Here is a 66020-nt window from a genome sequence, read left to right as displayed (position 1 = left end):
AGTCACGCTTGCCAATGCACAAATCAAAGCATTAATATCTTTAATTACTGATAAGTAAAAATTATAAAAAGTTGATATTTTGAAAATATATACCGTGACGAATCTAATAAGACCCCACACGACTATATTTTTCATTACGTATAAATCACAAACATGGTCAAAGGAGAGTGTGTGAATAGTGCTAAAGTCAAAATGTGTCAACTAATAAAAAACGGAGGTAGTATGTGGCAGACTGGCAGTAGGCTTCTCATCTGTCAAAATTGCCAAAGAATATTCAATAGGAGTATTAGCTGAGATCACAACATATTTTGGTTTTCTTAAACTGTGAATGGGATGTGAAAATATACTCGAGATCAAAACTACAATAGACCCAATGACTAAACATTATAAGATTTTAAACTAAACATTATTTTAATTTCAAGATTTGTCAATATTTTCTATCTTTCTACCCTATATTGCTCCATTTGTGATGGAGGATGCCCCAATTTCTCATGGTGAAAAACGAATTCGTTTCTCATGGAGGCATTTTTGTGAATAAATCAAGAACTTTTTCAACTTTCTTCAATTGTGGAGCCCACAGTATTGAAAAAGTTGTTGATTTATTCACGAAAATGCCCCCGTGAGAAATAAGGAATTTTCCTTTGTGATGCTCGCTTAATTTTATACTCTCTCACAGTTTCACCATTACAACTTTTCAAAATAATTTCAAAAACATCATTATAATATGAATCATTTTCACTCACCTCATTTCTTTGTAATTAACTTGGCAAGTATATATTGCTATTAGCTGTAAGAATATTTTTAACAAAAAAGAGTATTTGATCATTTTAATAGCTAAAATAAGCATGCTTATATAAATAACGGGGAAATCCAAGTTAATCTTCTTGATTGCTATAATATGTTAATCTAAGGGCTGTATTGGTATTTCAGCCTATTAAGTTGAGGATGCAATTGTAAATTCCATCTCTTGACATGGACAATTAGCATGACCAAGCAGCCACGTAACATCACAAACTTACAGTTGGATGAGGTTATATAAACGGAGGGTTGAGAGAGATTTAGAAGTGTCTCTCAGGGGTAAGTTGGTCATTTCATGCGGGATTTAAATTTTGTCATTTTAGATTCAGTGGTACAAAATACACTATTAGTGGTACAAAATATAATTTCAGTGGTATCCCTACCTTATAAAAAGTAGAAAACTACTCTTATGAATAGTGTAATGCCAATTATACCCTTCAAAATGTGTATTTACATACATACCCTCATTAATATGTACAAGCTATTTTTAATGAATAGTGTTTAGACAACTATTCCCTCTAAAATATTTATTTACTTTTATGTTTTCATGAATGTTAGTTATCTTGAACATTTATACCTCCTAAATATAGTTGATTATATATTTCTCTTATTCTTAATTTAACTAAATTTGTGATTTAAAAGCCAAACCAAAAAAACCTTCTAGATATGACTAGCTTTGACGTGCGCATCGCGCGCGTTAGCTGCCCTAGTTCAAAATAAAAGGTTAAATACGGGTTTGGGCCGCACCCGAAAATTAAGAGAGAGAGTCCACTTTACAAGTCCAATGAGGTTTCATCCCAAAACCATATGACAATAGGAGGACTAGCTCCTTAGCCTTATAAAGTTATTAGCTCTTTCTTCATCAGTCAATATGGGGCACTTACATGTGGTGATACTTGGAAGGTTTATTCTTCAACAATCCGCTACTAAGCCTGGTATGGTGGGTAAAACATAGAGAGCTAAAACGATTTTGGGAAATTCAATATAGGCCCCACCATTCCACCAAATTATTAATTTGAGAAATTCATTGTGGAGGCCATTAAATGACAACTAAATTGTATAAAAAAAAAATATTAAGGGGGTGTTTGGTTCACGAAATATAGATGTGAGGAATGGGTTTAGAATGACTAAAACCCATACCATATATTTGGTTGTCAAAAATATGAATTTCAAACCCATACCTCAAACCCATGAGGTATGGGGTTTGGAAACCTTGGGGGAAGGTGGGTTTGACTCATTCTATTCCCTTAGGTATCAAATAAAAGGAAAGAATAGTGAGATATTCCATTCCAGAATTAAACCAAACACATTGTATTAAGTATCAAGTTCCAACCCGATACCACCATAACCCCATTCCTGATTCCAACCTGTAGACACCCATTTGTGTCTCCCCAAAACCAAACCCAGTGATGAATGCCTTTCACGTTGTATTATTATCGAATTAGGTGAAAGTGATTGAAAGTCAAGTGTTGTGGTTTAGTTTTAATTAAAGTTCTATTCTCTCTGTTTTTGAAAATCACTTTATTTATTTGAAAATGGCCGAACCAGTTTAAAATGGTCCATAATTAAGGTCCAATAATAGTGTAGATGGATGGGGCTCGAAGAGACCTTTCCAACGATATATTATAAGCCCAATTCCGATGAATATTGAGGAAGTTATGGCCAAAATACTAGACTGGGCTTGGTTAATTATTTAAATACGGTCCAATGATCTAGAGGAGGGCCCAATATTAATTATTATTCCTAAAATTATTCGGATTAATTATAGTTTTCTAGAAGTTTCTAGAAGATTCTTTTTAATTCTAATATTATTAGATGTAATAATTAATTATTTTGAAATAGATTTTAATTTGGAGTAAAATATTGTTTTATTATCTTAAAAATATATATTTTATCTTCTGTACGGATTCCGTAGATCAAGTTGATTAAAGATCGGATTCCGCGTGAAGAAAAACGCGCTAATACAGGTTGTCGCCAAACGACAAGTCTGTCGCCGCGCGACAGACCCTGTCGCCTCGCGACAGAGTTGATTCCTGGCGACAGCGTGTAGTTTTATTCCTTATCAAATTCTATGATTTTTCCGGACTATTTTCATTATAAATAGAGTCCGAATCCCTGTTTTCAGAATCATCAATTCTCTCTATCAATTCTCATTCAATTCTTCCTTAATTTTCTCTATTCTCTCTTGAGCAATATTTGCTTTCTTTCTCCCTCTCTTTCTAAACTAGTTTTTTTACATACAATATTCCGCATTCACAAGATTTAGAGTCTCTTAGCCAAGTTCGAAGTTGCCTTCGCCCTAAACGTGCAAGGTTTGATAATTTCTGAGGGTTTGGTCCAAAACTAGTCAAAACTTTATTCAATTTGATTTCAATTTAATTATTTAATTGTTCTTTATTGATTTCCATTGAAGTTTACTAACTTGTGTATTTTGTTATTAGAAAGAGGTACGAGGCTTCAAAGTATGTAATCTTATTACTCTCTTTCAATGTAGAAAGCATGTTTATTAACGTTTAATTCCTAGTATCATGTTAGGATGCTTTTAATGCTTTCTAGTATCATGTTAGGATGTTATTTTATGCTTTCTAGTATCATGTTTAGGGTGCCTTTATTATTTCTAATATCATGTTATCATGTTAGTACCATGTTAGGTTTAAAGCTTTGATCTTTATTGTTTAGTGACATACTAGGATTTGTTATTAATCTTGTTAGTATCATGCCTAGGATCTTGCTATTATTTTAAGCTTTATTATGCCTTATCATGCTATTATCATCATTATTGTTATTGTTTATTATTATGTTGCTTGATTTATATTTTATATTGTTATTGCTTGATTACACCTTTTATGATTGTTAAAGGGAATTTGTACTTGAAATCACGCTTAATAAGATAATTAATAATTTGGTTTAGGCTAATGTGATTTTAACTCAAGTGATCGCCAATAATAGTCTTATTTGTGCATTAATTTCAACCAACATAGATAAACAGGGTAGGTTTAATATAATGTTTGTATGTTATTCGAAAAGCGCGCATGAATACGAGCAGAACAAAGTAGAGGCCTATTTTATAGGGCGGGTCCTTTCTTTTGTAGATTGGATTCGTACCCTCATCCCCGGACCCTGTTTGGTTCAAGACCTTATGGAGTAGTTGATGGTCCCTTTGGATTGTCTTTTGGGTTTACAAGTTCCTAAAACTTGTTGGCGACTCTTTTTGCTCTTTGTCTTTCCCTTTGGAACGCCACCGTACTTTAGTGTATGATCACAGTGGGGTTCAAGTTTGGGGTTATCATAATGCTTGAAATATTCCCTACAGTTTTTGGCGACTCCACTGGGGAGGATTTCTATTTATAGACCTGAAATTTATTTAATTTTGGCAATTATTTAGAATGAGCGGATGAGACTCGAAAAATTCTAACTATTTCATGTGCGCGATTTGATTAACATTATTGTCATATGCATTAAAAGGTCCTCATGGGAGTACCCCATGAGTCAATCCATAGAAATTTTACACGTAGGAAATTTGAGAAATATCTTTCATGACTAAAATCGAAAAGATTATGCGAAATCTGGAAAATTCGAAGAACACAGAAACTTGCCAAGGCATGTAGGAACTAGCGTCTAGAAAACAGGGCTTGTCGCCCGTAAAAAGTTTCTGTCGCTTGGCGACAGGAGCTTTTTTGCGGCGACAGTCCCTGTAGTCTGGCGCCAAGTTCTTCCAATACCGAGCCAGGGGTCTGCCTTCTTGCTTTGACCATTTCTAGCATTGTTGGCTTGATTTTGCTTATTGATTGAGTCATTTTCTCACTTTTCTAAACCCATATGTGTTCTATATATGGATATAACCCTCTAGGGGTTCCTGCTTCACCTGCCCAATGGAATATTCCACTATCATGTGCAAAGTTCAGATTTGGGTACGTGTAATGTTTGTGAATCCACCAAACCATGGAGTCGAGTTCGATTTCATCACGAACTCGCGGAATCCTGTCCATTCGCTCCAACCCTCACAGTAGGCTTGTGTGCAATGCATATGGATTCTTAACCATGGACCTTTTTGACTTAACCCATATCCTCGAACTTTAGAGAACTAGAGCCATGGTTAGGTTGCAAACTCATCATATTGTGACTATGTGAACTACTTGTGCACCCTTTCTTGTATATATTACATATGTGTTAACCGTTTGTTTGACTTATGTTTAAGACTAAATAAATTGACTAATGACTAAAAGGACTTTGTCTAATTAATTAATTAATTTTGAATTAATTAAAGGCTAATAAATTAATCAATTCGACTTAGTACGACTTTAGGCATGTCCATTTAGAGTAAAATTACTGGAAACAGTCAAGATTAATGTTCCAGCAATGGCACAGGAATTTGGACTGTGGCGCTGCAGTTTAGTGTCTGTCGCCTGGCGACAATTTTGTCGTCTGGCGACAGGCTCTAAACAGTGGCGAAGTCCTGTTGTTTTAGCGACAGTCCAGTTTTCTTGCTCGAGTCATCACGACGAGTCTAATTAACAGTCTACTAATCGGATTAATCAGTTTATTAATGGTACAAACCATGTTTAAGTCTTAAATTGAGTTTAGGCACTTAAAGTCCCATGGTCATACACTAGCAGTCAAAGCATGTCACTCACATACACATAAAGCACACACATAACATGTTTGTCACATTATGACCATGTCTAGAGAGTCTTGAATGCGTGTTTTCCGTCATTTTTTTAAGGGGGGTAAGTCGGATATTAATCCTCCAATTTTAAATTCCCTTAAAATATATACCCCATTTTTTCTTTTTCTTTTAATTTTTGAAACATAAAGTCAAGTCAATTAGAGTCGAGTATTAAAACAAATATGGTTTAAATTACAGCGCGTGGTCAAGAAAGGAAGGGCGTTTAATCAAGGACAACACTTTTGTTCAAGTCTTACTTTTTGACAAACCAATCGGTAGGAAAAGGAAAGCTAAGAAGGCAATGGCTAGTCAAGAAGAACTTAATGAAGTCAAGGGACAGGTAGCCAACTTGGCTGAAATGTTGCATAACCTATCGCTGCAAATAAGTAATCCTGAAAAACAAAAACAAATGGACCTAATCCAGGAAAGCTAGGGCAAACTGTCCAACGACTTTAGATTTCAAGAGATTAGCTCCCAAGGGGTCTCGGTGGATAAGGACCTTCTCCCACAAAAGTTCAATCCCAATGACATCCCTAAGTTTAAGGCTATGGACAATCCTTATTTTCATTTAAGAGCTTTTGAAACTGTAATGAGTATTAAGGGGATAGATAGAAAAGCATTTCATTATGTATTTTCATTATCCTTAGAAGCTGTATGTCAACAGTGGTACTTTTCACTTGATAAAGAAAAGACCTCTAGTTGGGAATCTATTGTGAGCGCTTTCATTGAAAGGTATAAATGTAATATACAAGTTGAAACCGATCATAGAGAATTAGAAATGCTAAAACAAAAAGAAAATGAAGGTTTCACCTCCTTCTTTAATAAATGGAGGGAAACTACTACGAAAATGGTTGAAGTACCTAGTGAGAAAGAATCTGTTAGGATGTTCATTAAGAACCTCCAAGAAAAATACTCTAAGCACCTTAGGTACCAAAGCAACTTAAACACCTTCAAAGCTGTATATGATATCGGAATTAATATTGAAGATGACCTTGCTGAACAAAAAGCTGCTAATAATAACTCAAGTAGTGGCTGGAAAAATAAGAAGAACGACAATCCTTCTTCATCTAAATTTACCCACTCAAATAATGTTAGCACCTTTAATCTAAACGAAGTTTTGGCAATGAATAATAATCAAGGACAAAAGAAACCATTTAGGAAGAATTATACTCCTATTGGTATGAGTTATGACACCGCATTTGACCGCTTACACGCAAAAGGTCTTATAACTCCTATTGGACCATTTGGGGACCCACCTGTCGAAAGGAGAACGGCTAGCTGGAACCCAAATGCACATTGCAAATATCACCAAGGTAGGGGTCATCCTACAGAAAATTGTTGGAGGCTAAAGGAAGCCATTCAAGACTTGATCGATAGTAACAAGCTCCCATTGCCTCCTGCAAGTAAGAAGCCAAGTATCAATACCGCACCGCTATCAGATTCTTTGGCTAATTTTGACGAAGAAAATCAAGTGGATCCATCTAGCCTCATAGAGCCTATCGAGACCATTGAAGAAGAAATCTTCGAAGATGCTCTCGAATTCCATGGCCAGGTTCCTGCAACTAAGCAAGAAGTATTGGCGTTGACATCAATATTGACAGAATTGAAAAAGTTGATCTCACAAACCTTTGAGGCTATAAAAGAGAAAAATGAGTTACTTATAAGTAGACCCCCACCTAAACAAAAGAAACCCTTTTCTCTCCAAGTAATTGACACTCCCAAAAAGAATAATAGAAAATATACTCCAATTGGGACGTCATATACAAACATGTTCAAAATGCTCTCCGAGAATGGAAAAATTCAACCTCTCGAACCAAGACCATTTGAATCACTGAAAAGAATAGACAAATACTATTGTTCATATCATCAATCAGGGGGACATACAATAGAGCACTGTTTCAAGTTTAAGGACTTGGTTCAACGTTTGATTGATGAGAAGAAATTAGTTCAACTCCCACAAGATGCCATGATTAATGGAGTATGGGACAGTGACGATGAGGATGTTTACCTTAAAGACATTGAAGAAACTCCTCTATCAACAATATACCCAGTAAGTGACATTTGGGACGAGGAGGATTCGCCCATAGATGTCCTCACTAGGTCCGGGAGAGTACAACCTCCCATTTCAACACAACCTATACCTTCTATTCAGCAAATTCCCGTACCTATTATAGAAGACAACGATGTTGTCAAATAGTTAAAAAAGACTAAAGTGGAAATGAATGTATGGAAACTTTTAGCCACATCTCGAGAACATAGAGTTGAAGTCATGGATGCGTTGGCTAAAGTAGGCATAGATTCGGACACTACTCCTGAGGGACTTGCTAACTTCCTCACGAGTGACCTTCCAAGTCCAATCAATTTAGTCACCTTTTCGGATAAAGATCTACCACCGGAAGGTGACAAACACAATAAAGCTCTAAACCTCACAGTCATATGCAAAATAATGAACGTCCCCATGACTCTTGTGGATAACGGTTCAGCAATTAATGTGTGTCCACTTAGAACCGCAAGAATGTTGGGAATAAGAGATGAGGATTTATCCCCATCAACCCAGGGCATAAGAGCTTATGATAACTCACGTCGTCAAGCACTAGGGACAATTACCATGAACATAACGGCAGGTGCAATTGAGTATGCCACTACATTTCAAGTAGTGGATATCAAGGCATCTTTTAACTTACTATTGGGACGCCCTTGGATTCATGATCTAAAGGTCGTCCCTTCATCTCTTCATCAACAAGTAAAGGCCATAGTTGGAGGAATTCCAATTACCATTGATGCTTCATCTATGAGGATCAAAACAGTAGAAAATCCACTAATTAATGTGGAACATGATGAAAATGATGAGGATTTGTGGGGCTTTAGCGAAGAGGTCTCCTTAATAGAGGAAGATGAAAGGACCCCTCTTCATTACGACCTCCACTCAAACATGACAACGAATGCTATCCTAAGAAAGCAAGGACATTTTCCTGGAATGACTCTAGGAAAGAAGAAAGGAATAGCTAAACATATACGACTACCTGGCCTCCCTAAATTGGATACTTTCGGACTTGGTTTGGAACCAACTCGCGAAGACCTTAAGTGGGCCCAGGAAAAATCAAGAGCACGAAGAAATGCCCGCACACAAAAAAAGGAGATACCCATGGATCAATATCCTCTCACTTTAAATGGACAATTTATAAGAGAAGGAGAGAATTACCCTTGTCATGAATTTCCCGAACCTTTCGTTGTAAACGGTATAAGACAACCTGGGTTCGAAATCTTTTTGGATTGTTTCTTCCTAGACGAGATCCCAACTCCAATTTATAAGGAGAAGGCACCTCCTTGTTTCGACTTTAATGTCATGGGACTCCTCTTTGGAAGAGAAAAGAATGAATCAAGATACACGGAGGATGATTCTTCACTTATCCAATTGGTTCTCCAAAGTGAAAGCTTTGACCCCTCCAAATTTATCACTCCAATAGAAGATCAAGAGCGTGGATGGCGCAAGACAATGAAGACAACCACTACAAATGGAAAGAAGATTTCAGTAACTACAGGACAAGGACCAATGTTCGAAGAATCGTCTGAGTCAGAGTCTGAGTTAGAGTCTTACCCTATCGAGTCTTCTAAGTCTTTAGTTGTAGCACCCTCATCTTCCATTTCTACTCCTAGGATAGTTAGCAATCAAGTCCCGACGGACATTTCTCTATTTGATGTAATGATTTCTGAATTTTATAATATGTCTTCCTCCCCGTATTCTTCTTGTTTTTCTTTACCTAAAGATGACGAGCATTACTTAACTAATGATGAAAATGATAAAGAAATAATTAAAGCAATGGAAACACTTGAAAATAAGACACCAATAATTGAGGATACAGAAACGGTTGATATCTCAAAAGATCCAACCATTAAAAGAGAAGTTAAAATCGGACTAACACTAAACAAAGAAGAAAGAACCGATTTAATTAATCTACTTAAAGAATTTATCGATGTATTCGCTTGGTCATACGAAGATATGCCAGGCATTAATAGAGAAATAGCTCAACACACAATACCATTAATTCTAGGAATGAAACCTGTAAAACAAAAGTTACGTCGAATGAAACCCGACGTGGCTCTTAAGATAAAAGAAGAAGTACAAAAACAAATAACTGTAGGTTTTATCAGGGTATCCAAATACCCCGAATGGGTCGCCAATGTCGTCCCGGTTCCGAAAAAAGATGGTAGAGTCACTACAAAAATTTGGCCTTTTAGCAACAGGTGAAATCCGTTGCTAATTGCTAAAAATCCGTCGCTGGACATAGCTAGCTACGGATTTATCAACGGAATCACTCCGTTGGTAAAAACCTTGTCGCTAAATGAATTTAGCAACAGAAAAAAAATCCGTCGCTGGACTTAGCAACGGAAAAAATAAATCCGTCGCTGGATTTAGCAACGGAAAAAATAAATCCGTTACTGGATTTAGCAACGGAAAAAATAAATCCGTTACTGGATTTAGCAACGGAAAAAATAAATCCGTTGCTAGATTCAGCAACGGAAAAAAAAATCCGTTGCTAGATTCAGCAACGGAAAAAATATTTTGAATCGAAAAAAAGCTGCTATTTGGGTCGACCTCACTCGGGTCAACCCGACTCGGCTTTCCATGTAACGCTCCTTGAATCTCCAATCGCAATATTACTGTTAGTAGGAGTCGAACCCGTGACCTCAATGTCAAATATTGATACTCTTACCAACTATACCAAATATTATTTGTTTACTTTTACGCACATAATTGATAATAAATGAAAGAAATATTAGCAACGGAAAAAAAAATCCGTCTCTAAGTTTAGAAACGGAATTTAAAATCCGTCTCTATTTTAGAAACGGATTTTCAAATGCGTCTCTAATTTAGAAACGGATTTGAAAATCCGTTTCTAAATTAGAGACGGATTTGAAAATCTGTTTCTAAATTAGAGACGGATTTGAAAATCCGTTTCTAGTTTAGAGATGAATTTAACTTACATAATTCGTCTCTAATGTAATATTTTAAATAATTAGTTTAAAAAATTATCTATAGACGGAATAAAAAATCCGTTGCTCATATTAGCAACGGAAAAAAAAATTCCGTCTCTAACTTAGCAACGGAAAAAAAAAATCCGTTGCTAACTTAGCAACGGAAAAAAAATCCGTCTCTAAATTTAGCAACGGAAAAAAAATCCGTTGCTAGATTCATCAACGGAAAAAAAATCCGTTGCTAATTTAGCAACGGAAAAAAATCCGTTTCTAATTTAGAGACGGATTTTCAATTCCGTTGCTAATTTAGCGACGAAATTTTTAATTCCGTTTCTAAATTAGAAACGGATTTTTAAATTCCGTCGCTAAATTAATTTAGAGACGGATTTTTTGATTCCGTCTCTAATTTAGAAACGGATAAAATTCCGTCGCTAGAATTCCGTTTCTATATGGACATTTTTTTGTAGTGAGTTCGAATGTGTGTCGACTATCGAGACCTAAATAAGGCAAGTCCAAAGGACGACTTCCCTTTACCACACATCGATATTTTGGTAGATAACACAGCAAATCATGCACTTCTCTCGTTTATGGATGGGTATGCAGGATATAATCAAATCCTCATGGCCGAAGAAGATATGGAAAAGACAACATTCATAACACCTTGGGGTACTTATTGCTACACGGTAATGCCATTCGGGTTAAAAAACGCGAGTGCCACTTACCAACGAGCAGCAACTGCCCTACTCCATGATATGATGCATAAAGAAGTGGAGGTCTACGTGGATGATATGATTGTAAAATCAAAAGACCGCCAAGGACACCCAATAGCCTTACAAAAGTTCTTTGAAAGACTAAGGAAATACAACATGAGATTAAACCCCTCCAAATGTGCTTTTGGAGTTACCTCAGGGAAACTCTTGGGATATGTCATAAGCTCTAGAGGAATAGAGATAGATCCCACCAAAATCAAAGCAATCATGTCCATGCCACCGTCCAAAACCGAAAAGCAAATTCGAGGATTTATTGGCCGGTTGCAATACATAAGTAGGTTCATATCCAAGTTAACCACGATATGCGAACCAATATTCAAGAAGCTTAAGAAAAATGTACCAATTATATGGGACGATGAGTGTCAAAAAGCCTTTGAAAAGATCAAAGCCTATCTCTCGAATCCTCCTGTATTAGCTCCAGCACTCCCTGGAATACCCTTAAGATTATACCTAACCGTCACAAAGGAAACAATGGGAGCTATGCTTGCACAAGAGGTAGAAAGTAAAGAAAATGCTATTTACCACCTAAGTAAGAAAATGCTCGAATATGAGACACGCTACACACCATTAGAAAAGCTGTGCCTCGCATTGGTGTGGGCCACAACTAAATTAAGACATTACATGCTCGTGCATACCGTTTACGTAGTCTCACGAATGGACCCCCTTAAATACCTATTCGAAAGATCTACACTTAACGGGCGTATCTCAAGATGGATAGTAAATTTGGCCCAGTTTGATATAAGGTTTATGCCTCAAAAGGCGATTAAAGGATCAGTGGTCTCGGATTTTCTAGCAGATTTCCCAATAGAAGATTCGACACCCTTAGAAGAGAATGAATTCCCAGATGAAAGTTTAATGATGACAGAGGACGATACATGGACTCTATATTTTGATGGAGCCTCAAACCAAAAGGGATGCGGCGTAGGAGTCTTGTTAGTATCACCTAAAGAAGAACATGTCCCTATATCCATTAAATTAGATTTCGACGTCACCAACAACGCAGCCGAATATGAAGCATGTGTGGTAGGCCTCGAAACCGCTTTAGCCTTAGGCGTAAAGAAACTCCGGATATTTGGAGATTCTTCCTTAATCATTAATCACATCTCCAAAAGATGGAAGGTTAGGAGTGAAAGCTTAGCTCCTTACCAAACGTATTTGGAAACTCTCACCGATCAACTGGAAAAAGTGGAATACACTTACCTACCTAGAGAGGAAAACCAATTCGCCGATGCCTTGGAAAGACTAGCCTCAATGGTCAGAATACCTAAGGAAATTGAGCAAATGCCTTTAACCATAGAAAAGAGGCATAAACCAGCATACATTCAAGCTATAGAAGATGATGAAGTGATTCAAGAAGAAGAACATGAAGAAGAACCATGGTTCACAGATATATTAAATTACGTCACCAAAGGAGAATATCCTCCTCATGCTGACAAAAGAGCGAAAAGAGCATTAAGACTTTTAGCTTCCCAGTTTGTACTCATAGGAAATGAACTACATAAAAGGGTACCTAAGGGTCGAGCTCTATTATGTGTAGGCAAAAAGGATGCTCAAAGAGCTATGAGAGTAATCCATGAAGGTATATGCGGAACACATGTTAATGGCAAAATGCTAGTCCAAAAGATAATGCGAGAAGGATATTACCGGACTACCATGAATAAAGATTGTCATCAATATGTAAAAAGATGCCCAAAATGTCAAATTTACGCAAATTTGCAACATATCCCACCTTCTCTTCTCTACACCTACACTTCACCATGGTCTTTCTCTACATGGGGAATAGACATAATTGGAAAGATCACACCTCCCGGAACAGGAGGTCACGAATACATCTTAGTTGCAATAGATTACTTCACAAAGTGGGTGGAAGCACAGTCATATGCCAAACTCACCGCCAAACATGTAGCACTCTTTATCGAAAGAAACATAATTTGTCGATACGGAGTCCCACATGAAATGATAAGTGATAATGGAACTCACTTTCAAGCCGAATGTGAAGAATTGCTACAAAAATATGGTATTCAACATCACCATTCTTCCCCTTATAGACCTCAAGCAAATGGAGCAGTTGAGGCCGCTAATAAAAATTTAAAAACAATCATTGAAAAAATGACTGAAAATTATAAGGACTGGCCTGACAAACTTCACTTCGCACTGTGGGGTTATCGCACGTCAATCCGAACATCAACAGGAAATACGCCATTCAACTTAGTATATGGAATGGATGCCGTACAACCTGTAAAGTTAGAAATACCTTCTCTACGTATTGCGTTAGAAAGTAAACTCGATGAAGTCGAATGGACTAGAGCACGATATGAAGAGCTAATCCTACTCGATGAAAAGCGACTAGAAGCTCTACATCATACTCAATGTTATCAAACCCGCATGGCTAGACATTTCAATAAAAAGGTCAAGACTAGAAATATCAAGGTTGGGGACTTGGCATTAAAAGCATTAAGAAAAAATGTTTTAGATCCAAGAGGCAAATTCAGGCCTAATTGGTTCGGACCATATATTGTCAAAACAATCCTGTCAGGAGGCGCGGCTAAATTAACTGATATGGATGGCAATGAATTTTCAAACATGACAATCCTTGACCAACTTAAGAAATACTACCCATAAGTACTTGACTGAAATACTCAAGAGAGCTACGTTTGGCCTGATTCCTCAAGCAAAGGATACGTAGGCAACCCAGACAGGGTGCGGCCACTTTAATCTCTTCAAATTTTGTATCCCCGAAGTAAAAAACGCGTGTCTGCAAAATTTCAAGACTGGCGCCACAAGATAGACTCTGTCGCCAGGTGACAGAGCCAAATTGTCAGCGACAGTGAATCGGATGGAAGCGCCAGCTTTCTGTGAGTGTCTAGACCAGTTTCGCATGTTCTGGAAATTTATTCGACTTCCGTACTCGAATTAATTCTCCGATAAATAAATATTGTAATTGTTTTCATTGCTTTAATTGAAAAGTTAATTAAAATAAAAGCTGAAATTTTATTAATTAATAAAGAAAGTACATTATTGATGAAATAAAAGCTGAAAAATCAACTAAAACAAATTAACTTTGTCTAATAAATCAAAGGAAAAGCAATGCTCTAGTCTTTTTTCTCTTTCTTGATTCTCTTCCAATTTGTGTCTTCATTCTCTTCCTCTTGATCCATAACCTTTGCTAGGAGACAACCATTAGAAGACCTACACTCTATTTTAGTATAGATAGTTTCTCCCTCCGCTAAAACTCCATGTTTCTTCTCTACCCAAGCTTCCTTCTTCGTAGAGTCAACTTTTCTTTTCCCTTGATCTTTCTTAGAACTTTTCTTCCTTGCCATAATAGGAGTTTTGAATTCAATCCTTTCCCCTAGACGTTCTTTAGCAGGGACCCTTTTGTCACCTAGACGATCCTTCACATTGGTCTTCTCAATTTTGACTTGAGATTTTTGGAATCTTCCATCAAGCCATTGTTTCACTTTATTTAACAAACAAGGTGGTTCCTTGTGGGTAATCACCTCCCATAAGGGCCTACCACTCCAGTATCCGTCAAAACGCTCAATCTCTTGTGACATAGGAAATTCATAAGGACTGCGGAGATCTCCTGTAGGGATGGTCTGTGCAAGACCATATTGTCTCATAACTCTACAAGGAAAATAAAAGGTTAATCTTGACAAACTCGGGAGACGACAGTATGCTTGGTTACTACAACCAACCATCGCCTCATTCTTCCACCAAGGAACGATCCAGCTTATGGTAAAATCACCGGCAGTGAACACCTTGCTCCACTCACGGCGACCTATCTTCAAAAATCGTTTCTTTCGCCGGACTATGCAATTTGGGACATATGTGTGTATATCATCAGGAGGATTAATAAGCTTTAACCTCTCCATGAGCCATATCTGTAAAATATGTATTTAATTAGTATTATAGTGTAAAATATTATTCTTTAGTTCTTGGTAAATTAAAAATAGCATTATTTTATACCTGTAATAAAATTGGAGATCCTCGAAAAGGTGCTCTTGGATTCTTTCTTAATGCATCCAACCATAGCATAGTCTCTCCAACAATTAGCGGCATTGGATTTCTCCCAGATTCAACTTGTTCTATAACAGATATAATCATTGATTGGCCTTCATTATCCTTACCACTAACTAAGAGTAATTGGTTAAACAAGCAATAAAGAAAAGCCCTTCTCTTATAGACACGAAAATCAGGATTTGGATTATCATAAAAATAATGTGCAAATTCTGTCAAATCAACTATGTTCCCATGCACTATATGTTTTAAAGCCGTACCCTTCAAATCAAAAAAGCATTCAAAATCTTTATAATAATATTCATTGATTCTAGGCATTACTGCAAGATCTGTGGAATAATAACCTATAATGGCTCCAAATTCTTCCGGTAAAGGGCATATTTCATCATGGAAAAATCTAAAACAGTGAGTATCAATATCCCAATAGTCTATGGCAGAATAAATAAAATCAACGTCAAGACTCATCCCCTTGATTCCAAACATACCCCCCATATGAGAAATATCTAACGCTTTTTTATCTTTAGCAGTTAAAAGACGACACCATTCGTTCATATATCCACAAAAAGTTCTTTTAGTTAAAGGCATGACTTCTAGTTAATTAGCTAAAACTGGTTGAATTATGCAGTAAACGGATAATTCGGGGGCTATTTATAACTTTTTTTCATGACAGACTTCAATTCCTTTAGGAAACAGGAAAGCGCGTCTATCGCCAAGCGACAAAATTGTCGCGTGGCGACAGACCCTATCGCGTGGCGACAAGGTGAATTACGCGGCACTAGCTTATTTCTTTGCGGCGACACCTATTGCGCGTAGGAAACCGTGTTTTTACGTACTTGATTTCGACTTTGACTTGACTTACTGTTCTATTCCTATTCATACACCCTTATTATTATTATTATTATCATTATTATATCATATTAAGCTTAATTAATTTTAGGCTTATTTTTGGTGATCATATTTTCTTCCTTTATTTTTCTTTTTTTCATTTCTTTTTTGGGGGAAAGAGTCAGTACCCTCCACTAATATCAAAAATGACGGAAATTTCGCGCAAATATTACACTTTCTCACACACTCACATGCACAACACATTTGCTATAAAATAATAAATCAGGCAAATAAAACGTTAATAAATAATAAAGTGCATATATATACAAGTGTCTAGTACATAAGTCATATGAATAAAATAGACAAAGTCCTACAAAAGTCAAAAATAAATAAACACAGGTACAACTATGGCGCCGGAGGTCGCAAGTCGCGAGGGATGCCGAATGTATCGAAAAATGTCCTACTCCGTGGAGTATGTCCATCATCGTCCCCTGAACCACCAGGCGGCGCGAACTGCAACTCAGGGCCAGGCCACCTAACCTCACCCTGAAATCCGACAGAAAGAGGCTGGGGCTGCAAAGGTTGCTGCGACGACGAGCCAAACTCAAACGTTCCACCGCCCATCCCACCTCGAACGGTCGGCCCAGTCGGAACCTCCTCAGGTGATGACGTCGAGTCCTCTACCGCTGCGGCCTCAGAACGACCACCCCGGCCACCTGAAGTAGTCCGGCGACGCCTCGAATCGGACCTAGTAGTCTCTCTCCTAGGCTCGGGTCTCGACCGAGTGCGCGGAGAAGGAATAGGCTGCCCCCGCAAAAGTAAATCAAAGTTAGCAAATGTAGACAAAAAAAAAATAAAGTCAAAAATGATATAAGCAAAAGTAATACCTCCTCAGCATCATTGCTACGACAGGTAGCACGGTTCCGCAACCGCACAAGCTGGCTGCGAAAGGCGTCTATACACCTAGCCATAGCCGTCACCACCTCACGAGAAAACTGCCAAAGTAACCAAGTCAGTAACAATTATAAAGCAAACATAAGGATGGTATGTGAAAAGTTACTTACTCGAGTCTGGTGACGAGGAATAGACCGCTCCACAAACTGTTCTCCCTCTGGAGCCGGCGGAATAAGCTCCTCGATCGGCCCATACGTGCCCTGGTAGCGTATGGACATCCTCGGAGGAATGAACTCCCTAGGGCCAGCCTGCTAAGAATGAAAAGATTAGAAAAATACTTGGGGGCTACCTAAAGAAAGATAAACTAAATGAATGAAAGCATACCGCTGCCTCCTCTGAAAGGACGGGAGCCGGCGCTAGCAACGGTAGCAGGACCTCCTCATAGCTCTGCTCGAGGAGTACGTAAGACCTCCAAGGAGTACCCCGGGTAGCCCCACCAGCAGATCCCGCTGTAAGGCATCGTGGAACATATGCCGAGGTGGAGGAGCGGGAACAACGAAGGTATCTGAGGAGTGCTGGATGGCTACCCTCTCCCCTAGGTAGACCACCGCGTCGTACGTCCCCAGAAAGTAACGACGCTCAGCTGTGTACTGCGCTGCCAGCGTAGAGATAGGGAAAGCAGCCCAAGGTCGATAGACCGGGCTAGGCTCCTGAAAAAATTACTAAATAAGATACTAACACCAAAAGATGATAAAAGAAAAAGTATGAATTGAAGAAACCTACCGTGAGAATCATCTCTCGAAGGCGCAGCACCTCCGGCGGACCTCTGTGGCCTCCCCAACTGGCAGCGATAGGGAGCACGCGAGGAGAAGGCCTCGCAGGTGCGAGAGAGGGAAAATACTCGTAGAACCAGATCTATACGGAAGAAATGAAAATCAGTAAGGGTTGTGCTTCTAAATTTAGAATTAAAACCTAAAAAGGGAAAAGGAGATGTACCTCTACGACCCTCTAGAAACTGGAAAGGGCTATCTCTCCAAACAGGGCCTTGTGACGACAGGAGCGCCGCAAGCCCAGTAGGAAGTCCGCATAGGCCATGCTGGCCCAGTCGTACGTCCCGACCAAGTGGAGGTCGCGAACAGCGGACAGGTAGTAAAGTAGTACTCTACTACCTCGATCAGGGGAAAACGTCCCTGATAGCAGAATCAGCACAAAGATGCGCACCCGCTGCTCTCGGGTGGTCGCATCATCCTCAAAGGCTGCAGCCAGCGTGCAGCGACGAATACATCGGGAACTCAGCTGCCCCGACTGAGCCTCAGCCTGGGCCCGAACAACGATCGGCCTCAACAACTCCAGAACCTCCGGCGAATAGACGGTGACACCGGCATCGAAAGGCAGGGGAGTAGACTGGAACTCTAGCCCCGTAATGAGGCTGAAGTTAGCTGGAGTGACTGTTATCTTACCCCAGGGAAAATGAAAAGTGTTGGTGGTGTCCCAAAAGAACTCCACCAAAGCTCGAACGACGAGGTTACCCCCGTCATACGAAAACATGGCCCGGGTGGCCTGCAGCAGGGGAGTCAATCCACATGACTCCCAAAGACGACGAAGCCCCTCATCTCGACTGATGAAGTTGTCGTACAGAGAAATGATGGTGGAATTACCCGAGCCGTGGCTACGGGTCCTCCCACTCGCAAGACCTCGTCAGGCCCGCTCCGACAAATGATGAACCGGCGCGTGAAACAGGGTGCACTCGTCCCAATCGAGCATGAGACCCAGCCTTGAAGTAGAAGGCACGTCCTCACCCTCGCTGGTGGGCTCGTCCTCTCGACGCGTGTCTCTCGACCGAGAGCCGGAACCACGTCGTCTAGCCATGCTAAAGTACGTAAAATTAATTAAATTTAAGGCTTTACAGTATCTAAAGTTCGCCTAAACCGCATGATATTATGTTCACAAAACAGAGTACGTAGTACTAAAACAGAGCAAAAATTTCAAACAAGCATGGAAGCATTTTTTAAGCAAATAAACAATATCTTTGCAAACATATGATGAATATTCTGATAAATTGTACAAGTAAAAGCAGTAAAAATGCAAAGAACGACCCACATTGTTCTTCACGACCTTAAGAGGTCCAACAATGGTGAATCCTTCATTTTTTCACCAAATTGAGTCAAACAAGTCTCAAAATACTCCCAAGGTAATATACAAGCATAATTAAACAAATTCAAGGCATAAAATTCAACAAACAAAGCAAAGTAAGTTTCGAATTTTTCGAAAATTCGCGAACAAGAACGGATAATTAATCAAAAACCGAGTAGAGTTTGAGCAAAACTTACATAGATTCGGAAAATAGATGAGAAAAGCTTCGATTTGTAACAAGTTTGAGCGAATTTGGCTGAGAAATGAGCAAGAACGAGAGTTTTGAAGTTTTTGCGAAAATTTTGAAGTAGAGCAGCGAAATGAGAAAGAAGAAGAAGACGGGTTTTAAAACCCCGATTCTGTCGCCAAACGAAAGAATTGTCGCGAGACGACAGACCCTGTCGCGTGGCGACAGAGACGAAAGCTCGCGACAGGCGTTTCTGGCCAGCGCTGGAGCGGCGACAGAATGTTGGGCCCCTCCTTACGGCTTTGTGGGCCTATTTTGGTAATTTGGGTTCCTTGGTACGCCAGTTAGCCCCTTTAAGCAAATTGACATGATTCAGTCAGCTTGATCGCAAAATGCATTAAGTGATTGACTTGATGAAAGATCGTCTCACTTAGCTTAAAGCGCCTAAGTATTGGCTCATAATAAGGCACCGAAATATTGGTTCAATAGAGGCACCGAAATATTGGTTCAACAGATGCACCGAAATATTGGTTCAATAGATGCACCAAAGTAATGGTTTACAAAGGCAAAAGCACCCAAGTATTGGCACAAATATAAAAAGCAATGATAAATAACGGTATATTAAGGGTCAATAAGCAAAATGATTCTTTGGCAATATCTCAACATAGAGAGGAGTTGTCTAGAGGCGAAGCACGGTCGTGGCGAGGTAGTGTCACAAATAGTGGAGATGGCGAAGTAAGGTCACCTTCGACGGTCACTCAAGGTAAAGAAGAGATTGTCTATAGCGGCGATGCACTGCCGTGGCGATGTACGGCCACACCTAGAAGATGACGACATACAGTTATTTTCGACGATGTTCCCGAAATATTGTGGAGGATTGTCACCAGGAGTATTGAAGACGACGACATATGGTTATCTTCAACGATGGCGTTCACGAAGCACTGTGGAGGTTGTCACAAACAACATGAAGCAACAACAAAATGGTTACGTTCAGAGACGTGTGCTCGACGGTGTAAGATACGCGTTTCTTAAACTCTTTTATCTGTTTTAACTAATGATTAGTTTACAGGTATCGGCGTTATAAGAATGATTTGGAATTGCAGAACATTTTGAATCATTCTCCGTCCCTATCGATACTTTGACTCTCGTTTTTTCGAAACATAAGTTTCTTCAAACTCAGTCAAAGTGGGGGCTTCTGTAGACACCCATTTGTGTCTCCCCAAAACCAAACCCAGTGATGAATGCCTTTCACGTTGTATTATTATCGAATTAGGTGAAAGTGATTGAAAGTCAAGTGTTGTGGTTTAGTTTTAATTAAAGTTCTATTCTCTCTGTTTCTGAAAATCACTTTATTTATTTGAAAATAGCCGAACCAGTTTAAAATGGTCCATAATTAAGGTCCAATAATAGTGTATATGGATGGGGCTCGAAGAGACCTTTCCAACGATATATTATAAGCCCAATTCCGATGAATATTGAGGAAGTTATGGCCAAAATACTAGACTGGGCTTGGTTAATTATTTAAATACGGCCCAATGATCTAGAGGAGGGCCCAATATTAGTTATTATTCCTAAAATTATTCGGATTAATTATAGTTTTCTAGAAGTTTCTAGAAGATTCTTTTTAATTCTAATATTATTAGATTTAATAATTAATTATTTTGAAATAGATTTTAATTTGGAGTAAAATATTGTTTTATTATCTTAAAAATATATATTTTATCTTCTGTACGGATTCCGTAGATCAAGTTGATTAAAGATCGGATTCCGCGTGAAGAAAAACGCGCTAATACAGGTTGTCGCCAAACGACAAGTCTGTCGCCGTGCGACAGACCCTGTCGCCGCGCGACAGACCTTGTCGCCGCGCGACAGACATTGTCGCGTTGCGACAGAGTTGATTCCTGGCGACAGCGTGTAGTTTTATTCCTTATCAAATTCTATGATTTTTCCGGACTATTTTCATTATAAATAGAGTCCGAATCCCTGTTTTCAGTATCATCAATTCTCTCTATCAATTCTCATTCAATTCTTCCTTAATTCTCTCTATTCTCTCTTGAGCAATATTTGCTTTCTCCCTCTCTTTCTAAACTAGATTTTTACATACAATATTCCGCATTCACAAGATTTAGAGTCTCTTAGCCAAGTTCGAAGTTGCCTTCGCCCTAAACGTGCAAGGTTTGATAATTTCTGAGGGTTTGGTCCAAAACTAGTCAAAACTTTATTCAATTTGATTTCAATTTAATTATTTAATTGTTCTTTATTGATTTCCATTGAAGTTTACTAACTTGTGTATTTTGTTATTAGAAAGAGGTACGAGGCTTCAAAGTATGTAATCTTATTACTCTCTTTCAATGTAGAAAGCATGTTTATTAATGTTTAATTCCTAGTATCATGTTAGGATGCTTTTAATGCTTTCTAGTATCATGTTAGGATGTTATTTAATGCTTTCAAAGTTTCGAGTATCATGTTTAGGGTGCCTTTATTATTTCTAATATCATGTTATCATGTTAGTACCATGTTAGGTTTAAAGCTTTGATCTTTATTGTTTAGTGACATGCTAGGATTTGTTATTAATCTTGTTAGTATCATGCCTAGGATCTTGCTATTATTTTAAGCTTTATTATGCCTTATCATGCTATTATCATCATTATTGTTATTGTTTATTATTATGTTGCTTGATTTATATTTTATATTGTTATTGCTTGATTACACCTTTTATGATTGTTAAAGGGAATTTGTACTTGAAATCACGCTTAATAAGATAATTAATAATTTGGTTTAGGCTAATGTGATTTTAACTCAAGGGATCGCCAATAATAGTCTTATTTGTGCATTAATTTCAACCAACATAGATAAACAGGGTAGGTTTAATATAATGTTTGTATGTTATTCGAAAAGCGCGCATGAATACGAACAGAACAAAGTAGAGGCCTATTTTATAGGGCGGGTCCTTTCTTTTGTAGATTGGATTCGTACCCTCATCCCCGGACCCTGTTTGGTTCAAGACCTTATGGAGTAGTTGATGGTCCCTTTGGATTGTCTTTTGGGTTTACAAGTTCCTAAAACTTGTTGGCGACTCTTTTTGCTCTTTGTCTTTCCCTTTGGAACGCCACCGTACTTTAGTGTATGATCACAGTGGGGTTCAAGTTTGGGGTTATCATAATGCTTGAAATATTCCCTACACAACCCCATACCACTCTGTAAACCAAACGCCGCCCCGTAAAAGGTTTGGAAAATATTTTATTACTACGTTTTCATAGCATAATATACCCATAACATGCCAATTTTATTCATCCATGGATAAACCTAATGGATATATATGAGAAAGATTCATACATTTCCTATTTATTGATATCTATACCCATAACCTACCAATATTTTATCCTGCCCTCTTCTCTCTCTTATCTCAAATCTTGTGGCGTCTCGCAAAATTTGGATATGAATCATATGATGGAAAAAAATTTTATATTAAAAAAAAAGGAAAATTTCACATTTACTACCAGGGAAAGCACCATGTTTTACATTTGCTACCCCTTTAAAATTTTATTTTATTTTACTACCACCGAAACACACTAAGGGCCTGTTCACATTTACTTAATTTCAGTTCAGTTCAGTTCAGCTCCAATCAGTTCAGTTCAGTTCAGTTCAGTTCCAATCAGTTCAGTTCAGTTCAGCTCTTAATTTCCCTCTCACATAAAATATTCATTTCAGCTCAATTCAGTTCAGTTCAGTTCCAATCAGTTCAGTTCAGCTTCAATCAGTTCAGTTCAGTTCAGCTCAATTTAGTGAATATGAACAGGCCCTAAGTTTCATAATCACTACCACTTAACGGAATCACACTTATATTTTTTGATAATATTGGTTATCTTATATTTTAACACTCTTCCGCAATCGTAACATATTTAACGTATCTTTGCTTCAACCTAATGACTAATCTCTTTATTTTTCTTAATTTCTTACACAAAATTACACCTAATTTTATTTCTCGAATTCACTGGTACAGTTGACAAATGTTCTCTATAAATAAATTTGATTGATAGAGTTTTTTTTAAACAAAATTAACTTGCTGAAAATTTTATGAAAATACATTTTGCTACTCGTATATTTTTGAAGAGATAAATTGGTCTTGAAAGTACTAGTATTATTGTGAATGAATTTGTATTAAATAAAATATGTAGCATCAGTACGGTACCTAACTAAAGTTTGAACAACCACTAAGCACTAACCTTTGAATGGTCTCCAAAGTCCAAACCACCTACCTGTAATAATTGGTCGGTTTTCTTCAAGAACTTCATATAGTTTCTCATTGCAACACCAAAACCACATAAATCACAAATTTACACCAAGAAATTGCAAAAAAACTACCAATCGAACTCAAATTGAACAACTATGCATGTCGAAATTGTACTTACCTTTTGTTTTCGTCAGCCATCTTGAACAATTTTGCACCAAGAAGTTTGAAATTAACGATTTCTTTATTAAGGTTTGATGAACTTGAAGTGGTTTTCAATTTTTCTTTTTTGGGAGAGAAATCTTGTAGAGAGAGAAAAATACTAGAGAGAGAGAGTATAGTTTAAAATGATTTGAAATTACTATATGGTAAAAAAATAATCACTATTTATCTTTTTGCATTTTTACAAAAAAGAAGGTCAATATAACACGTGTACATTAGAATTGAACAATATGTTCTTTCTACAACCATGTACATTAGAATTGAACAATATGTTATTTCTACAACCATGTACATTATGATACAACATAATGTACATTCCGCAGCGGATGCACCATGCGGACATGCGGATCGTGCATCCGCTTGCAGGAACCGCCTGCAGGAACCACCCATTAGACTCAACCCATTCATAAGGCCCATATTGGCAAGCCGATATCATCCGATACAGCTTCTTTCATTAGCTTACTATATACAACCTGGTGATGCAATTTATTGAAGGATCGATCTATTGTTTTCAACTATTCGTTTTTCGTTACCGTTCAATAACGAACAGATTTGCTTTGTTAATGCTTACTCAAACTTTTATGTGTTTTCATTCGTATGCTTTCCCTTACTTTTTTCTATGGAGTATCATACTGCTTTTAAACTCTCTCAACTTATCTTTAGTCAAGCAATATTGTTGCTATATATGCTCAAGTTTTTAAAATTCCATTCCTTAGCACAATTTATGTTGGCTAACCCCAAATAATTTTGGGAGTATATATGACTTTGTTGATGTTGTACATGTTACCCTTCATCGACTGACTTTTTATCCCACTTTATTCCACATCTTCTTTAATTTATCTCATTTGCCTAATGCACCATACATTTTCCAGGCTTATAGGCATTATAGCCCTCTAAGACTAGAAAAAATTAGGAAAAATTGATTCTAATAATTCCACCTTTCACCGATTTACTTTTAATAATCCCACCTTTATAGAGGATCTTCTTCTTTTGGTCCTTTTGACCGGTAACCTGTACAATAAGTTTTTTTTTTTTTTTTTTTAATTTGAGTGACATGTGTTAGTTAAAAATTGGTCAAAAAAAAAAAATCAAACCCACTGCCATCAGCCTACTGCCAACGACAACCCCTTTCATCTTTCCTCGCCGACAACCAAGCCAAACTCCTCGATTGGTCACCCCCCGCCACGGCGAATCTCGACATCATCACCAAAAAGCGCCCCTAAACCCGAAACCCCTACCCAAAATCACCAAAAACCCAACAAAATTACCTAAATTAATTTGATTCGAAGTTTCAAACCCAGATCAAACACCGGCAGTGGGAATAGCAAGAGCAACGCGGAGTAAGGCAAGAGTGAGGAGAGAGAAATGGTGAATAAGGGGTGAGTTCGAATTTGGGTAGCAATTTCGATCGAGGGGTTTTCGGCGAATTTCTGGTGGATTTCGGCTGTTTTAAGGTAGTAGTTGTGGTGGTTATGGTGATTTCGGGGGTGGCTTTTGGTCGGAGGGGTGCTTTTTGGTATTGGGTGGTTCTGACTGGCCGTTTTTAAGGTAAATTATTATTATTATTATTATTATTATTATTATTATTATTATTATTATTATTATTATTATTATTATTATTATTATTATTATTATTATTAAAAAACCCTACAAAATCAATCAAATTACAAGAAATTAGTGGGAAATCGAGATACAATTTGGGCCCCCACTCCTCTAGCTATAGCAAATTAAATCGTGTTGAAGATGTGAGCAGCTGTACGAGCACCAATATCCCGAGTCTTTGCGAACGCCTGAATCCTCTTCAGCAACCCAACAACACCCTTCTCTAATTCCACCAAAGGAGAAAAGGAGAAAGGAAGAAACACATAGCCAATAGCCCTGTAACGCGTGCCATACTTGTCCTGCTTCCGCTGTGCCGCAACCGACACAACAAGATCAGGAATGAAGTCAGACAATCCTGATTGTGTCAATGGAGAAGACCCCGTCAAGTTAACACACACATCAAGGCCTCTATCCCAAGAATAAAACAACACATCTGCTGGTCGGACAACGCCTACCATCATTATTATTATTATTATTATTACTATTATTATTATTATTATTATTATTATTATTTGTAACACCCCCGATTTACTAGCTAATAATAAACAAGAAATAAAGGAAAAATAAACAACCTTAAATAAAATTGTGGAAGCATAAACTTAAATCGGAGGTATTACCGCCACACTCAACAACCTGTCAAGTGTTAAGGCTTACAAAATCCCAATAATTACAACCCAACAAACTAGGTGAGCTATTTATACAGCTTTACAAACTCGTTATAGCATACTATAATCAAAACACTTGAGCTCCTTTAGCTGCGATCACTTGATCAACCTGTCTAGAAAATCTTGACTGCTCACCATTAAGGACAAATTCCAAAATAGATCGTCGCAGGGCCACCATAAGAAAAAGACATGGCCGCAAACACAAGTAGCACAACAAAATAACACACACGTCAGCAAAAAGCTGAGTAATCACCACTGATAAAAAAAAAACAAAGAGCAATAGAATAATTAATATAATCAACTCAATTAAACAATGTAGTTCGAAACTACATTACACATATACACCTCAAGAGTGAAATAACTCCCTACTCTAAAAATAACTTTTATCACACTCAACCTCGAATATTAATAAAAACTTTTACGCAATTAACTCCTCTAACCAATAAGTGTGCGACGCTCGTTGTTCTATACCTAGCCTTGGACATGGGCAATTCGAATAACAAACCAACAAGTATAAAAACTTGAATACTCCCAATAACCAGAAAACACCTTTAACCAGACCACATACAGGCCAATTCCCACTGTAGGGGACCATAGAAAAATAAATAATAAAGATTGTACCTCATTCTTAACTCATGATTATCATCCTCTTACCAACATGCCAAGGACTAAGGTATATAACGCCGAGCCTCAAACCAATAACGAAATAATAATTCTCAACCTTTTGATCTCATACATTGATCAAATAATAATTCACAAACTAATAATAACTCAACAATGGCACAAGTTCCCAAATAATACAACCATTCGATTCATAATATATCTCAACTCTTAGGGCAATAATACTAGCACCCAAAATTAATTAATTCTCAACCATAAATAACACTCCGCATTAATAACCCTAAAGCTCAATAAAATAATACTCCCTATAGCAACAACATTAAAACCCTAGAACAAACAAATCGTTGACAATAAAAGTGATACAATACTCATATCCAAACAAATCATATAATAACACGCACTTATATATATGTAAATCTTGATCATACAAATAACAAAATTATCAATTTACACATCAAAATATAAACAATGCAACAATAATTAATTATTAAACAACTTCGTCAATATGCGTGTGATTACATATAACAATTAATATGATCAAACAACTCCAAAAGGCCGAGCGTGATTACGACCTTTCAATGAACTGCAATAGAACTATCATATACGAATTACCATATAAGGGACGAAATATTGGCAATCTTGCGGTTCACGGCTTTGATTTCCCAAATATATTGTGCACCTTCTCTTTTAATCTTATGATACAATCAATACATATGATGATGGATATTAGAGAAACCCTACCTTATAAAAAGTGGGAAAATACTCTTATGAATAGTGTCAAGACTATTATACCCTTAAAAAAGTTAATTGACATATTTACCCCCAATTAAAATTAATTTTGATGCATTTAAGTATTTAACGTTTCATATTTTTGTCCTCTAATTATTTTGTTTATCTTCCTTCTTATCATTCCAACGAAAAGGCCAAAACTCCTCATTTCTCAATTTCCTCTTTTCTCACGAACTCATTTTCTGGTTGCTGGAAAATACTGTTAACATGTCAGTTTCCATTCCGGTACCCCCGGTCACCACCACCGCTGCGATAATTCTAAAAGGATGATGACCCTATTGGTTGTTTTTTTATACTAAAGGAAATGTAAACTTTGTGCAATCTATTTGTTTATGTTATACAAAGAGGTGAATAAGCATACTATTCGGAGACGCACATATCTGGTTAGAGTTGGGGACAACTCAAGATTGGTGGAGTTGACGGATGAATGCAATAATGGTACCTTCTTAGTGGTGGAGTGTAAAGTGTAATTGCTTGGATACCATTAAAATGATAAACCAAAAAAAAAAAAAACATAAGATTAATACTTTTGATGTAATCTCTTTTAGTTGTGTTTATAGGAGAGTCAAACAAAGAAACTCATTTGATGAGTCTTCTACAGAATGTAGCAGTTATGTCTTACATATCAGGTACCATAATCTTATGCTTTTGATTAAGAGATTGTTTGAAGATGTATTTTGCTTTAATTACTGTGTCATTGTCTAGATTTTTATCCTAGGAAAAGCTTATAGTTTATGATTATAGGAAAGAGTTAAGACGTACTCATACATCATCAGTTAAATACTCGTAGCTTATAAATGTTATCTCCTCCATTATATGGTCCAAAGATTATCTAATTGCTGGGAATTATACTACATAGCATTTGTGCCAGGGTGTTCAATGAGGGTTTTGTCCTCTCCATAACACTCCTATTGTAGTTATAGAATGATGCAATAGCTTTGATTGCCTTTTTATATAGTAATGCGTACATTGGCGAGTTATAATATATATGATCATTTTCAAAATAAATAATCATAAGACAAAACATGTTTCTACAATTAAATAAATTAAGATAAAATCTTTTATTGATCGTCCTAAGACAAGTATAATTCAAAAGCAACTCAAAGTACGTAAACTTTTGAGGTTCGAATTTGTAACTCCCCTACGATGGCTAGCTATATCGCGCGCATCGCGCGCGTTGGCTTCCCTAGTAAAATAAAAATTAGTGAAGAAGAATCAAATCGAAGCTTTTTACAAAAATCACACTACTAAAATTCGGTCAAATTACGACCGTTTTTTTTACGACCATCATTAAAACGGTCGCAAAATATAATATTTGCGACCGTTTTTAAGGCGGTCGCAGATTTGCGACCATTTTTAGGCTATTTAACGGTCGTAAAAGTATTTAAAAATTTCTTTAAAATAATATACATGTTAAAAATAATTCTAAATTTAAACAATTTTATTGCGACTGTAAAAAATGGTCGCAAATTGCGACATTTACGACCGTCACAGAAACGGTCGCAATTTGTGACTATTAGCGACCGCCAAAACCAGTCGCAAATTGCAACCATTACGACTGTTATAGAAACGGTCGCAATTTGCGACCAATTGCGACCGCTAAGAGCTGTCGTAATAAAATAATGATTTTTTTTAATAAAATGAAGTATAAAAGTGCTGCCAACCCACCCTAACCCTAATTTTTGTTGGAGCAGCCGTTTCTCTCTCCTCATTTTCTCCATCTTCTCCTTCCTTCTCCCTTCTTCATTTTCTCCATCTTCTCCTTCCTTCTCCCTTCTCAAGCCCTCCTTTCTCTTCATCTCCTCTTTCTCTTCTCCTCTTTCTTTCTTTCTCATCTCCTCTTTCTTTCTCTTCATCTCCTTTCTTCATTCAATCACATCAGATCAAGAATGAACGAGACGCGCCGCCGCCATCCTTTTCAAGAATTTCGGTTTTCATGGTCAAATTCGACCATGAAAACTCCAGATCTGGAGTTTTCATGGTCGAATTTGACCATATAAACCCCATGAGGAAGAAATATTAGAAAAGGTATGTTGATTTTCTGATTTTTTTTTTAAAAAAATTTGTTTTATTTTCTATTTTTGTTGTTTTATTTCAGTTTTTGTTCGAATTTTTGTTTGAATGTTGGTTCGAAGTTTTTTTCGAATTTTGTTGATTTGTTTTTTAATTTTGTTCGTAATTTTTTGTGATTTTTGTTCGTTGTGGGTTTCAATTTTGCTGGGTTTAATTTTTTTTTTTTATTTTTGTTCAAATTTTAATTAGTATTTGTGGGTTATATTTTGTTCGAATTTTGATTTAATTTTTGTTACATTTTCGGTTTGATTTGTGTAATTTTGTTCGAAATTTTGTGGGTTTTTTTTTTGGGGTTTAATTTTTTTGATAAATTTATACAATTTTTGGGTTGAATATGGGTGGTGGTTAAAGGTGGTTGAGGCTGGGCGGTGGTGTTTTAGGGTGGCCAGTGGTGGTGGGTAAAGAGGGTTTGGGTGGGAAGTGGTGGTGGGGTAGGCTGCGAAGTTCAGGTGGTGGCTGCGTTTTTTTTTTGTTTTTTTTTTTATTTTTTTTGCGACCGCCTAGGACCGTCGCTAAATCCATATTTGCGACTACTTTTGTAACCGGTCGCAATTTGTAAAATTTGCGACTGTTGTCTAACCGGTCGTTGAAATTAATAAAAACGGTCGCAAAAAATCTGCGACCGCCAAACGGTCTTAATAATATTTTTTTGCGACCATGTAAATAACGACCACCGCATTACGACCGTTGACGGTCGCAATTATGTTTAACGACCGTTTTTTGCTATTTTTGCGACCGTTGGAGGCGGTCGCAAAAACGTTAAATTTTAGTAGTGTCAGTTTTGGGTTTGGTTTACAAATCCCACGCACAAGGAACAAAGACGGCTGCTCCCCCCTTTTTTTTTTATAAAATAAAATAACTTTATTAGGGTTTAAGATAATTTATAGTTCGTAAACAAGAGTTCTACTTAGACATAAAATAGGAATAAAAAATTACTTTTTTTTTCTATAAAATATATTATATAAAATTGTAAAATAAGCTCAGATAAGTTGTGATAAAGGTTAATCAGGGCAACCCAAGTTCAATTTATAACTAAAGTAAGTTCTATTAAGGGTTAATAAGTTCAGATAAGATCTGATAAGTTTAGATAAATAAAAATCAGGTGAATAGAACGTACCAAAGCCCGTTTCTAGTTTGACAAAGACCTTTACACAAGTGACCTATAGGTAAAGGCATAGACTTGATGAGTTATTTGTAGTTTTATTAAATCAAGTCAGACGGAAACAGTTAAAATGATGAAATATAGTAAATTGATAATAATCCTTAATTTTCCACACTACAAATTAAAACACATACTACCTCCGTTTTATATTTTTTGCAACTTTGGATCATTATTTGTGAGATATAAAATATTTCAAAGTTACAAAAAATATAAAACGGAAGTAGTAGTTAACTTAATTTAAGGAAGGCAAAATTGATGATGACCTTAAATTCATTCCATATGTGATATTTCCGCATCATCACCATTCACCACACATTATTACATAATAATCCATGAAAATGAATGCACTCAAGTCTCCCTCAATCTTTATACGTGGTAGTAGGCTTCTCATCTGTCAAATTTGCCAAAGAATAATATTCAATACGAGTATTAGCTGAGATCACAACTCCTAGTGTTTAGTCACCTCTAATTAGCGTCGTCAACTCGTCATATTAAGCATATTAAAAATGGGTCATTATGATGTGAAAATATACTCGAGATCAAAACTATAGTAGACCCAATGACTAAACATTGATAATATTTTAAACTAAAAATTATTTAAAAATGTCCGCTCACTTTTGCTTCATTTCAAGATTTGTAAATATTTTCTATATTGCTCCATTTGTGATGGAGGAAGTCCCAATTTTTCATAAATTCGTTTCTCATGGGGTCATTTTCGTGAATAAATCAACAACTTTTTCAACTTTATTTAATTGTGGAGCCCACAATATTGAAAAAGTTGTTGATTTATTTATGAAAATGTCCCCATGAGAAATGATGCTCGCTTAATTTTATACTCTCTCACCTTTACAACTTTTCAAAATAATTTCAGAAACACCATTATAAAATGATTCATTTTCACTCACCTCATTTTCTTTGTAACTTGGCAAGTATTGCTATTAGCTGTAAGAATATTTTTAACAAAAAAGAGTATTTGATCATTTTAATAGCTAAAATAAGCATGCTTTTAAATAACAGCTAGGAGTACTTGAATAACAATTTCATAAATACGAACTGAGATTTATAACTTTTCAAAGCTAGATATTTACTTGTATTATACTAGTATTTGACAAGGACATATGCTATGCGTGTAGTAAGGGTGGGGGGATTTAAAAATTCTATATAATGAGATGGGAATTAAAGCTAGAAATTTATTCCCTCAAAAACAAAACCTAAAAAGAAAGAAATGAAAACAAACAAAATGAAGCCATTTCATCCTCTGTTTTTCATACAACCAATCCTTTCCTTGTTTCTCCTTGTTTTAACAATGCAACAACTCACACCAATTTATTCCCTCGGTAGTACTAATTATCGAGGGAACGAAACTGATAAAATGGCATTGTTGGCCATCAAGAGCAAACTTATCGACCCTAGTCCTGACGGTGTTTTGAGCTCATGGAATCAATCTCTTCACCATTGTTTATGGGAGGGTGTCACTTGTGGCCTCAGACATAACAGGGTCGTTGAGTTAAGGCTACCCAGAAAAGGTTTAGGAGGAACCATATCCCCCTCCATTGGAAACTTAAGCTTTTTGAGACTGATTCGATTTTCAAGTAATAGTTTGCACGGTCAAATTCCCCCTGAGGTTGGTTATTTGTTTAGGCTACAATCACTATATTTGTTCAACAACTCTTTAAGTGGGGAAATTTCGGCCAACATATCAAGCTGCATCAACCTACAAAATCTTTCTTTATCCATCAACAATCTACAGGGGGAAGTTCCAGTGGGATTAGGAGCTTTGTCTAATCTTAAAAACCTTTGGGTTTGGTCTAATCAAAATCTTACTTCATTGGAATTAATACAAGGCAAGGAGAATGATTTTACGGGAACTATTCCTGACAGCATTTCTAGGATGAGAAGCTTAACTTGGTTGAACATCTCATCTAATCAGCTGTCAGGTATAATTCCCCCATCCATTTCAAACCTGTCCTTGCTTGAGGAATTGGACTTGTCTAATAATCAACTACACGGGGAACTTCCAGTGGGATTAGGAGAGTTATCCAACCTCGAATTGTTATTAGTTAAATCAAATAAACTCTCTGGTAAGATTCCTCCTTCTATTTCTAACCTTTCCTCTCTTCTAGAATTATACTTATCTGACAACCAACTACATGGGAGACTTCCGATTGAATTAGGAGCATTGCCTTGCCTCCAATATCTTGCTGTTTCCTTCAATAGTTTGACTGGTATGATTCCCCCATCAATCTTCAACCTGTCCTCCTTTCAAGCTATAGATTTGTCGTACAACCAACTACATGGAAGATTTCCACCGCTTTTTGCTTCACCTCCTCAATTAAAATATATACATCTTTTCTCTAACCATTTGTCAGGACCATTACCAATATCCTTATCAAACCTCACAAGTCTTCAAAGTTTTGTGTTGGGTGTAAACAACTTCACAGGTAGCATTTCCAATTTTCATTTTAGAAAACTCCATAACCTGCAAACCCTATATCTTGGTGAAAATTGTTTTGAAGGTGACATCTCTTTTATTAGTACATTGGTTAATTGTAGCAAATTGGATAAACTTGCTTTGGAACGAAATCAATTCACAGGATTGCTACCAAGAGTGGTAGTCAATCTTTCCACCACTTTAACATGTTTTGATATTTATCAGAATTTATTAAGTGGGGGATTTCCTAAAGATTTTAGTAATCTCATTAATCTTAGATTATTATTCATGTCAAGAAATGGGCTCACCGGAACCATCCCTCAAGATCTTGGAAAGCTTCAAAAGCTAGAGCAATTATATCTCGATAACAACAAATTCACAGGTGAAATTCCTATTTCAATCAGAAATTTATCGCGTTTGAGCACACTGAGCTTATCATATAACAATTTGCAAGGCAGAATACCTTCAAGCCTTGGCAATTGCAAATACCTGTTATATTTGTATCTATTGAATAACAATTTCAATGGACCATTGCCTAAGAATCTCTTTGCAGGATCTGCCAAGTTTATTAATTAGATTTATCTTATAATAAATTAGAAGGGCTCATACCTGTTGAGATCAGCAAGCAAGTCAGTGCGATAGATTTTCGTGTTTCTGGAAATAAATTGATAGGTGAAATTCCTGATGTCTTTAGTAGCCTACTTGAACTTACAATACTGTATATGGGTGATAATATGTTTCGTGGTTCGATTCCTACAACATTCGCCTCTTTGAAAAGTCTTTCATCAGTTGATCTTTCAAAGAACAATCTTTCTGGCATCATTCCTGGATTTTTTTCTACCTTTCCCATGATAAACCTCATAAACCTATCTTACAATAATTTTGAGGGAAGTGTTCCAACTACAGGATTATTTGCAAATACAAGTGTAATAATTCTAGATGGCAATAGTAGGCTCTGTGGTGGAATTTTGGAGCTGCATCTACCAAGATGTGTGGAGAAAAAAGGGAAGAAAAGAAGAATGTTTCATGCTCACAAGCTGATATTTGTGATAATATGTGCTTTTGTTGGGATATCGGTCATGGGCACATGCATATGGCTCTACCTGAAACGTCGTAACAAAAAAGGAAAATCTACCTCAATCGATGCATTACGGAAGGAGTCATTCTTGAAAGTGTCCTATGAAATGCTGCTCAAAACAACTGATGGATTTTCTTCAAGTAATCTACTTGGCTCGGGTACTTTTGGGTCTGTGTTTAAAGGGATGCTTGATGGAAAGACAGTTGCCATTAAAGTACTCAACTTGCAACAAAGAGGTGGGTCTAGGAGTTTCATGGCAGAGTGTGAGGTATTGAAGAATATCCGTCATCGTAATCTGGTTGGGATACTAACAGCATGCTCAAGTATGGATTTCCAGAGAAATGATTTCAAAGCTCTTGTTTATGAGTTCATGCCCAATGGAAGTGTTGAGAGATGGCTACACGAAGATGGAAATATGAGCCTTCTCCAAAGGTTAAATATAGCCATTGATGTGGCCCATGCAATAAATTATCTTCATTATGAGTGTGGAAGCCAGATTGTGCACTGCGATCTAAAACCGAGCAACATATTGCTTGACGATGACATGGTTGCCCGTGTAGCAGATTTTGGGTTAGCAAAGGTTCTTGATCCTCCCATGCATCCAAATCAAAGCAGTTCAATTGGCATTAGGGGAACTGTTGGCTATGCTGCTCCAGGTAATTAATATTATGAAATCACAAATATATTTATTTTATGGACAATCTTCCATCAAATAATATTTGAATCACTTAATCATCATGCATGTGATTTATTATAGTAATGGTTTCTATAATTTATATCTAAAATATTTATTATATAGAATTTCTACAAAATATCTAGGGACATTAAATATAATATATATGAGTATATTATTATAGGCATATATAGGTAGGGAACATAATGTTCTTTTGCACTCATGGATATAAACTTATTTGATGGAAATTTGTTTGTCTTTAAGAGTATGGCTTGGGAAATGAAGCATCTCTTGAGGCTGATGTCTACAGCTACGGAATTCTACTCCTTGAGTTAATGACAAGAAAGAATCCCATCAACGATATGTTTAATGATGACTTTAACCTCCATATGTACGCAAAGGCAACATTACCAGATCAAGTGTTGCAGATTGTTGACTCAACACTTTTGGAGGAAGAAAGTGATGAAGCAGATGAAACAAGACTACGAACTCAAGCGATACTTCAAAAACGAGAGGATTGCATGGTGTCTGTCATTAAGATTGGAGTTGCTTGCTCAAGTCAATATCCACATGATCGAATGAAGATAAGGGAAGCTATAAGCGACCTATATCATGCAAGAAACATCCTTTGCAAACCAAGAGGTACACTAATATAAAACTTGTCCAATCAACTGTTTTTCATGTCATTCAACTAATTATAAAACTTTTCCAATCAACTAGTACTATTGATGGCAATGTTAGTGCCTAATTGCAGGGGCAACTTATTGAGCATTACACGAGATGATTGGCCTCGCCGTCCTAAATCCATAGCAAGCCAAAGAAGCTAGCATGTTGCTACTCTAGAGGTGTCCTGCGCATGATTATAAAAGAAATGACACATTTTAGTATGAGCTCAAATAAAATAGGTAATTTATTTTCTTTTTTTTTTTCCCTGTAGCTATTATATCATACATGCATCCAAGTATTGTAAGTAACTACTGTTCTTTCTTAACAGTATAACACAAACTTTTAAATAAAACGGATGTTCAGTAAATTACTGAACATCCGTTATTCTGTTATAAAGTGACAATAAAATGTGCAAAAGTTACTCTAAAACACACAAAAGTTACCCTGACATATATAAGAGTTATTTATGCTTCTTTGATAAATTTGACAAAAGTGACACTAAATTTGACAAAAGTGTACCCGATGTATAGTAAATTACTGAAAACCGAGTGTATACAAAAGTTTTCGACAGTATAATCAATTCATGTTCCATGATTATGTCTATGCAATAGTTGAATTAGAAATTTCAAACTAATTGTTCTTTTATTGTCCTTAATTTTTGACATTACAAAACAGAGTTAACCTCATTATTGATAATGATCTTAAAGTTGAAAAGTATACATAAAAAAAATAATATATAAAAAAAAAAAGACCTTGACACCAAGTGACTTGTTGGACTATCCAATCCGTATGTAAAGGTTGTCTACTTGTCTCCCTAAAATCTTTAAGGATTCTCATCAGTAGTCATCACAATTCACCAAAGACTATTGAATAATTTTGTACGAAGTAAACAACTAAGCTCGCCATGATAGACACGGTAGAAATAAAAAACAAAAGCTCGTCGTGTTAGACAATGTACCATTTTTAATATCTTTGTGAACTTACAATATGTTATTGCATTATCGTTATATCTTACACGAACTATATAACGAAATGGAAAAGGATGGCTAAAATTCAACACAAAAAATAACCTGCAAATACTTTTAAAAAAATTTAAATTTTTTTTTTTAAAAAAAAATCATACAAATTGAAGCCAGGCGATCCCAACTCCCAAGTCTTTCATATGTACAATCACAAGGAATCCTTTCCCTACTGCTTGTATATGATATGCAACACCTTAGAGTCGCCAATGTCCTTTGTAACGAACCATGATTTCCGAGACAGTGAGTCACCTCAATTATTGATCAGTTGTGAAAGTATATAAAACACAAAAAATCAGGTCTAGTTCATAAATTATTTTAATCCAAAAATTATATTAAAAAAATTATATTACAACCAAATCGATTTCAATCCCAAAATAGGTCACAAAAACTCATACTACAACCAAATAATACTTTTAAAAAAATCCATCTTACAAATGGAAAGTATTACAAATAACATGTTATAAACTAATGTACGATAGAACATTTATTTAAAAACTAGCCTTCTAGCCCGTGCAATCGGGTTATTTATAGAAAGTCATATTGAAAGATAGTGATGGAGGAAATACCAATTAATCATTATGTGTGTAATGTGTAATATAAAATATAATTAAAGAAATTAGATAGCTTTTTTTTTTTTAAAAAAAAAAAAAAAAAGGTGAAAGGACTAAAATTAAATGAAATAATTAAAATGAAGTGTGTGTGGAAGATGAAAATATAAGTTAAATGAAATAATTAAGATAATGTAATAAAAAATTAATAAAAAAAAATATAAGAAGACACGTGGCACATCTGGTGGAAAAGAAGCTAGAAAAGTGTGGTAGACCGCAATTTCTATCTTACTCCTGGAGTACCGTGCACATGTTACTCCCACTACTAAAAATTGGCCAAATTGCGACCGGCGCAAACGGTCGCAAAAAATAGTAAAAACGGTCGCAAAACATAATTGCGACCGTCAACGGTCGCAAAACATAATTGCGACCGTCAACGGTCGCAAAACATAATTGCGACCGTCAACGGTCGCAACCTGGCGGTCGTTATTATCTCGGTCGCAAAAAAAAAAAATTTACGACCGTTTGACGGTCGCAAATTTTTAACGGCTGTTTACCCTATTTTCAACGACCGTTTCAAAAACGGTCGCAAATATTATAAATTGCGACCGCCTTATGAAACGGTCGCAAATATTAAATTTAGCGACTGTCCTAAGCCGTCGCTAAAAGTTTTTAAAAAAACAAAAAAAAAGAAAAAAAAAACCCACCCACCCACTCTTAACCCAGATCCCACCCACACCCTTAACCCAGATCCCACCCTTAACCCAGATCCCACCCAAACCACCACCGCTGCCCACCCTAAACAACCAGTAGCCGCCTATGCCGCCCTCTACTCACCATTACCTTCGCCCACCAATACCCACCACCACTCACCCTTAACACAGAAAAATAGTAAAAAAATTAAAAAAAAAAGTCACCTACAAAAATCAATCAATTTCGGAAAAAAAATCCAAATTTATCAAAACAATTAACCCACAAATAAAATGCTCAGAAATTAAACCGAAAAAGGAACAAAAATTAAATAAAAAAATCGGCCAAAAATTCAACCTAAAAAAATAAACACAGAACAATTAAACCCACATAATCGAACAAAAAATTCGACAAAAAATCAAACAAAAAACGAAATAAAACCCTCATAAATCGAACCAAAATTCAACAATTAAACCCACCAATTCGAACCTTAATTCGACAAGTTCGAGCTCAAAATCAAACCAAAAATCTATGAAATTCGAACAAAATCGAACAGAACTAAAAAAAACTCAAAATAAAACCAAAATCAAAGTAATTGGAACAGAAACGCAAACAAAAATCGATAACAAAATCAAACAAACATGGAAATTCTAACTAAAAACGAAATTCAACCACAAAATTTGAAAATAAACAAAATTTTCGAAAAATAAACATACCTCTCATAATCTATCTTCCTCTTTAGGTTAATATGGTCAAATTCGACCAAGAAAACTCCAGATCTAGAATTTTTAAGGTCGAATTTGACCATAAACACCAAACTAGCGTGTTTCTTTTAACGGTTGGCTTTGCTTGTGACGGTGGCTACTCTATTTCATTCGGGTTGGTGAAGAGAAGAGATGCAAGAGAAGGAGAAAAAGATGAGGAGAAGAGGATTCATGAGATGAGGGCTGTTCACAAGGAGGTGGAAAGAGGAAAGAGAAGAGAGAGAAAGAAGAAGGGTTTGAGAAAAAGAGAGAGGAGAAGAGGATGCGTGAGGAGAGAGAGAGGATAGAGGATGCGTGTGACGGCTGTAGTTCTAATAGGGTTTGGGTGATCTCCTTATATACCCTTTTTTTAAAAAAAATTAATAAAACACTTTTGCGACCGGTATGGCGGTCGTAATTTTGCGACCGTTTCTCAAACGGTCGTAATTAACACATATTGCGACCGCTACTAACGGTCGTAACAGAATTAATTTAATTTTGAATAAATTTTCACATGAATTTTATTTTTAAAATATATTTAATTACCTTTGCGACCGTTTTATTGCCCATAAACGGTCGCAAATTTGCGACCGCTTACAAAACGGTCGCAAATTTGCGACCGCTTAAAAAACGGTCGCAAATATCAATTTTTGCGACCGTTTTCATGACGGTCGTAGAAAAACGGTCGCAATTCGACCGAATTTTAGTAGTGTCCAGATTTTATAAATTCATGTTATTTTGATATTTACTTCTTATTATTTCAATTTATATATATATGTTATTTTTAAATAAATGTAAGTTATTTTGCCTTTTTTCTCAGTCATCTTCCTCCCATACTCTCTCTTCCTCTCTCAGCTACTCCAACTCATAATCACACACATTCTCTTCCCTTCTTCATCCAATTTTCTAGGTTTCCCAAAAATCAACCTCTCACTCTCTCTCTTCCTCTCACTACTCCAATTCTAAATCAAAGACACTTTTTCTCTCCTCCTTTCTTCTTCCAATTTTCTGGGTTTTTTAGATTTTAATTGATTTGAAGCCATTTAAGGGTTCAAATGAGTTCATGTCAAGAAATTTAGTACCTCCTGAAGTGTTCGATTCTCTTTAAATTCAAAGCTGCTAATGTTATTTTGATGCAAAACTTATTATTATTTCAATTTATATACATGTTATTTATAAATAAGTACTTGTTATTTTGTAAATTAAAAATAGCATGAATGGAGGTACTACACCTAATGTCCCTTGTCACTTTTAAACATATTATATGGCATGAATGGAGGTACTACACCTAATGTCCCTTGTAACGAAAAAAAAAGAAGTTCGATTTAAATAACAGATTATATGGCGTTGATAATAATCCCTTGTCACTTTTAAACAAATGTGTAAATGATGAAATATAGTGACTTGATAATAATCCTTAATTTTACACACTACAAAACACATAGTCTACTACATTTAAGGCAGGCAAAATTGATAATGACCTTAAATTTATTCCATATATGATATTTCCGCATCAATGCACTCGAGTGACCTTGACACAAATAGAGACAAAGACCTTGACTCAAGTGACTAGAAGGTGAAGGCATAGACTTGATGATTCATTTGATAGTTTTACTAAGTCAAGTCAAGCGGAAACCATTAAAAGGACGTCTCCCTTAATCTTTATACGCAGTATGTAGGGGGGCTTCTCATCTGTCGAATTTGCCAAAGAATATTCAATACAAGTATTAGCTGAGATCAAAATTCCTAGTGTTTTCCATCTTCGTTCACTACTCAAAAAACAAATCATCACTACAAGATATTATATCAAAGAGGGCAATTTAAATCGCCCTCTTAGGTTCAAATTTCGCCCTATTAGACAAAGAGGGCGATTTTGAAATCGCCCCCAAGTCGCCCTATTAGCTCTGTCCTATTAGCTTCAAAGGGCATACAAATGTTTCGCCCTCTTTGTTAAATATCAAAGAAGGCAAAAAATTTCGCCCTCTTTGATTGAATCAAGCAAGACGAAAAGTTTTTTTGCCCTCTGTAAACAACTCAAACAAGTCAATTAATATTGCCCTCCTTGTTCAAAATTCGCCCTGTTTGATCAAATTTTAAAGGGCAAAAACAAAGTCGCCCTCTTTGTTCAATTTTTAGTTTTTAAAAAAAATAATTCTAAAAGGGACTACATTTAGAAAAAAAGGTGTTAATAGGCATAAATTCTAATTTTGTCATTATATATACAAAAGTATTAACCAAATTATCATAAATAGCAAATATTTAATAATGTTTTTTCTAGGACATTATCAAGCAATCTTCTCATCCTTGCACCTTCTAGCATCCCCTTTTTTCCGTATGATCATTTTTCCAAGGAATGCAGCCAGCCTTTGGTGTCCTCCATCCCCCAAAAATTGACTTGATCCCCAAACTGCAAAACTTGACAGAAACAGGACTTATGTAAATTAATAAACTTGAACAGTTGCTCAAGCATTCTGCTGAATGTCAACCAATAAACTTGAACCCCCCAAACAATAACAAGTAGTTGATATAAGTAACAATACCATAGGATAAAACAAATATGAACAAAATCCAATCTAAATTACCTGAACAGGGACTACATATTGTTACATCACTGTATGCATATGGTCCTTTGAAGAACAAAATTTTACTACAAAAAGGCACAATATGCATGTACAAATGCCAAATTCTACAAGCTCCAGCCACGGAATTCATGAAACAGAACGATTGAGCTGCTATTTTATACCATGTATTCTCACAACTATTTTTATGCCTTACAAGATAAAACAAAGTCCATGTTAATCATCCGTGGATACATGCATCTTTTTAATCATCCATGTTTAAAAAACATCACACTTTCTATCAAACTTAAATTCATTAGTGAGTACTAAATTAATTACAATACTTTTAGCTTACTGCAATGTTGGGCAATTTTAAACTTGATCATCAGTTTCATCATATTATTTCACCTAATGTACGCTGTTTATAACATAGTATTATACTAGTTCCAAGCACAGTGCACAAGCACCACTGCTGCCAGCTTATCATACACCACCCCATATCTTAACCTCCACCGCACCTGCTCCCTGCTCTTCACTCAGCAACCAAACAGCACCAAACCACCAGCCATCACAACACCATTCCCACCACTTCGCAACCTCCCCTGTTTCCACTCGCAAGAACAACAGTTACAGCAGCAGCCACAAAAACCCCCCAAAACACTTCCCCTGCTCCCTCAATTCTACCACCGCAACAACAACAATAACAACAACCTGCCACCGCAACACACCCGCAACTCCAATCAGCCCTGCTACCTCACTGTTTGGTGAATATTACCTCACTGGCTCACTACTAGCTAGTATAATACTATAATATAAACAGCAGCTTTAGCAACTAAGATGGCACATGCGCATATTTTCAAATAGAGTAATCAATTATCACAATTCATAGTAATCAAAACAAATTACAATTATCCCAATTCACAGTAATCAATAGCTCATACGATCAATTAAGCAATTAATTCGATAAACCGCTGATAAAATACGAATAATTCTGATTTGCTTCTCCATAATCTATCTGACATTACTAGCATAAATAACAACTCCCAAAAACTTGCAGAATCAACAAATTGACAAAAAAAATTGACAAATGTAAAGCAATACTAACATGCAGGAACAAATTGACAAAAAAATCAACAAATTAAGAGCAAGGATTTCGAGAACAACAAATTCGTACAAATCAAAAGCTTAATCACATAGTTTTGAGCCAAAATTTACCAAAATTTTGAGACACAATTAGAGCGACTTCGAGCAATGATTTGGAGCGAAATCTGACTTGCAATCTGACCGACTTCGAGCAATGAATCTGAATGTCTATTAGGAGTGAAGAATTAGAGCGAAGAATGTCGAAGAATTAGAGTGAAGAATCATAGATTTGCGATTTAGGGTTCATACATTTTTGGGGGAAAACGTTTAGAGAGAAACGTTTAATTTTTTATGTCCTTTTGTATTGATAGAGAAAAACCTTTGTTTTATTTTATTAAAATGTTTATTGACCAAAGAGGGCAAAAAAGGAATTCGCCCTTTTTGCTATTGACCAACGAGGGCGAAAATGGAATTCGCCCCTTTTGCTATTGACCAACGAGGGCGAAAATGGAATTCGCCCTTTCTGCGATTGACCAACGAGGGCGAAAATGGAATTCGCCCTGTTTGTTTCTTTTTTTTGTTTTGTAAAATAGAAAAACCGTTTACTTTGTAATGTTTACCTTTGATTTATTATATTGAACAACGAGGGCGAAAATGGAATTCGCCCTCTTTGCTCTATTATAGAGGGCGATTTTGTGAATTCGCCCTCTTTGCTCTATTATAGAGGACGAAAAATAAATTCGCCCTGTTTGCTTTGAAGTACAAAGACGAAAGTAACATTCGCCCTCTTTGCTCTGTCATAAAAGGGCAATTATAATTTCGCCCTCCTTGATAGAAACTAACAAGGCAAAATCAAGTTCGCCCTCCTTGATCAATGTATATCGCCCTCTTTAATCTTTTTTCTTGTAGTGCATAAAATGCAAATTGACAAATCTATGCCTTGGACAGTTGGACTCAAGGACACATAAACTAATACTGTAATAGTGGTATATAAAATAGAGTAATAATGACTAAATGAAATACAGTTGCAGAACAAAATAATGAACCATGAAATGTTCTGCAGATATGATCCAGAACCCAAGAACCTCGCGAAGTGTAAAATGCCCTATCTTCCTTCAAATCTGATGTATGCTCAAGACGCTGCTTGAAAATGTATTTTTTTCAGCATGTCCGGAACTCTTTCTGTTAGCTCTGTTTTGGTCCTGAATTGGAGTTTGCAAAAGAAATAGCAGGAAAGCAGTATGCATAATTTAGTCAGATCTGCTTCAAAGCATGAATTTATCATGTGATTAGACCACTTACCGTCGCTACTGAAAATTCTAAGCATGAGATTTTCTTGACTGGCATCTTCTCATGATGCCAAAAACCTCAAGGGAAACAGCATTAGACGCCTCTTTCCATTCACTTTATAAGATGTTTTAGCTTCATTCATCATTGATCTTCTGTGAGTTTCGAGGTGATTTATCATTTATTACCATGATGCAGCTATAAAAGAGAAGAGGTTGTTTATAATTAATTACTATGATGCATTGTTGCCGTTTGTGAACAAAGTTAGGAAGCTTGAAAACACGACATTATATTGTATGGATCACGCGCTTTGTTTTTCCTAGATGATGAGCGAGAAACACTAAAACCTCTAGCTATTGAGTTAACACGACCTCCAAATGATATAAAGAGTGAACAATGGAAGGAAGTTTTTACACCGGGAACGTGTGCTACTTCTGAATGGCTTTGGAAACTTGCCAAGGTTCATGTCCTTGCACATGACACTGGTTACCATCAACTTATCAGCCACTGGTACTAATTTATCGTTTTTTTTTCTTTTTTTTTTTAATTAACTATCTCTACAACTTTGCTTGACTAGTTGACTATATAATTACTTTCTCTAATACTTGTAAATTTTTTACAGGATGTTGATTACATTATAATATTATCTTCACATGAATTTGCTCTAACAATTAATCTTATTAGTTAGCTCTAATGATAGTTTAATTACTGAGTACCTTAACTTGCTAGCCTTTATTTGAACTATATAAAAAGAGTAATTTTTATCAATGTGGACTATGTGGTTAAACTTCCTTTAACCTTTTGGATGGAAATGACTCTAATTATTATTAGTTGATGACAGAGTAGTCCTAGAATTAATGGGTGATATTTGTCCATTACTTTACTAACTCTCATTTCCTAAATGATGATTGCAGGCTTAGAACACATTGTTGCACGGAACTATACGTAATTGCGTGCTACACATTTGAGTGCAATGCGTACTCATATTTAAGTTATTGCGTACTCATTTCCGATACACCATAGAGATTAACTCTCTCGCTCAACAAAATTTAATTAAAGCGGGTGGTATCATTGAGACAATCTTTTTACAAGGGGAGTACTCCTTAGAGTTGAGCTCTTCCATTTATGACAATGCATGGCACTTTGATCATGAAGCCTTACCAGCTGACCTTATAACTGTATAAGCAAGTAAATTAAATTAGTACGTAGTAATAATCATGAAGATCCCGTTGATGACTTGATCAAGTATTTCGTTGAAAAGCCTGAGGAGACACTCCTTGGATGCTTCCCATCTGAAAAGCCTGAGGAGTTCCAAACGACATCTCCATTTGATATGAATTTGCAGAAGGTCCTTTTATATAAAAAAAAATGTGGCACAAAAGGTCCTTTTATCATGATTGGGTTGTGAAGAGAGTTCTTTAACTAAACTTCAGCTTTGACAAAATTTTTCCGGCTAAAAAAACCATGTGCACAGATGTGACCCACTTAAATGACCTTTTTTTTTTCCTTTCTTTTATCCCCTTCCCCTCTTTTCCCTCAATTTTCATTTTCCCCTATTATTAAAGCCTAATTAATTTCGGAACCCTCTTCCCCCATTTTTCCCCCTTTTCTCTTTTAAAATAGTAAAAATTTTAAATTTTTTTCCCGAACTTGCAAGACCAAAATCTTCTTCCTAGGTTTTTATGGGTCCACAATGTTCTTTTGACAATAAGAAGACCGCAATTACGCCTCTTCATCGATTTGCGTACCTAACCAAAGATAAATTTCATGTTGCAAAATTAAACTTGAAATTGAAGTGGGATTGTTACCTTACATACTTCGACTCGCGTTGAATGGCATTGATTGACCTTCAATTGTAATTTATTTCAAGGAATTAGAATTCAATATTTGGGATTAATTTTGTTCTGAGTTAAGGTTAAATAATTGGGGAAAATGAAAATCGAGGGAAATGAGGGAAAGGGAAAAAAAAGAAAATAAAATAGGTCATTTAAGTGGTCACGTGTTGTGCATGTGACTTTTTCTTGGCCGGAAATACACCGGAGTTTGGTCAAAGGACCCTCCTCACAACCCAATCCTGATAAAAGAACCTTTTGTGCCAACTTTTTCATAAAAGGACCTTCCTTACAAGGTCGACCATTTAAAAGGACCTTCCTTGCAAATTTTCCAATCAATAATTTTACATTGTTATTGTTGATCTTATTTCTTTGAATTCAGATTGCATCATACCTTATCTACTCCAAGTTCAAATACTTTGCTCTATTTCTAATTATTGCACTATTTATTTGTCCTATTTTGACTAATATTTGTAATTATTTATACATAAGAAAAAAAAATATATATATAGCTTGTGGTATTTGTTGGAAAAGTGTTAATGAATGGAATATTTATTTTCAATTGTTATTGATAATCAAAAATATTATTAATTAACGGTTAGCATCGACATATGAGCCCAAGAAAAATGGAGCAGGAATATAAAAACAGAGGGAGTATTTTAGCTTATTTATATTTTTTTTAAAAAGGAACAACAAACTTCTGTTCGCGGTGTATACTGTTTACTTGTATCAAGGTCAATGACACTACTAGAAAACAGCCTAATTCCGACGGACGAGTTTCGACGGACCCATAATTCCGTCGGAAAATTCTAAATTTCCGACGGATTTTTATTCCGTCGGATATTTCCGACGGAATTGTTAAATTCGTCGAAAATCCGTCGGAAATTTATGACGGAATATAAATCCGTCGAAATATATGTACTTTCCGACGGATTTTTCCGTCGTAAAGTAACATTTCCGACGGAATTAAAATCGGTCGGAAATTTCCGTCTGAACATATTGTTTTTAAAAAATAAAACTTTTTTAAAGTGACGTGGACAAAACCCTAAAACTACCCCTCTGTGCGCCGCTTATCTTTCTTTTCCCCCTTCTCCTTCTTTCAACCTCCTTCACACTGGTCTGTTCTCCTTCTCCCTCCTCCTTTACCCTAAAACTACCCTAGCTTATTTTCTCCTGTTCTCTCTCCTCCCCTTATTCTTCCTATTCTCCTTCTCCCTCCTCCTCTTTTCTTCTCCGCCCCTTTTCCTTTTCCTTTCTTTCCATTTTTCCTCCATTTTTCTGCGGTTCTCGAAGGGTTATGGCAAAACCAACAAGGACGCCAAGCAGTAACCGTGAAATTCATGTCTCCTCTTCTTCTTCGCCCCTTCAATTCTGCGGTTCATTGCGATGCTAGTTAGGATTTAATTTTTTTTGAACAAAGTAAGGTTTTTCATGTCAAATTCGACCATGAAAACTCTAGATCTAGAGTTTTCATGGTCGAATTTGACCTTTAAAACCCAAAATCAAGCCAATTTTGGGGTTTTGTTGATGAAATTCAAGGTATGTTGTTTTTTTTCTTCTAATTTTTCGATTTTGCGATTTTTGTTTTTAATTTTATGATGGTGGACTCGTGTGTGGTCTATGTCAGGAAATTGTGGTGGTGGTGGTGGTGGGTGGGTCGGGTTCAGGTGGTCCATGGTGTGGGGGGGGGGGTTAGGTTTAGGTGAACCATAATGGGTGGGTTTAGATCTGGTTTAGGTGGGTCGTGGTGGGTGGTTTTACAATTGGGTTCAGTTTGGGATGGTTAGGTGGGGTGGGTTAAGGACTTAAGGTGTAACACCCCCGATTTACTAGCTAATAATAAACAGTAAATAAAGGAAAAATAAACAACCTTTAAATAAAATTGCGGAAGCATACACCTAAATCGGAGGTATTACTGCCACACTTGACAACCTATCAAGTGCTAAGGCTTACAAAAATCCCAATAATTACAACCCAATAAACTAGGTGAGCTATTTATACAACTGTATAAACTCGTTATAGCATACTAATCGATCACTTGAGCTCCTTTAGCTACGATCACTTGATCAACCTGCTAAAACAATCTTGTCTGCTCACCATTAAGGACAAATTCCAAAATAGATCGTCACAGGGCCACCATAAGAAAAGACATGACCGCAAACACGAGTAGCACAACAAAATAACACACACACGTCAGCAAAAAGCTGAGTAATCACCACTTACCAAAATATAATTAAACAATATAATAATCAATTCAATATAACTAGCTCACTTAGCAATGTAGCCCGAAACTACATTCACAAATATACCAAACTCAAGGATAAAATTAACTTCACACTCTGAAAATAACCTCGATTAATAATACAAACCCTTTTACTCAATTAACTGATCATACCCAATAAGTGTGCCATGCTCGTTGTTCTATACTTAGCCTTGGACATGAGTAATTCGAATAACAAACCAACAAGTATAAAAACTTGAATACTCTCAATAACCAGAAAACACCTTGAACCAGACCACGTACGGGCCAATTCCCACTTTAGGGGACCATAGAAAAATAAATAATAAAGATTGTACCTCATTCTTAACTCATGATTATCATCCTCTTACCAACATGCCAAGGACTAAGGTATATAACTCCGAGCCTCAAACCAAGAACAAAATATAATTCTCAACCTTTTGATCTCATACATCGATCAAATAACCATTCACAAATTAATAAAGTAGTATCTCCATAATGGCACGTGTTCCCAAATAATATAACATGATCAACTCAATTCATAAAATATCTCAACTCTTATACGGCAATCAAACTAATACCCAAAATTTATTAATTCTCAACCCAATATTATAAATTTAAGAGCCAAATAAAACCTCAAATAATAGTATTGCGGAAGTACACTCTAAGGTAGCAAATAAAAAGAAATCAAACTAAAATAAATTACCAAAAACCGAGATATATATGTATAACAATAACTAGAATAATCTACACTTAACTAATCACATATTACATTCACTCGTGGATGACAGATGCATATTAAGAGCAATATTCACAATATTAAACCAATGATACAATCAAATTATACACAAATCATCAACAACATATTAAAATTCACAAATACAAATTTAATAATAAATCAAACAGTTCACCCATAATTATACGAAATATAATACAAACAACTCCCATATAAAATTCGTGTGTTTACGAAATAATAAATTATAGACATACAACTCCAAAGATTAAATTTGTGTGATTACCTTTCAGATCGAAACACCAAATAGATTATATACGAATAAGGACCTCGTTGAATTTGGCGAACAAACCGTCAACATGATTGAATTTGAATGATAGGAAACAAATTACCCGATCAACGAAATATGATAGCATGAGGTTAGGCAAATGATAATTGCTTTTTAGAAAACTAACTAAGAAGTGTAAATTAGATGAATAATCATCTTCCTGCCAAACTTTGAAGACTTGCGTTCAGTGGCCAAAAGAAATAAGGCTTTACATATACTATGTATATATATACTAAAGCAATTTATATAATTATTAGGGTTTTAAGATAGTTTATATAGGACAAAATAGATAAAGTCCTATTTAAGCATAGTTAGAGCTATTATACTCGTAATATAATTTTTATCTAAGCAAAACTTAGTTTAGCTATAAAATATATTAGATAAAATAACGAAATATTTGGGTATTACAATCTACCCTCCTTAAAACAAGTTTCGTCCCCGAAACTTAAAATAGAAAAATTTAGGGTATTACATAAGGTGGTGGTTCTAGTTAGGCGGGGTAGGTTACGGTGGTGGGTCTGGGTTTGGGGGGTTTGGATCTGAATTTGGGGGGTTTGGGTCTGGGTTAGGGGTTTGGGTCTGGGTTAGGTCGGGTCTGGGTTAGGGGTTTGGGTCTGGGTTAGGTTTGGTTTTGTGGTGTGGGTTAATTTAGTGATTTAGTGAGTGGCGGTGGTGGTGGTCTGTAGTGGCGGTGGTGGCAGTGGGTAAAGTTAGGGTTTGAGAAGGTTGGTTTGGTTGGGGTTGACAGGCCTTTTTGGGTGGTTGGAGGTGGTGATACGCCGTGCCGGTGGTGGCACGGCGTATTTTTTTTAATTTCCCGAAAATAGTTTCCGACGGAATTCGCAGGTACCAGAAATTGTCTTTCGACGGAAAATTCCATCGGAATTTCCGTCGGAATAGTGTTTCCGACGGAATTTTCGTCGGAAAAGGTGGTATTTCCTACGAAGGCATTTCCGACAACCTTTTCCGACGGAATTCCGTCGGAAACACCTTTTCCGACGGATTTCAAGGTGTTTTCGACGGAAATGGGCCTTTTTCTAGTAGTGTGATTTATCGTCTAACTAGATACCTGCTAAGTTATTGTAGTTTAGTTGTCCTGAGGGTTTTTTCCAAGGATAACCGCTCCAGTAATAAAGTCAATGCTGGTTCAAAATGGTTAATAAAATCACGTACAGGTTAATATTACCTACGTTACATGTTATTTACAACGATTAGACATTTTCCCTCTCTACTTTATGTCAAATCGTTGCAAATACTATGTAACGAAGGTAGTTTTAATATTGTACCATATGTTAAGGTATTTATAGAAATCCTTAAGCAAGTGCCACGTGTAGGCCCACGTCACGTGATTGTTTTTTTAAATCCAACGACAAATTAAATGTCCACATGGCCTACAACAAGTCTCCAAATGGATGGTGGTGTAGGCCAATATGGGTATTTTGATTTGGCCGGTAGTTGCCATGATCTAAGTGTGAAGACTCGACCCATTCATAAGGCCCATATTGGCAAGCCGATATCATCCAATACAACATCTTTCATTACCTTACTATATACAATAGGAGGTGATGCAATTTATTGAAAGACCAATCTATAGTATTCAACTACTCGCTTTTCAAGTCCATAAGGTTCCTCGTTCCTAGGGTCTCTAGCTCACTGATTGGCGGGTTGTGCTCGTCGTCGTCAATTATTGTATTTCGTGTTTTAGTTTTTTAGTGTAGGTTGGTTTGTTTGTTTTGTTTTTTAGCCCTGCTATCAAAACAAAAAAAAAAAAAAACAAAAAACTACTCGCTTTTCGCTACTGTTCAATAACTAATTGATTTGCTTTGTTTTTTTTTATTTTTTTGGTGCAAATGAGGAGCAAAGCCTCGGGAAGGATTTGCATTGTAATGCTTACTCAAACATTTGCTTTGGGTTTTTTTTTTTTTTGACAATCAAGAAAGCAAGCCAATTACATACCCTTCCTAGCTGCTACAGCTAGTTTGTGAGCTTCTATTACATTAAGTCTATTGACTTTTACAAAAACAAAATTTCCTAACTCTCTAACTGCCTGCTGTTTGATATCAAGCACTAATTGCATGATTTCCCTCTTTGCATTGCTACTGTCATTAAAAGCCTTCACCAAATCGCTTCAGTCAGTGAACATCAAGACATTCCTCCCTCTAAGGCTTGGATTTTTTATAGCCATAAGGCCCTTTTCTTTTGAGCTTCTGGGCAAAGCAGAGCAGAGCAGAGCAGATTTCAGCAGAGTATAGCAAAGCAAAGCAGAGCAGAGCAGATGTCAGCAAAGCAGAGCAGAGCAGATTTCAGCAAAGCAGAGAAGATTGAAGCAGAGCAGAGCAGAGCAAAGCAGAGCCGAGCCGAGCCGAGCCGAGTAGAGCAGATTTCATTATTATTATTATTATTATTATTATTATTATTATTATTATTATTATTATTATTATTATTATTATTATTATTATCATTATTAGTATTAATATTATCATTATTATTATTATTACTAATATTATTATTATTACTATTATTACTATTATTATTATTATTATTATTATTATTATTATTATTACAATTATTATTACTACTACTACTACTAATACTATAATAATAATAATAGTAATGATTTATTATTGTTATTAAATATTACATATTATTATTATTATTATTATTATTATTATTATCATTATTATTATTATTATTATTACTACTACAACTACTACTACTACTACTACTATTACTACTACAATTTGGGGGGAGGCGGGCGTCGACCCAACCCGCTTAGGGGTAACAATGGAAAGGAAGTACTTGCTATTATTACTATTATTATAATCATTAAATTTTATTATTAAATATTAATTATTATTAATAACATTAATTTAATTAAATATTAATTATATTATTATTAATATTATTATTATTAAATATTAATTATATTATTATTAATATTATTACTATTAAATATTAGTTATTATTATTATTAAATATTAACTATTATTATTAAATATTAATTATATTATTATTAATAATATTAATATTATTAAATATTAATTATATTATTATTATTAATATTATTTTTATTAAATATTAATTATATTATTATTATTAAATAGTAATTATTATTATTATTAAATATTAATTTTTAATAATATTATTATTATTATTAATTATTATTATTATTAAATATTAATCATATATTATTATTATTATTATTAAATATTAATTATATATTATTAGTATTAAATATTAATTATTATTATTAAATATTATTTATTATTATTATTAAATATTAATTATATATTATTATTAAATATTATTTATTTATTATTATTATTAAATATTAATTATTATTATCATTAAGTATTAATTATTTTTTATTATTATTAAATGTACATTTTTATTATAATAATTCAATATTAAGTATTAATTTTAAGTAGAGCAGAGCAGGGCAGAGCAGATTGAAGTAGAGCAGAGCAGATTTCAGCAGAGCAAAGCAGAGCAGAGCAGAGCAGCTCTAAAGAACGGGGCCTAAGAGCAGCCATGGCTTCTGTTTGAGTTGGGGTAGAGGTAAACACAAGGGCTTTTCCCCTATCAATTACTACACCGTTATCCTTGATAACTAGGGATGTCAGTGGGGCGGGTCAAGTAGGAGACCCGCCCCATCCTCGCCCCAGTGGGGCGGGGATGGGTCTCGGTTTGGCGGGTGGTGGGGCGGGGATGGGGATGAAAACGATACCCGCCATGGGTGATGGGGCGGGGGTGGATTTTAAGTTGTATCCGCCCCATCCCCGCCCCGCCCCACCCGCCCCACTTCGTACCCGCCCCATCCCCACATCTATATACTTTTATATTATTTTATAAAATAATTACTTGAAATAAATATTAATTATAATATTTTATACTACACTTATATTATAAACAAAAATGTGAGTAATATTAAGATTTTTTTTTAATGTTATAATCCGTATTAATTATGTACGATTGTGTATTTAAGACACGGAAATTTGGTTGGGTGGGGATTAGGCGGGTATTTGGTGGGGAATTGGGAATTAGGCGGGTTTTTGGTGGGGATTAGACGGGGATGGATATCCAAGTGGGGGGTGGGGCGGGGATGGTTTTGGAGCTGTACCCGCCGGGGCGGGGATGGGGATGAATACTAGACCCGCCGCGGGGATGGGGATGAAAATGTTAGGTGGGGATGGGGATGGGAAGGGCAACATCCGCCCCGCCCCGCCCCATTGACATCCCTATTGATAACCCATCCTACTGCCGCTCTCCACGTATTAATCAAAGGTTGCTTATTCTTCTTCCAAGCACCATCAATAATCACAATGACATTATTCTGATTTGCCACCCTTGAGAAGTCGCCATCCGTACTCTGCTCCAAGCTTCCACCATCATTATGGTCTTTATTTTTTGGCTTCGCTCTAGCTGCTAGCAGGTTACCTTTGATCCATCTATTTTTCCAATGCTAGGCAGTGTATATTATGTTGAGAGGATTGCAATCCTCGTTGTTGAAGATAGCCTTATTTCTTGTGACCCAAATGCTCCATATAGAACACTAACAAAGTCCATGGTACTTTCTTCTTTATTGTTGTTCAGAGCAAGGATGTAGGAGCTGAAGTTTTGTATCCATTCCCCTATTTTAAGCTCTTTGCCAATGTCGGAATTAATGCCTAGGTTGCTGCATTTCCATACTCTTCTAGAAATATCGTAGTCCCTGAAAATATGCTATTGTGTTTTCTCTTCGATGAGGCACATTCTGCAAACACTACAAACGTTAATACCTCTTTTCATAACATTATTCGCAGTGGGTAGGGAATTATTAATTAGTTTTCAGACAAAAATTTTGTGTTTTGGCCACATTTTCGATGACCACCATTTTTTCCAAAAGGTCGAGGGGGAGGCCAAGCTACTATTTTCCTTCATAGAAACTAGTAACCAGATTTGATGGTGTGGTTCCCAGCTATCCTCCGAAATGTACTTTGCTGGGTTGAGGGCAAGCATTTCTCTAGCAATAGACGGTTTAAACCATCTCCAAACAAGACTTGTTTGCCAGCTTCCTTGAGAATCGAGTAAGTCACTAACAAGCATTGGCTTACTCTCACTATTAGCTGCATCATCATCTTTGCGTTTGATGATGTTCTTTGTAACCCACCAGTCCTCTTCAATCCTTGTTGACGTTCCATTCGCAAAGACTCTTTTGAGGCCACCCTTTAAGTGATAAATGCTTTTGAAAATACTTCGGGCACCCCACGAAATTGTAGATTTGAACTCTCCCTTCCATCCTTTGTCAAACCAATCATCCCTGTACTTTGCTTTGAAAACTTTGCTTACCTGCAATTGGGGGTTAGAAAACATACCCCATGCTTGTTTAAAGACAAGGGCATGGTTGAGATTATTTATGTTTCGAAGGCCAATGCCCCCATCATGTTTGTGTCGTTCCAGGAGGCTAGTTTTTCTCCAATAAATTGGCATTTTGTCCATGGAAGAGGACCACCAGAATTTCAGAATAAGCGAAGAAATCTTCCTCGTTATAGACTTGGGGAGAAGGTAAGCGCTTAGAATGTGGGAAGCCATTGCCACAAGAATACCATTGATCAGAACGAGCTTCCCAACTTGTGACAGACTAAGAAACTTCCAGGAAGACGGCTTACATGCGATCTTGCTCACAATATCATTGAAAACATTGGTGCTTCTCCCATCAACATCCATGGGGCACCCTAAATACGTTCCCATGTGCTCATTATCTTTCACACCAAGGCTCATTATGAGGATCTTCTTGAATTTATTTGGCATGTCTTTTGAGAAGATAACATACGATTTATTTAGGTTCACCATTTCTCCTGATAACTCACAAAACTGATCAAGCACTTTTTTCATGACACTGAAGTTTTCGATGTCAGCCTTAAGAAAGAATAAGGCGTCATCAGCGAAGAAGAGATGAGAGATTGAGGGCCCCGATCTAGAGACTTTAATTCCTTTGATAGCAGCAGCATGTTGTAAGTAATTGAGCCTTCTGGACAACACTGCACCTCCATACAAAGAATAAACAAGTACGGCAAAAGGGGGTCGCCCTGTCTAAGCCCTGCTTTTGGGACAATCTTTCTCGAGGGTTCTCCATTGATAAGGATGCGGTGTGAAGCCATAGATATGCATTGCATAATCCACTTAATCCATTTCTCGGGAAAATTCATTTGGGTAAGCACACTCTCAACAAAATTCCACTTGATACGATCGTAAGCTTTGTTGAGGTCGACCTTGAAGATGCTCTCGTAACTTCCCGACCTCGCTTTTTTCTTTATTCTGTGAAGCATTTCATGGCCAATGTTGCAACTATCATTCATAGCTCTGCCCCGAACAAATGGGTTCTGGTTGTCTCCCACAAGGTCCCCGATGATGCTTCTAAGTCTTTTAACAAGGCACTTACACTACAACAAAATGAAGCTAAGGTAACAATGAAAAACCATTCCCTAATATTAAAAAAGTGTTGCCTTGTATCTAAGGCAACACATATGAGGCGTAGTTTATGCCCCCGTTGTCTATTCATAAGGCAACGCATTTTCGTACAAAGGCAACAATTTTAAAAACCAAGGTAAAATAATACCTAAGGCAACATTTTTACAAAGGCAACAAATGAAAATTGTTGCCACTTTAGGAGACGATTCAAAATTATTACCTTTTGGCATAATATAAAACAATCTTTTCACATGTTGTATTTGCTAGTAATAATACAAAAGGGTTGCCAAATATTTTAAAGACAACATTTAGAAAACTGTTCTATATAAATCAAATAATGACTACAATGAGTCGGCTATTTTTGTTTTCTATTGCAATATATTACTATATTATATTAAAGTAGTGAGAATGTGTCGTACTATTTTGAATTTGTTATATTAGAAAAATGTTGAACATTAAAACATGTAATAAGCATTTGACTACAGAATCCCAAACTTATAAAATTAATTAGTAAAACAGTACAACAAAACAATATCAACTTGTTTTCAACATCAAATCTATCTAAATAATCTATTGTTTACTAGAATGTTGTAGGCCATAATATTAGTCTAACTAAAAAATAGAAGAAATAATAAAAGGTTAAAGCAACTTCAAATTTAGCCATAAAGTCATATTCTTCTTCTTCTTACTCACAACCTTCTTCATCTTCTTCTTGTTCATCTCCCTGTACAAAAAATAAAATAAAATAGATAAATATTTCAACTTAGTATCGCTCAAATACCAAAAAAAAAAAAAAAAAAAAAAAGGTGAGAAAAAAATTGAAAGCCTTGGCTACTTTTCTATCTATATACTTTACGTATATAGAAATCAAAAGGTTTTTACCTTGGATGTAGAAGCCGAAGATTGAAGTCGAAGCATTTCTGTTGTACTACCACCGTCCTTCTCAGATTGATTATCAAGAAATAAAGAGCCAAGCATACTTAAATCAAAAGACATTTGTGGATTTTGTTGTTGAATTTGAGAAAGGATGGAGCTAAGACCATATGCTATCTCCCTTCTATCTTGTTGCCTTTTGTCCTCATAATCTTTTTGTAGAGCTTGAACCTCCTGAGCATGCTTCTCTTCAGCTTCCTTCATGAAGGCCTTCTGCTTTAATTGAGTTGATGAAACACCTCTTCCATGAAAATTTAATCGAGACTTTTTCTTGTTATCAGAACCAATAATAGTTGAAATAACACTTTCAACCTCCTCCTCTGAATTTAATTTCTCAAGTTCAGTCTATATTTTAAAAGATAAAGGATAAAAATTAATATTGACAAAATTAAATGCAAAAAAGTTAACATGAAATGACAATGAATCTTACCATCAATTTGTCCCTTAGGTCACCAGGCTTTCGCTTTGTTAGCTTCTCCTTGCTTGTTGCTATGAACATTTGAGCTAAACTAGGATTTTTTGTTGTTTTATTATCCTTTTTCTATACAAGAGTAATGAGTGTCAATTATTTTAATGCAGAAATAAAACCAATAATAAAAGTGATGAGAAATGTAAATAAGCAAACAAACAAACTCACCCACTTATATCGAACCCTAGCAAAACTCTTTGGTCCTGAAGTATGCATAATGTTCTTTTCCTTTCCAACTAACCGATTTGCTTTATTTTGCATACATCGTTCCTGACAAATTAAGACGGTGAACTAATGAATAACATTTTTTTTAAGACAAGAAATATACATTTGCTATAAAGGCAGGGAAATATAAGAGACTTGTATAAATGTAATACCTCATATTTGACATCATTCCAAATCTTTAACAAGTCTTGGAACATATTTTTTGGGACTAGTTTTGGTCGTTTGATCATCCTTGTTTTATCATTGTCATATTTATGAAAGTGTACTCTTTTTAAATAACATTTGTACCTTCTCCAAGCAGCGCCAATGGTTTGCAAAACCCATTTTTTTCCCTTAATTGGGACAATAAAATGTTTCTACAACAGTACAAAAAAAAGTTATACTAAAGTGATCATATTGGCACTGTTAGCCAATTAATTAATCTTAATCACAAATCAAGAACATAAGAAAACAACTCACTGAAAGTCTAGAACCTATTCTAGCACTTACAAAACAAGTCACTGATCTTAAAAAGTAGCAGGCAGCCAAGCAGAACACCATGTAGGCAGATCGACAACAATAATGACAGTTGGGGTTCATTTTTTTTACATAACATATGCAAATCAAGAAAGTTTAACATGACACTCTGACATGATAGCAGAATCCATATAGGACAAGTTAAGCAATTATAAAACATTTCTACCATATTTATTTAATTGAGTAAGTAACTCACCAAGACATAATCCCAAAGTTCTTCTTTCTTCTCGTTCCTTAGTATGGGCCAATTCTTGACAGTCAGTGGTAGGATATTTGCTTTTCGAGCTATTGTTCCTAAGAAGCTAATGAACTCATTGCATGTACTGTCATCCGGACCAACAGGTTGTCCATGCTCATTCAAGGTAATTTCCAAGCGTTCTTCTTCCCTGCATCCATGGACTTTGTAGCACATAGTGGGTCCTCTTCTAGGCTTATCCTTTTCAGCTAACATGAGCAAAGAAATTCAAATGTTAAAAAAATGACTTATCAAGCATGTAGGTAAAGAATTTTAATTACAAATACAAACGATAGCTTGCCATTTTCTTTATCATTCTTGTCATGATTTAAGTGTTGAAATTCTAATCCGTCTCTTGTGGTTGAATAATGCTGATGTAATGTATGATTAGGGGTAGATGAGCCACCATGTGAAGAAGCCAAATCAACATTTCGCCGACGTTTTGCCATCACTGCTTTTCGAGTCAGAGCCTTCATTTTACGAATCTGAAATTGGGAACAAACATGGAAAAAAGAAAGACATACAATACTGTAATATATGTATGTACAAACATTATACAAAAAAAGTGTTCACACTTCATAACTCTTGTTAAATTGATAAGCAATTAATTGATCATAGACCACACATTCATAAGGGCATTTATAAGCAATTCAACATTAATGTCTAACTAAGCATGTGCTTCAAGTAGCCTTGAGAATTGTGTTCTTTACTGTTTCAGACACCATATTGACATAAGAGGTCAAATTTGAGCTGATCTTTAGGCATATGAGCATACAAGGAAAATATCACCAAACTGACGGGCCACCAAACCTCAAGCCCAAACCTCTATTGCAATATCAGAGAAGAGGAAAACCACAGCAGCACAGGGGAACAAATTTAATTAATTGTTGAAGGACAAAGGGTAAGGGAAGAGGGGAGTCTGCAGGAAGGGGGAACAACACTCAATAGTGGAGCAGAAAACTTGGAGCAGCATATTAGAGTAGATAGAGATAAACAAAATGAATTAAGGCGGCAGCAACTCATGACAATAGAGCAGTAGAATTAAAGTTTCAACCGCCGCAAAGCAATAGGCAACAACAACATTATAAAGCAACAGCAGTACACCAAGACATTTTTCTAACTACTTTCTAAATCTGTAGAGAACTGGACAAATTTTCAATCAATACGTGTTCATAGTTGATGGCAAATCAAAACATTCAAACATTTCCTAGTTGCATATATACTTGCATGAGATAATAGAGTTCCATTCTCAATTTAAAACCTATATTTTAAATTTTAAACCCACATATGACATATATATAGCAACAGAACACATCATCTTGATGCATACAGAATTACATGTGTAAAGAAGAGAGACATGCTTAATTATTAATGTACAGCTTAGAAAAAACTACCTTCCATTGAATAGCATTGGAATTGTCTTTACTTTTAGACTGTGGAATGGGTAACTCTTCATCGGTGAAATCAAGCTCATGCTCCATATCTTGGTTAGGCCTATAGAGCTCCTCGTCTCCCGAAACCTTTTTATGTTTATTCTTACTTTGATTGCCTCTATTATTTTGAACTCGCGCCATCAGTGACTTAGCTTGTTCCTTCAAACCTAATTCTTCCATTCTTGTCATACTTTCTCTAATTGTTTCCATTCTCAGCCTCTCATATTCTGACATTCTTGGTTCTTGAGTTTGATGCTCATCACCAGAACCTCTTATAGCTCCAAGCTTATTAGTGGATTTTTTCTTTGTCATACTTGTAGCTAATTAATTTTGAAAATGAATCCAATTATACAGAAGAAAAAAAAGAATTATATATATATATACACGCATTCATAAAGCAAGCTTGCACAAATAAAGAGTAAGAATTATACAGCCAAACAATAGCTATATATAAGCACTCATAAAGCAAACTCTCCATTAAATTTTCATTCTAAATTCAATTATATATCTAGGTTTTTTAATAGCAAATTTGATATACTGGTATCCCTTTCTATCATAAACTAAGCATATGTGACATGCCGACATCGTTTACTAATAAAAATGTTGGACAGAAACATAGGAGAGGTGGGAAAATTAGTGCAGATGCATATAACCCACACATAGTGTAAGCAACCCCACTAGCTACCATTAGTGAATTCATTTGTAAGTTAATTCGACCTAGGACAAATATCTTAGCATCTGTCAGCAATTACTCAGTTCAGTAACAACTAGACATCAGGGAATAAATTGACAGTCCTCAATATGCTTTAATTTTTAAATCTTTTCTAGTTAAAACTCTTCTGCTCAAGTTACAAAACAAGTAAGGATAACCATCTGTTTAATAATCTAGCTGATTTCACAAAAGGGTTAGCATGATTGAAAGCTTAACAACTAACCTCTATTAACTTAAATTTTAGTGGCAAATTCTGTTCGGTACGTTGTTTAGACTAAAGTAGAACAAACAAAATATAATTGATTTCTATAGTGAACAAATCACCATATACCTCAGAACCCAAGACTCCAGGACCTTTATATGTACTAATTATTGATGTATGAATTGAAGTTAAGATCACATTGGAGCTTGGTCAGATTGGTAACTGTAAGATTTCTGGACCGCCTAATAAACAACCTGGACTGCGCATCAGATTGAGAAAGGTGAGGTTTTGCAATGTTCAGAGAGCAGGTTCAGGTACTATAAGTCTCTAGATAGTAAAATTCACAAAGATTGAGAACATTATTCTCTATTGAGAAATAGAAAATTTTGATAATGGTTAAGCGATTTCTAATTTTATTGGTATATCCTTCTATCACAATTATAAACACCACCAGATTATTTTTACATGCAGCCAAGAGGGGTCTAGAGTTAGACATTGATGTGGTTTTGAGGATAATGGTGTTGTAAGCCTTGGAAACTTAATTTGATGTGTATGAGCAAATGAGACTATCAAGATGACCATTTTTGTAAGTTTGAAGGATATGAGGTCCTCTCGTGCGCCTCATGGCCTATGAACTCTATGTGCTCATTGTGGACAAATGGGATCAATGAACATGCTGATATTTATGATTTTGCATCATGAAAGAAATCGAAAAGTTTGGCAGTCCATGAAATTTGTGGTGTTGGAATCCGCGTGGTTGTATTTTTTCTTTGGGCAAGGTTTAAAAGAATATGGCATTTACGGTTTAATTGTGAAAAGTGTCATCAAGTGCCTGTTTGGAGGGTGCTTCTTTGGAAGCTAAGCATTGTTGAAGCTCTTGTGCAACTGCTTTTGGTTTGAATAAAAGGATTTATGGATGTACTCTTTAAGAAGAAGTTTTTGTAGCAGTGCTTTTGTTGGGTGTGGTTGTGTGATAGGCAGTGATTTCAGAACTAAGTTGGATGAAATATTACAGAACTTCTACTGCCAGACACTGGCAGAATCCTCTACTAAACTGTCATATACATGGAATTTCATTGCTGAAGTTGCCTGTAATATCATTTCAACCAAGTTCACTTTTGTTGGCATTAGTTGGGTGGCCAAGGACTGTTTTAGGAAGTGTGTCAGGCTGGGTTTGCAGGAACTAGAAACAACCCATGAAGCAATGGAGCTAGGAGGCAGTCCACTTTATTAAGAAAAAGAAGCTAATATCCGCTGGGCTTACCTTGCTGGTGATTTGGATTGGGTCAGAACCAGAGCTTGACTGAGTTGGACCGGTCCCACTTGCCTTTATGATCTAGGCACTAACAAGCATACTTATTTCATTTAGAGTTCCTTTACCTCAAAGTTAACAGGTACACATCATGCAAATTAATTTTATTCAAACATGACATATACCTGTCTCTAAGCACACTATTATGTGAATTAATGAGGTTTATGCTAGCAAAAACTTGAACAATAAACAAGCAATATACTCAACAATCAGATGTTTAATTCCCTATCTTTAATAAAAAATTTCAGGAATAATATAAACCAAGAACCTTGACTTAGAGGTTCTTTTCAATAGTTAGTGCACTCATAATTCCTCAGACTTAATCATACTAACATAAACATCATTTGAAAAGAGTGAATCTATTGATGCATCTATTTTAAGTGTTATAAGCTCAGGAACTTGCAAAAAAATAATACTTGCCTAATATATTTTAGTAGACTAGCAGACCCCTAAGATAACAATTCCTATAACCCCAATTCTATCTAAGTTGTAAAACCTTAACTAAATAACTCAGATCATTATCATACTAATTTCCAATAAGCTAAACTAATTTTAATAATAAACTAGTGGCATGCATGTGATCTGAAGGATATGAATTGATAATCCAAATTAAAACTTCAACCTTGAATGATAACATGTAAATCATAACCATTAAAATCATCTTAACCCATAATCATATTAAATTACAAAAATAAGACAACCCGGAATAAATTACATCTAAAAATCAAATCCAACATCAAATTAAGCAGTTATAAATGCCAAATTCACTTGAGAGATTAAAAGGGCAACGATGACTTACATGAAAATCAGAATACAACAACGATTTCGCCGGCATCAAACCCAACTAGCCAACCATAAATCCAAAGAAAGCAGTGTGAGTAGAGAGCAAAGCAACTAGTTAATTACGAATTGAAATAGATACTCTATACTCTTAATTAACTCTCACCTAAGGAGAAAGAAAGGAGGTGAGTAAGTAGAGTAACCGATTGGGGGATATGATGATTTTAAGATGATGAGTGTGTTGTATAATGAGATCAACAACTGAAAACTGGAGTAACTGCTTATTCATGATGAAAAAATTTTGGAGCCAAATAATTTACAATTTCGCGGGTTTGGAGAAGAATATGGAGTTGAGGCGTTGAGGATGGAGTAACCTGTTGAGGATGATGGGATTTGGTTTATTTATTTATTTATTTATTTACTTATTTTCTATTTTGAGAAATAAATGTGGACTACTAGCTAATGGTTCTTCTTTTTGGAATAAACTAGGGGATCTTACTTGGGTGGGATTACAAATATCTTAAGGAAACAAAGTTGTTATCTATTATTGGATTATGACGAAGAAATTATTGGATTAAAAAATATGATGAATTAATTAAAATGGGTATTGGTAGCAACTTGCTAGTTTCTGGATGGTAATCTAATAATAATAATAATAAAATATATTAATTCAAACTATTTATTTTAATTGTTTTAAAAAAAAAACTATTTATTTTAACGAATAAAAAATAGGTGTACAATAAATATTGTATATCCGTATTAATATTGTCCTAAATGATTACTAGTTAGGGTATGTTCTCATGCGATTATTTCCAGTTCAGTTCAACTCTAATAAGTTCAGTTCAGCTCCTAATTTTATTCTCTTATAAAATATTCATTTTAGTTAGTTCAGTTCAGTTCAGCTCAGTCAATGAGAACAAACCCTATAATGAGAACATCCATTATAAAGATAGGCTAAAGTGATCAGAAGTTACCCCTATAATGAATAAAAGTTACCACAATATGCATAAAAGTAACCCAATAAAGAAAAGGTTTGTAAGCAAAAGCAACTATTATATCCTTACAAAACTTATTTCATTGGCTATTTACATTAAAAATTGGCAAAAAGTTACCCTACTAAACTATTTTACGTGTTCTAAATCATGATTAATTTTATCTAAGCTTATGTGAGATTATTTTTTGTAAAATAAATGGAATAAAGGTGAACATAATAGAGTCTTGTTTGTAATAATATTTGACTTTATACAAATGTAATATTGAATCGAAATCAGCAAAAATGTAATCAAGGAGACCAAAGTCAACTGATACAAAATAGACCCACTCAAACTCGTTTGAACCCAATATAAGCTAACACTCCAATTTGACCATTAACTAATATAAAATTGATGGCTTTTTCCAAATTTGACATGGACCCGATAGTTATTGTCTCGACTCAAAATTGATCAGATCCAAATTGAGGTAGTTCAAAAGGGTAACCTTGACCATTATGACAATCATTTTAACACAATTGTGAAAGTCAAGTTACTATATAGAGTAAAAAGAAACAAAGTTACGTAGTGAGTTTTACCATTAAGATTTATACAAATGTGAAATTCAATCATATTAATTGTTTTATTATGTTAACAAGTTGTATAAAAATGTGAAAGTCGAATAGTTTTATACTTATATTCTATTTTGAGTAAGTTTTTTTTTTTGAGTAAGTTTCATACCGTTAATTTATCAGTGTCTTCACTTGCTTTATCATTCATTCTATCTCATCTCCTTAATATGTGTGCCTAATTGAACGTGTCAAATTAATAGAAACGAAAAAAGTATGTAATTACACATTAAGGAGTATAATAGATTTTGGACGAACCATAGATTATAATCTAAATTGATAAATAAGTTACTCATAAGTAATAATTAAGTCTTGTTTCAAAAAATAATAATAATAATAATTAAGTCTAAAATCTAAGGGTTTTTTTTGATTGACTGAACTGAGCTGAACCGAACTGAACTAAACTTATTGAAGCTGAGCTGAACTGAACTGAACCGAACTGAACTGATATTTTATGAGAGAAGGAAATTAAGAACTGAACTGAACTTATTAGAACTGAACTGAACTAAAAATAATCTGAAGAGAACAGGCCCTAAGTTTATTATGAGCTAGTATATAATAATTTTTTTAAAAAATGAGTATGTTATAATGATATAGTATCATTCATTCATATTATTATTATTATTATTAGGGTAATGCTATACATAACCCTTAGGGCTATATATAAGCATTAAGTTTACTCTAGGAAAATGTATAAAGTTGGAAATTCATGACAAAAACACGCGCAAATCGGTGTAGTTAGTGTGTTTTTGTCATGAATTTTTAAATTGTAACAATTTTCTAGAGTAGATTAAATGCTTATATGTAGCTCTAAGGGATATGTATAGCATTTTCCTTACAATAACTTTTGTATACATCCGGTGTACAGTAATTTACTGTACATCGGGGGTCACTTTTTATCAAATTTAGGGTCACTTTTACAATTTTTTGGGTAACTTTTATCAATAAAGTATAAATACTTTGTAACATTTATTTATGTTAGGGTAACATTTATCCATATTAGGGTAACTTTTGCTTATTTTAGGGGTAACTTTATAACGGATGTACAATATTGTACATCCGATTTATTTAAAAGTTTGTGTTTTCCTTATTATTATTACATCACTAATCATTGAAGAAAAAAAATCACAAAGTTAACTAACCCCCAGCTAATTCGTTAGAGACTTAGTTCTTCCTTCAAAATAGAACAAACAGAACCAAATTCAACTAATTCTTCCCAGAAATTAAAAAACCCCAACTAATATTTCCCACAAAATCGAACAAACAAAACCAAATTGCCCCTATGTTATTCCAACTCTCAAGATTTCGCTCACCTGTTCCTAATAGATTAACCCCAAAATAGCATCAAATTTGATTTTGATTTCGATTAAATTAATACTCCGTATCAACTTTTAATTTGTTGGTGTAGATTGAAGAGAGTAAAGAATTAAATATAGATCTAATAATATCTTGGTGCAACCTGAAAATAGCAGCGGGTAGATCGAGGAAGAAACAAAGACAAGTAAGTCCGGCAATTCGACTAAACTTGCTAATTTCTGTTCGTTATTTGGTATTTCGTTAACTTGATTATCTGGAGTAACTTGTACTGGGTTTGCAGATTTCATACATTGTTGTAGCATATTCATTTGTTGGCTTTTGAAAGTAATTTATATGAGTTAAACTCGTGTTCTTATGATAATACATGCATATTTCTTATCTTTTATAAGAATTAGGTTATGAACTTTCCATATACCAGAGTTATTGCTGTTTTGATTCTTAGTATGTCAAGCTAAGTCTTATTGTGGTATAGAGATAAATTACTCTATGGAGTAATTTAATTGTGAGTATGGAAATATGATGAGATTTTTTTAAGAAATTAGATAATTAAGATTATGGTGTAATTGGTTTTATAATCTTTAGTATTGATACTCCGTATTAATTTGTGAAATCATATTTCAGATCGACTATTTGTAGTATAATAACTATTTTAATTGCTAGAATATCAGACATCATTTGTATACAGTTTTATGTCTTATGATGGCCTTGTTGCCAGTGTCTATTTGCGTGAATATTGTTTGGACGATAATACATGATATTCATTTTATGCTATCAGTTCCATGTTGTTGTAAATAATATGCACGTATATTTTTTTTCCTCGGTTTACCCTCTTGACTAGACATATATTAAGTAAAGTCTACTTTTTTTTGTTTATGTAAGCTTCATGGTTGATTGGTGGATAGTATGTAAACTAATGTTTTGATGTATATTGCCCTCCTTGGAAATGTAGGCATAACTTAGTTTACCCTTTAGGGAATGACACTATATCCAAGGATTTATGTCCTTAGTTGTCTATTAGTTTATTATCTTTGCTGTTCACCCCCTTTATAGGTTCTTATGTTATAGAATAATATCAGGTTATGACAAACATCAACAAAGATTGGATTGATGCACCCCAAAGTACCGAAGAATATATCAAAGGAGTTGAGAATTTTCTAGATTTGCATTTCTAAATTCAACCATGGACACAGAGGAAGATGATGAACCAGAAATTTTATGCCCATGTATGAAGTGTGTTAATAGATACTGGTTCGCAAGGGAAGAGGTTTTCAATCACCTAATTGCTAACAGATT

At 35.5% G+C, this 66020-nt stretch overlaps 1 protein-coding gene, 1 long non-coding RNA gene and 1 pseudogene across 3 annotated transcripts; 1 reads left to right on the top strand and 2 right to left on the bottom strand.

Moving 5' to 3' along the window:
• The first annotated feature begins 32564 nt into the window (after positions 1–32564).
• LOC145603077 (putative LRR receptor-like serine/threonine-protein kinase At3g47570) lies at positions 32565–37506 on the top strand (annotated as a pseudogene). The gene is made up of 3 exons (XR_014104682.1): positions 32565–34800; positions 35082–35459; positions 35572–37506. The product of XR_014104682.1 is annotated as a putative LRR receptor-like serine/threonine-protein kinase At3g47570 (transcript).
• Positions 37507–53373: 15867 nt separating this feature from the next.
• Positions 53374–56362, bottom strand: LOC145600482 (uncharacterized). Its single transcript, XM_081656372.1, has 4 exons — positions 56348–56362; positions 55879–56274; positions 54749–54968; positions 53374–54566 (listed from the first exon to the last, which is right to left on the bottom strand). Exons 1-4 carry the CDS (start codon positions 56360–56362, stop codon positions 53374–53376), a joined length of 1824 nt encoding a protein of 607 aa, XP_081512498.1.
• Positions 56360–56919, bottom strand: LOC145600124 (uncharacterized). The gene is made up of 3 exons (XR_014104242.1): positions 56776–56919; positions 56567–56668; positions 56360–56470 (listed from the first exon to the last, which is right to left on the bottom strand). It is a non-coding gene; the product is annotated as an uncharacterized LOC145600124 (long non-coding RNA).
• Positions 56920–66020: the final 9101 nt, after the last annotated feature.

Source organism: Chenopodium album, chromosome 21 (genome assembly GCF_948465745.1).
Source record: "Chenopodium album chromosome 21, dcCheAlbu1.1, whole genome shotgun sequence".
In the NCBI taxonomy this organism is placed as follows: domain Eukaryota; kingdom Viridiplantae; phylum Streptophyta; class Magnoliopsida; order Caryophyllales; family Amaranthaceae; genus Chenopodium; species Chenopodium album.
The sequence above is the reverse complement of the archived record's forward strand: the minus strand, read 5'-3'. Positions and strand labels throughout refer to the sequence as shown.

Coding starts and splice junctions, on each gene's coding strand:
- LOC145600482 (XM_081656372.1), bottom strand. Junction 54,969..55,878: donor CTTCGGCTTCTACATCCAAG/GTAAAAACCTTT, acceptor ATTTTGTTGTAG/TGTAAGTGCCTTGTTAAAAG. Junction 54,567..54,748: donor CAAGTGGAATTTTGTTGAGA/GTGTGCTTACCC, acceptor ATGGAGGTGCAG/TGTTGTCCAGAAGGCTCAAT.